At 38.2% G+C, this 61,855-nt stretch overlaps 1 protein-coding gene across 1 annotated transcript; it reads right to left on the bottom strand.

Annotated features, from left to right (window-relative positions):
* Positions 1–21,394: 21,394 nt before the first annotated feature.
* LOC107573919 (NT-3 growth factor receptor-like) lies at positions 21,395–57,107 on the bottom strand. Its single transcript, XM_016260376.1, has 10 exons — positions 57,074–57,107; positions 56,894–56,982; positions 56,685–56,774; positions 56,483–56,585; positions 52,975–53,163; positions 39,099–39,229; positions 35,069–35,241; positions 28,605–28,848; positions 23,233–23,391; positions 21,395–21,709 (listed from the first exon to the last, which is right to left on the bottom strand). The coding sequence occupies exons 1-10, from the start codon at positions 57,105–57,107 to the stop codon at positions 21,524–21,526; spliced, it is 1,398 nt and encodes a 465-aa protein (XP_016115862.1). The 3' UTR covers positions 21,395–21,523.
* Positions 57,108–61,855: the final 4,748 nt, after the last annotated feature.

The raw sequence follows: 61,855 nt of genomic DNA, 5'->3' as shown, positions 1-61,855 counted from the left end.
TCCGTACCCACTGTATATATATATATATATATATGTATATATATAGGCATACTATAAAATACAAATACTTATTTAAATTCCTTAAATCTAGTAAAACATGCTGTTTTATTATAATCATTGCAATGAGGTCACCGTATAGTAGGGCTCTGCAGTGCTGCGCTAACCCCTCGTCACTGTGGTAATGTCTCCAGGTGTGCTGCACAGCTAACAAGACACACTGGGACTTATTTAGCAGATTCAGTGTAGTGTGAAAACACAGTCTGTTTGAGTGTATGGAGTCTGTCTTTGTGTGTACACACTTTTCAGTAGTTAGTTCAGAAAAAAGAAAAAAAACCTACTGTAATTGCAATCCATATGACTCTGTGTCACATAGGGGCTAATGGATTTGTGTGAGAAGGAGAAAGGTAAGGTCAGATCATTAAAAATCTTATTAGATTTTCCATAGTTGTTATTTTTGTCCCTCTAGCCCCACGTTTGCTGTAAGTTTTGTCTTAAATCATAGGTTAATAATGGTTAAGGGTCTGGGTTTCATTATTAAGTGCAGGTTAAGGTTAATAAGTGTAGGAAATGAGATCATATTTACACTGTACGCCCTTCGGCTAGTCACTTAACCCCATGACACTGTACCTGCAATTAATACACTGTAAATTGATTTAAATTTACATTCATTTGTCAATGTGATTATGCAGTTATTAATTAGGGATGTGCTCTGGCAACTAGAATCTTGAAAGACTTGATCTTCAATCTGACCTTTAGTATATTGCATTGATCCACTGTATCTGTTTTCTGGCCTGATGAAGACGATGAGAAAGGTGAATCCTGCATATACTGCTAGAGTAACTCCCTGAAGACACATTATCATAATAATTGGTTAACATCAACCCTTGATAATCCTTTTCTTCAAGAGGTGTTCATCGAATTGTACAGTTTGAGAGCATGCAGAAATACCCACCCAGCTTTTTGATGAAAGATTTTTGCTGCTAACATCATGCTGTTACACAACCACACCACAGGATTTGCCCCAGTTTCTTTAAAAAAAAAAACCCAGCATATTTGAAAAACCGAAATCAAGTTCACAAAACTTTTTTTTCCACTATGTACTCTGTGGTGCGTCTGCTTTGAATGATATATTTAACCCATATGAGAGAGATGCCTGTGTATTCTGAGCTACTCAACCACTTTAGTATAACTTATTGAAGACATCAAGCTGAAGAACCATTAACGGTTACCGGTGCAAGGTGCTCTTTGTGTACCTGTATGTATTGTCACGCAGACCATCTCTGACTGAACTGAACCAACATGTATAATTATCTATATTTTTTTCTTCAATTTTATTGTCATAGATAAGGCAGATTGGTTGATTGATTGGTTGAGTGATTGACATGGATCACGAATTTCTCAGAAAAAAAATCACCTTTACTTTTTAATGCTGTAAAGTCCTTCAGAACACTTAGTTCAGTAAAGAACTTTCTCATTCAACTGTGAAGTATTTCAAGATTAAACACATTTATCAAAATGTTTGTACTTCGCGGAAATCTTTGTTTGGGTTCTTTTAATTTATTTCTCTGTCAGCATGGTGAAGTTTGAGTGATCGCAATTCTAACTCTAATCTTAAAGCTAAATGCAGTTTTGCAGGGACAAAAACAAATTCCACGTGATGAAAATGTCAGCTTTTTAGTTTATGGACATGCACATGATAAAATGCACATGTTAAAGTGAAAATGTAAAAAATGTAGGGAGAAAGAGAGTGATAAGTGTCCGGTGCAGATGGAGTTTTCACTTTATTTCAACTTTTCAGGAACATTTTGGTGAGGATGAGTGTCCACTGGGGATCGGTGAATTTGTATAAATAGATTGATTTTGATTAAAATAAATTTTATTATTATAAATTTGTGTTTATCGTCTGATAAACTATCATCTGTCTATGTTCACTATTCTGTCTGCCCTACTATGCTGCCTTGTCTGTGTCTTGACCACTGCTTGTTTGACTAAGTTTCCAATAAAACTGCAAATGGATCCCAGCCGTGTTGATGAATTGTTACACTAACTATTGTTGAGTTAAATCGAGTTAAGTCCGAACTAGGAGATATAAACTTGCATTTGCGAGAAAAAAAAATCAGAATTGTGAGATAAAATAAAAAAATGTTATGTAAAATGTTAATAGTAATAGGTTTAAGTAGTATTTTGTGCTGTAACTGTAGGGCTAATACAATACGTTCTCTATGAACTGCATATGTGAATATTATGTAGACCTATTGCTTAAATAAAATTTATGCATTCAAATTAGCAGTTTTCATCCTGCAAAGTCTGTCCGTTTAAACATCTGCGTTTAGCTACAAATGGCATCTTTGACGACAGTATTCTATAAAAATGATTTGCATTCCGATTCTGACATTCAAAGGCACAATTTTTTTTCTCTCATTCCATGGATTTTACCAGTTTCCCTCCACTTGTTACCAGCATTTTTCTGCCACCACTATGCGCGCACAGCTGCAAGTACGTAACTGTGACAACTACTCCAAATTGGTCTATAGGGCTTAACATGTGAAATAGTTAACACTGGGTTATTCTAAACCACAGCTAAGGATATCCTGGGTTCCCTATCGATACTTCACTCGTACTGTGTCTACTAAGATGCTATGGGGAAAACTCCTTTTTCTCAGATTACTGAGAAAAAGTTTTCTCAGTAATCTTTCTTCCTCCCAGGAACTTGTGAGGAAAAAGCAGCGGGGCAGAGGATCTCGGCGCTCGGTGACCCCACGTGCCTCACTCTCTCCACATATGATGCTTTTCCACTGCATGGTACGGCACGGTACGGCTCGGTACGGTTCACTTTTTGGGGGTTTTCCACTGGGTACAGTACCTGGTACTTTTTTTAGTACCACCTCGGTTGGGGTTCCAAGTGAACTGTACCGTTACCAAAACGTGACGTGTAAACTCTGCTGATCACGGATTGGCCGGAGAGAATCGTCACTACCTGCGTAACTGAACTTGCGACACAAAAGAACCACTAGATTTAAATCAGCACAGCCAGCGAAGGATCGACCTCAACTGTTTTGAACGAGCGCACCTTTTTTTAACAACCAAAAGGTTTTGTTGTCTGCTGCAGAAGAACAGATGTTCCTCTCGTTGATAGCAGAGGAGTGGATCCAGTGAGAGCTTGATGGGGCGACGCGGAATGAAAATGTTTTTTTTAGAAGTTGTGATAGTAGAGGCGGCGCAACTATAACGACATGTGAATAATCCCGCCCACTCTAAAGTGGTACTGAAATGCAGTGGAAACGCAAACCGGGCCGAGCCGAACCGTGCCGAGTCGTACCATGCAGTGGAAAAGCGCCAATAGAGAGACCCACCCCCCCTGCCATCTGCGGAGCCCAGCGCTGCCAGCATGGGCATGGACGCCGAACTTTTCTGCATCTTGTCTAAAGCTGTGCAAGAGCTGGGTTTGGATTGGATCTGACAGATGCCTACTTTCACATCCAGATAGCCCCCCCGCCACAGGCGATTCTTGGGATTTGCCTTCGTGGGAGTGGCATATCAATACACGGTCCTTCCCTTCAGGTTGTCCCTAGCTCCTCGCACTTTTACGAAGTGCATGGATGCGGCTCTTTCCCCACTGAGACAGATGGGAATCCATCTACGGTCTGCAGATGGAAGGTGGTCTCAACAGATGCTTCCAACGCGGGTTGGGGAGCTCTGTGCGATGGCAAATCTATCTAATCTTTTTGGTCGAAAGAGGAGAGTTGGCTTCACATCAACTGCCTGGAAATGCTGGCCATATGTTTGGGCCTTCACACCTTTCTGCCAGACCTAAGGGGACACCACGTGCTAGTCCACTCAGACAGCATGACAGTGATGTCTTATATAAATCGCCAGGGCGGTGTCTCCTCGAAGCGCCTCTTCATTCTGGCAGAGCGCCTCCTGGAATGGGCACAGCTCAATTTGCGTTCGCTAAGGGTAGCACAGGTTGAACCAGGGAGCAGACATGCTATCTCGGAGCAACGTCCCCTCGGAAGAGTGAATGGTCCACCCACATATGGTTCAAAGAATCTGGGAGATCTTTGGCAAGGCAGAGGTCGACCTCTTCGCCTCAGAGGACAACTCTCACTGCCCAATTTACTTTTTGAAGGACAGGGATGCATTGGCCCATGACTGGCCCAACCTCCTCCTTTACGCCTTTCCCCCGACCGCCTTGATCCCACAGGTAATCAGGCGAATCAGGGAACAGAAGCACAATGTTCTGTTGGTGGCCCTGCTCTGGAGGAACTAACACTGGTTTGCAGAGCTGTCTCGGCTGCTCTTAGCAGCCCTCTGGCCCATTCCCGAGACCTCCTCTCTCAGGCGAACAGAGCGATCTGGCACCCCCAGCCCGAGCTGTGGGCTCTGCACCTCTGGCCTCTCGATGGGAGCCTGTGGACCTCCCCAAGAGCATGCTAAACACAATATCTCAGGCTAGAGCACCCTCTACAAGGCGGCTCTATGTCCTTAAATGGTCTGTCTTCTCCGCCTGGTGTATGACCCGTGGCTCAGACCCAATTTCCTGTGACATATTTCTGATATTGTCCTTCCTGCAGGAGCTGTTGGATAAGAGTCGCTCCCCTTACACGTTCAAGGTCTATGTAGCAGCCATAGCAGCTTCACACACTCCTATAGCTGGCCAGTCGGTGGGCAGGAACAACCTAGTTGTTTGCTTTTTGAAGGGGTCTAGGAGGCTCAACCCGCCTCGCCCTGTCAACATCTCTACATGGAACCTGCCCGCGGTGTTGAAGGCCCTGAAGGGCCCTACTTTCGGGCCACTACAGTCCATTGACCTTCGTGTCCCGACGTTAAAAACTGCTCTGCTACTGGCGTTAGCATCAGTAAAGTGTATGGGAGATCTGCAGGTGCTCTCAGTGAGCCCCTCCTGCCTCGAATTCGGGCCCAACGACTCCAAGGTCATCCTGAAACCGAGGCATGGTTATGTACCTAAAGTGCTCTCGACTCCGTTCAGAACACAGGTAATTGCTCTTTTGGCGCTTCCTCCTTCGGAGCAGGACCAAGAGCTGAATTTATTCTGCCCCGTCAGTGCATTGAGAATATATATTGAGCGTTCCGCCCGGTTCAGGCAGTTGGACCAGCTTTTTGTATGCTTTGGTGACCGCACCAGAGGGTCTCCGGTCACGAAGCAGAGACTTTCCAAATGGATAATTGGCGCTATCGAGCTAGCTTACTCTTCTTTGGGCCTGCAATGCCCCATGGGAGTAAGAGCCCACTCAACAAGAGGCGTTGCCTCTTCCTGGGCTTGGTCTAGCGGAGTGTCCATTGCAGAAATTTGTGCGGCGGCCGGCTGGGCCTCGCCGTCCACATTTACCAGGTTTTATAATCTGGATGTCCCGGCCTTACAGGCTGGTGTCCTTTCTGCTTAAACGGACTTACTCTAGCCTTATGGCAAAACCAGTGCTCAGGCGTTTGCCTTCTCTGTGTGCTCTTGGCCCCCACTGGGTTCCAAGGCTGCACAATTTGTAGTAAATCAGCTCAAAAGAGAAATATTTATGACTAATTATAACTGGTTATGATTAATAATAAATATTTAGATTAGATCTTAGAATTAACTGTAGCAGAATCAATATTAAAATTATTTGATCTCTCCGTCCACCGACCAGACAATATAATAATTTATCAATTCAAGGAAAGATTATTTTCCTGGCCAAGAAAGAATAACTTTCCTTCATACAGTACTAGCATTAACTTAGCATGTAGCAAGGGATCAAACATTCAGTGACTTCGAATTGTGAGCAGCACACAGAGGCAATCAATTGTGAATATAAGGGATTTAATAAATGAAACCATATCTAACATATAACTAACTAAGCAAAACACATATATACAGAATGAAGCAAAGTAAGGAAAAGAGAGAGAAGAGCAAAAGAATGGCACTATTTCACATCAATTAACCACAACCTAATGAGAATCATCAAATAATCAAAAATCACTTTAAAAGGGGCTGAAACTTAAACACACATCTAAATAGTTGTAAACTGTTACTTGCATTGGCTTTGTTGCTGAAACAAGAGTCCTGATGCGGTAGACAACGGTTCTTGATAAGTTCTTTTAGAAGTGAGCTGGAAGTTTACTTCTGGTTCTTCTGAAGATAGGAAAGTCCACAGCGGATCGACAGAGTTACTTGAAGATGAAAAACTGCTGGAAAATCAGACTCAAGAGGAGAGTTTTAGGAGTCTTGGAAAGTGTTGTCTCAAAAGAAGAGGTTTTCTGAGCAGAGATTAGTCTAAGTTAATGAGTTTCATAGTTCCTATCCACACCCACCTTTGGGTGGAATAGCCAATACCAGGCGTGAATTTTTGAGCGGGAGAAGTTTTCTTTGTCTCCCTTTATGGCCCATTTGCATGTTTATGGCCGGTCTGGAGGATTGGTGCGGTTTTACCCAAAATATGGTACAAATAGTATGATGTATTTCACAATCACATAGTTTACATCATTGTTTGAGGAATAAAGAGCAGATAATTTTGATACCAAGAACGAAACATCTAGAAGATCTTAAAGCAGAGATTCACTCATATACCTGAATAGAAGCATTGAGAGTCTAACTAATACAAATAAAGAGTTACTAGTAACTAGGCTAATACAATAGGGAAACATACAAACAACACATGCATATACCAGATACAATTGTAACTGATTAATTATTGTCTAAACAAAGAAAAGGTCTATATCTGTGTGTGTGTTGTGTATTGTGTATATGGTGTAGTTTTGCAGGTCAGCCAGGCCCATTGGTGCCTGGCACCGGGGGGTCATTTACTTCTCTTTGGAAACTGTTTGAAGTCAGATGGGGAGATGATAGTGGTAGACTGCTTAGCATCTCCTTGATAGTGGGGGGGGAGACCATTTGACAATTTAGCACCCATATAAATGTAGAATCTGTGGCCAGGACTGTAATTTCTATGCAAATGTCAAAATTTTGGCGGGCTCTGGTGGGCTGTGTCACCATAGGCTCGTGCAGCTCTGCTGCCAAGCCATTGGTTCGTTTTTAATACACTGCACGAACCAATGGTCGTTCAGTTACACTGCTTTTATTGAAAGGCTTCAGTATTCGGAGAAAAAGGATTTGAGTTTTCCCCATAGCGTCTTAGCAGATGCAATACTCGTTCCCGTATCTCAGGGAGCCGAGATTACGTTAGTAACAGAGTACGTTATCTTGCTTCACATTTCAAACTGCTCATAATTTACTTGGGGTTAACAATTACTCCTGGCTATTCATGCTGACATTTCACACTGTACGTTCCTAAACCTTGGGTTAATGTTCTTAATTGCTGTATCACTAATTAGACGAACAAAGCATGCAAACTGTTTACATAACGGCTCTAGCATTGCACATCCTTGTATTATATCTTAATTTTACAGAATGTACTAAATCTTGAATGAAACCTTTGGTGGACTATAAAGGCCAGAATCTCTTTACTCCAATTAATGTGTTTTCCATCACCATTGTACATCTTTCTGTGTACAGTGTATCGTTTAACACTGTACATGTTTGGCACCGCAATTGCAGGTTAAGACTGCAAAATCTGTGTTAAACTTGCTCTGCAGCATGGTTTCATAAACCCGGGTAAAAATCTGTGCTAACCCAGTTTGTAAATTACAGGTGTAACATTCTTTTAACCAGAGTTAAAAGCAGGGTTTAGATCAGGGTTAAGCATATTGTGTGAAAAACCTTATTTGTGGTGGTAAAGGTATAAAGTGTGAAATGCTATATAGCCAGGATTAATTATTAACCCTGGATAATTTATGAGCAGTGTGAAATGTGAGGCAAGATAACCCAGGATTCTTTCTACCCAGGGTTTAGAATGAGACTGTGACAACTCTTTCAAGTGTGAAAAGTAGGGTTTAGAATGATGATAAACTGAGGTTAAGGGCATTGTGAAAAATAAGTCCAAGAACTTGTAGTTAGGGTCAAAGCAATTTTTCTGATATCAATAGTGATATCAGTACAATCAAATATGTGAAAGTTGGTGATGTGATGCTTAAGTTTTGGATTTCAAACTTTTGTCCTTTAAAATTCTGAATGGGGCAAGAATTATTGACTAAAGCTCAATTAATCTTATACTCATCCTCTCCAACTTTTATAGTGTCCTTGCTCTTTTTGACCAAACCTGTAAGAGTCTGTAAGAGTCATCACAAATGTGCACACATCCCATCTAGAAATGGTCTTCATTTATGCTGTTCTTTCTCTTGTAGCACATGAATATTTTACTCTCTTGCTTCTTTGACACAGGAACACGACATGACCAATCTGCAAATTGCATTAAGCCAATAAATAGACTTTCATTAATCTTGTGCTCATCTTGGTGGGAAATTAGTGGGAAAAATGTAATCACTGATGAATCCACCACAGGTCACTTGGTTGGGTACCTGTTTGGCATGAAGACATTTAGTCGATTAGTTAGTGTAAGGTGGCTGGGGTGACCGATTGGGTGGTAACTGATGACTGATATTGACTGTGCAATGGAAGCACTAGGATTCAAGCATAGGTCTAATTAAAACAGTCAGCCAGGTGTGCTCTTCTGAATACTGATGGGCAACACATGACGATAATGCATTAATGTCAGGCATAGTGCAGTATAAGGCATTTTTGAAAAAAAAATTTAGTGACTCATTAATGACTCATTCAGCTTATTCATACTTCTTTTGAATAAGTACTTAAATGACCATTAAAATGTACTTTCTGTAATCTGAATTTGTGTAGTATGTAACCTGGACGTACTACATTCGTCATGTTAACATTGTCATGTGACCTTCACTGCTCGCAAATCCTGTACCATAACCTCATGGGATAGTTGGATGTGCACTTCAGAATCTTGCCGGAAATAGTAGGTCATGTGGGGACTTGCCTATTATTGACTGAATTTGGACATACTACTGTTCACATACAGTTTTTCACCAAGGGAATTATGTGATTTCAGATGCAGCCATTCACTATCCTGAATGAATCGGTGTTTTGAACTAATCGATTCAGTGAATGATATTACTGATGAATCCTTGTCTTTCAGTGGACATTACCATATACTAACCTGAAAATCATTATCCTGGACAGTATTTCGGTGATCATGTTGTGTTCACTAATTTGTGATTCGCAAATGTCTCTTTTGAACTAATCAGTCAAACGGGTTGAGAAAAAGGTCTGAATTTTTTTGCAGTTCTGTTTGCTTCATTTGGACAGTTCAGTCACACGCTGAATCATTTGAAGCGATTTCTCACATAAAAAAATATAAATATATCAATCAAATTAAAATACCATCTTTATTTATTTATTTTTCCACTGAGCTTTTAGCAGGCAACATATTTATTAAGAAACAGCATTGCATTTGAAATACAAAGAACATAAATTGAAAAGAATATATATATATATATATATATATATATATATATATATATATATATATATATATATATATATATATATATATATATATAAAAACTCGATGAGTAAGAAAGAAAATCTCATAGTCCTTAGAAAATGTATTTGTATTATTTTAGGAGTTTAAGATATTTTACAGTATGGAAAATGTCAGCATGAAAACATCTAATGTAGGGAAACTTATAAATAAATTGCAATGCAAAACAAATAAATTTGACAATAAGATCAACAGCATGGTTACTGTCAGAAAAATAAAGGAATGTATCTCTCATAGAAAAGTTTAAATCACATTTCATAAAAGGAGATGGATAACTTAAATTCTCCCAAAGGTAATGCATACTGATTGCAACGATAAAATAAATAAAGCAGTCTATTCCTCAATTCTACGCATAAATTGGAAACATCAGCAAGGATGCAACATAATTATGCCATAAAAGTCATGTAACTAGTCACATCATAACAAAGATTGGCAGACAGCACCCCTTCACAGCAACTATTGTGAGCCGTGATCTGAAAGACAGCAGACTGGGGAAAATATTTTACTGCTAAGAGCCCTCTAAAAAAATTGGGCCTTATCAAAACATTTATTATGATATAATACTTGCCATATATTCAGCATGCTGCTTCAAACTGAAAAATCTGCTTTTGCTCCCAGATAGCATAGTCATGGCATCTTCCAGCAGGACCAATGTACTGTAATCAGCCAAACTCTGATCCTTGGAGATTGTCTCCATAATAAACTTATGGCACTGCTTAATGATGACATCATGTGAAAGTCATGGAAATGTATTCTACCGGCCTTGCTTTTGTGGCAATAAATTCATTTTAGATTCTTTTTTTCATTCAATCTCCAGCATGAGAACATACTCTAACCACTAGGTCACGGCTCTGACAGGTTATACTGTTTGATATCAACATGATCAAAATGATGCAATGCATGAACAATGCATTATCAAGGTGATGAAATGCATGATCAAGGCACGATTAAAGTCTTTAAGTTTCTAGACTTTTTGTCTTCTCTAGACTGGATCCTTGGAGATTGTCTCCATAATAAACTTATGGCACTGCTTAATGATGACATCATGTGAAAGTCATGGAAATGTATTCTACCGGCCTTGCTTTTGTGGCAATAAATTCATTTTAGATTCTTTTTTTCATTTTTCAGTTACCTTTAGTGACCCCACACCTCTGTACTAAAAGGCCAGGTAAGCTCACCTCCACTGACAACATGCATTTGCAGCTCCCCGTATTACTATTCATGCTCAGATGAAAATAGAAAAGCGGCATTTTTATTAGCATAATTGTCTTCGTGCTGTTATTATTTATTCAGGTTTCTCTTGGAGAAAGAACATGAAAAAGTGCTTTAGCTCCAAGTCCTTATTTTAACCCCAATCAAAGGAGGCACATCTTGCCACAGTAGCTACAATGAAAGTGACTTACAAGCGGGAACTGCATGTGTATGTGAAAGAGTGCATCCAATGTTACCTAATGACAGCACTGCACATTGACCCTTCGAGTTTCAAGGTGAGAGGCCTCTGCCAGCTAAAGCGTCCCATCCACTCGTCTCACCGCCTCTGACAGCTCAGAGAGTGAGCTACAGAGAAAATCTACGGGAATCAGATGTTGCTCTGTTATCCAAACAACATTTGTGGCACGCCGCCCTGCTCTCTTTGTCAAAGATACAGTGCTTTGACAGAAATCCAAGGGAATGCTTGAAAGGACTTTGGAGCATTGAAAGATGCGCTGTCATTCTCACTAGCGCAGAAGTGGGCGTGGAAAACCGCTGACTTTGTACAGCATTCTTATTAATTTGTGCATTCGAAATATAAGACAATTCAAGTGGGGACAGAGTTAGTTTGTAATATACTGTGTATATTTAGTATCACATTTCATAGATACACCGTTATGCATGGCAGAATAATGTACAGTAATGAACTTACAATTAATCAGGGCTGCAAAGAGGTGAGATGATTATAGATCCAGTGGAATTATTGCTTTAGTGGGAATTTCTTGTGAAAGAATAAACTTCAAGTAGGCTACATATGTGTCAGTCAATTTTTACATGATTTAATGATTTAAGGTGCACTCAGTAACAGACATGAGAAAAGCAAAGGCAGGCCTTGGATTAAAGAAATATTTAATAAATTACAATTAGGACAGTTGTATACCATTTTATTTTTGGAGTGCTATCATGGTAAACCACATAACATAGGCTAGACAATGTCACGGTCGGTGGTAGTGTGAGGAGCGCGGAACGAGGAACGAGGAGACCAGGAGTACGAAACAAAGGGATTTATTTTTGTCACAGAGAATCACACGTAGCACGAGGAGAAGACATCAACATACAATTCCAGACCAGGGAGAACTGAACGGGCTAGAACTAAATAGGGTAGATAACGAGGGGCAGACAGGTGATGGGGATAACTAATAACAAGGAACAGGTGATACTAATAATGTGAAAAGGAACTGGAAGGACCAAATAAGGAAAACAGGAACTCAACGGGAACATACACGTGACAGATCGCCCCCCTCCCGGACAGCACGTCCTGCGCCGTAACAGTACCATCAGATCAGGAAGCCATGGCAGAGCAGGCAGTTCGGCTTGCCATGGCGGATCAGGGGGCTCGGGAGGCCATGGCAGAGCCGGGGAATCGGGAGCCCTCCGTGGGCTTAACGGGAAACCTGGAGCCCTCCCTGTGCTTAACGGGAAACCTGGAGCCCTTCCTGGGCTTAACGGAGAAACAGGAGCCCTCCCTGTGCTTAACGGGGAAACAGGAGCCCCCCTGGGCTTAACGGGAAATCAGGAGCCCTCCCTGTGCTTAACGGTGAAACAGGAGCTCTCCCTGGGCTTAACGGGAAATCAGGAGCCCTCCCTGGGCTTAACGGGGAATCAGGAGCCCTCCGTGGGCTACACTCGGGAACAGGAGCCCTTCCTGGGCTGTACTGGGTATCAGGAGCCCTCCGTGGGCTATACTCGGGAACAGGAGCCCTTCCTGGGCCTAACTGGGGATCAGGAGCCCTCCGTGGGCTATACTCGGGAACAGGAGCCCTTCCTGGGCCTAACTGGGGATCAGGAGCCCTCCGTGGGCTATACTCGGGAACAGGAGCCCTTCCTGGGCTGAACTGGGGATCAGGGTAGCGCTGACGTGGTGCTGGCACTGGAGGGTGCTCTGGAGGAGCAGGCACAGCAAAGCGCTTTCGAGGAGCCGGCACCGGGGGGGCGCTTTGGAGGGGCGGGCACTTGAGGGCTGGACGGGACCAGCGGAGGCGATGGAGGCTCAGAGAAGCATGTTAGAGTGGCTTCTGGGGTGAGGACGGGTGCCGAGAACCCCGGGGGCAGTGCCATGTCCATTATCACCGATTGACACGCTGCTGACACGCTGACAGCTCTGGGGCTGGAACCGACACTGGGACCACATGAACAGATGAAGGGCTTGCCATATTAATGTTTAATGGGCTTGCCATATTATTGACGATTAACATCGCTCGTTCCTCCATTTGGACTGGGAGAAATGAACGGGAAAACAAAACAAAAACACTTTTCAAAAAACGAAAAACAAACACGGGTAGAAGGGGTGCCGCTTATTGTCACTTTGTGGTCTGGAATTCTGTCACGGTCGGTGGTAGTGTGAGGAACGAGGAGACCAGGAGGACGAAACAAAGGGATTTATTCTTGTCACAGGGAATCACGCACAAGGAGAAAACATCAACATACAATTCCAGACCAGGGAGAACTGAACGGGCTAAAACTAAATAGGGTAGATAAGGAGGGGCAGACAGGTGATGGGGATAACTAATAACAAGGAACAGGTGATACTAATAATGTGAAAAGGAACTGGAAGGACCAAATAAGGAAAACAGGAACTCGGGAACATACACCTGACACATAATTTTAAAACATTTTGTATAAAAATGTAATGTATTAACAGCTGAAATATTAGCCAACACTGACAAGACTATGTCAAATATTTTTAAACATCAACATACAATTCCAGACCAGGGAGAACTGAACGGGCTAAAACTAAATAGGGTAGATAAGGAGGGGCAGACAGGTGATGGGGATAACTAATAACAAGGAACAGGTGATACTAATAATGTGAAAAGGAACTGGAAGGACCAAATAAGGAAAACAGGAACTCAGCGGGAACATACACCTGACACATAATTTTAAAATATTTTGTATAAAAATGTAATGTATTAACAGCTGAAATATTAGCCAACACTGACAAGACTATGTCAAATATTTTTTATAATTTCACTGGCTATTAAAACACACATTTTCTTTTCTTTTTTGCTTTATGTAAACATCCCGCTTAATTATGCTTATACCTTATGTAGCTCCGCCCCTTTTCAAAACTGCGGTCGTTGTCTTCTGTATTCCATTTGTATTTCCACAGCTTGAACGTTCTTACAAATTCATTAATGAACCTTATGCTATCCACCTTATTTTTAACGCGGAAGTAAGCCGTTTGTTGTGAAGCCAGACACCATAGCAAAGTCTATAGTCTTTGGCCATAGGCACGTGGATTGTCGCTGCTGGACTCAAGTCAGTTGATTAACCGTGTCTGTAAGTGAACGATTTTTCAAAACGGATAATTACGCTAAAAAACAAATAAGAAGTAACTATTGTTTACATTTTATGAAGGAAACGTAAGTTGTGTTTGCCAGTTCAAATCAAAAAAATGTTTCAGAGGTAAATACAGCAGTTGCTTACATGCTTGTCTATCTGCTTCCACCTCTGAAGGAGAACTTGACCTTCACACGGTGTCCTGCGAATGACGGGCAAACATAAAGTCAAGCCCACCTAATTAGATTAAGAAACATAGATCCCTGCAGGCAGTGGATGTGACAGTCACATTGACCAATCTTCTATGCATACCTGCGAGATACTCTGCATTCAGGGCTTCTATAAAGCACAGAATTGGCCGCTTGAAGAGCTTGGAGTTAGATGCAATTAGTCAGGTTTGAATGTATGTGTATACTGATTGTGGGAATGCATAAAAATAGCATGTAAATGATTCACTAATCTGAGTGTAAATAACAGCATTGAGGTTGCACAGAAAAAAAAAATCACTTTTTTGAAAGATGTGTAGTGCACACTGTAAAATTAGATATATATTTTTTGAGACTGCAAATAAAACTAATTTTATAGAAGTACGTTTTACAAGGGAATTCCATTTATTATTTCGAAATTTCACATTTAATTCAATGCGTTGCTTGTCAGTTCTGCAAAATGACAAGTAAATTTCACTAACAATTATTTTCTATATTTCAAATTTTTAGTGTAATTACAAAATCTACCAGCAGGGGCCAGCGGGCCAACCTAACCGGAAAAACCTTAACCCCTTCTGGTCACTGGCTATCAGTGGCAAGTAACAAATCACAATTCACGGCTGTGACGTGCTAAATGGTGCTAAATGCACTGAAATAATATTTAATTTAAGTCATTGTCATTCATTTCAGCACAAACACGGATCTTATGTAAATTAGGCTCATTATCGTGTCTCATTCACAGAACTCTACGCTATTTGTCTGGTGCAATTAGCATCATATTGCTGCCCACAGAAAGCAGTCGGTAAATGAAATGTAATGTTTAAGTTTTTTTCTATTGATCATGGCAGCAGTAGTTCAACAGAAGATCAAAATGATGGAAAAGAGGGTGATATCCAGGTATATATCCATACTTTTCACCATTTTAAAGAGCCGAGTGACTCAGAACTGACTGACAACATCAGGTGTGCAATCTTGTGTGAAAACTTCACAAATAGTGTATGAAAACACAGAAGGCCATTGGTGGCTGTTCATTAGCAAATTGAGCGTTTTGTTGTTGTTGTTTTTTTTTGTAATTTAGCAAAGGAGCAATGATAAAATTAGAGATACAGTTAGAATCAACACACCTTGGCAATAGAATCACCATTGGCTGGTTTGTTTGTTTACTTGCCACCAGTGTTGGGTGTAATCCATTACTAAGTAATTATTTACTGTAATTTAATTACTTTTGCCTTGAAAATGGGATTACTCTTTTTATTTTCTGTAATTTATTTACAGTTACTTCTGATTTAATTGTATTAAATACTTTATGGACTATAGAACAATTCTACATAAAACAATAGTGGATTTAACATCAAAATTTAACATCTATTATTAAAATGTATGTTTTTAATGAAACCTAAAGAGAGTAACCTAGAAAGAGTAATTAGAACAGTAATTACAATGGTGAAGATGCAATTATTAGATAGTAATAAATTTTTTTTAGAGTAACTTACCTAACACTGCTTGCTATATATATATATATATATATATATATATATATAATGTGTGTGTGTAATATGATCTGAAAGACTACACTTTTGACAAACAAAACTTAATCACGTTTACTCAAACTGGTTTAAAAATATATCTGTACTGAACTTATTCTTAGCCTCAAGCACTGGTAAGTGAAATCTAACACTTTATTAGACAACAGTTAACAATAGACATTATTTATTCGCATATGTGAGTGATTTACTCAGTGTCGAGGGTTGATTTAAAACCTATTTGTAGCTCAATTAAACATAAGTGTGAGTGAAACACATGAAAGGAGTTCCACCTGCAGGAGAAACCGGGTTGAAAGGTAATGGAGCACGGTTGTGTGTGCAGTAATGCGATGTTGCCGCAGTCCACACATCCTCTTTTTAGATGGTACACACTCACACAGTAGACATGTAGTCGAGCTGTCAGACACACACGGCGGGCAAAAGCCCCTGAGGGTTGCAGCCCTGGAGTGGAGCTCTCATCCCCAGTGCATTCTAATAAGCTCTCTGCAAACCAAGGTTAATCTAGGTGTCAACACCTGTCGCCAGAATTGGATATTGCTCTGGGGTGACACGAGCAAGCACCACGAGTACGTACAGCTCCCCAACGTGACTTTCCCTTTGTTCCCGTTTTCCATGTTTGGATCAGTCACTGGATTTTCTTGGCTTGATTCGAAGAAAATTCCTCGATTCTATCCCCTCTTTTTTATTCACCAGTTCAAAAATTGGAGTCAGAGTTACACTGAATAAATGTAACACTTGATTATGGTGCAACTGCATGCAATAATTCATAATATTCTGTCATCACTAATCTAGATATAGTGTTTCTAAATAGGGTCGCTCTCTTGGGAGCAATTTTTTACCTGCCAAACTAAGCGTTTAATATGACCGTAATGTGTGTCGGGTGGTTACTTCTGCCAGTGTTGTGCTTTAAAACTTTTAACACTTGTCACTATGCAATGGTGTAATGATTGCGGGGTTGAAGTGCAGACTTTTAGTTTTCATTACCTTTGATGTATTGCTCAGCCTTTAGCAAACTCTTTAGGAAAAAAAATTGCTGAAAATGTACTCTCCTTCAGGCCATCCATGATGTAGGTTTTGGGCTTTGTTTCTTCATCGGAACAGATTTTGTGAAATTTAGCATTTCATCACTTGCTCACCGATGAATCATTTGCAGTGAAAGGGTGCTGTCAGTATAAAGGCCCAAACAGCTAATAAAAACATCACAATAATCCACACCACTCCAGTCCATCAATTAACATCTTGTGAATTAAAGCTGCATGCAAGAAACAAATCAATCATTCAGATGTATTAAACTTCAGATCATTGTTTTCAAATATCTTCTTCCATAATAGTCTTATATCCATAATGCTGCTTTCTTTAGTGAAAAAGTCACCATTTCTGAATCAGGAGAAAAATATGCACAGATGAAGCACCATTTACCAGCGACAACAGTCCAAAACAGCTCTAAACAAATATGGATTTTAGTGTGAGAGGACAACAGGAGATGGACTTTTTGACTAGAGGATGCATTAGTATGTATTATGGACTCTTGTTTTAGCCAGAAATGGTTTAACATTAAAATGCCTTGATTAATTTCTTTCTTACAAACATGCAGCTTTTAACTTCACAAGATGTTAATTGATGGACTGGAGTCATTACTTGTGGATTATTGTGATATTTTTATCAGCTGTTTGAACTCTCATTCTGACGGCACCCATTCACTGCAGAGGATCTATTGGTGAGCAAGTGATGAAATGCTACATTTCTCCAAATCTCTTCTGATGCAGAAAAACCTTGTTTATATCTTGCATGGCCTAAGTGCATTTTCAGACAATTTTAATTTATTTGGGTGCACTATTTTTTTTTTTTTTTTAACTATTGTATGGAGAAGCATTTTGTTAGGTTTGTCAGATATCTTTTTTGATATTGTCTTTTCCTTCATGTTTGATTCAGAATGTTTCTGACTATCATGACAAGCATATAATTCAGATTAACTAGATCTTTTAATTTATGAAGAAAACATGACCTTGACTGTGTAGATGGTCTTCTTAAACGTGGTTTTGATTTGGTTTCTGTGCAGTTCAGAGTGGTTGCTAGGAGGTTATATACTGGCACAAGTCAAAAGAGCCATAATCTGGTCTGCATATATGGCTTGTGATTTTCAAAATAGGACACTTTGACAGCATTCATTTACCAGGTTAAAATCGTAAGGGCCTCATTTATAAAGTGTGTGTATGCTCAGATTTTATCTTAGAGTGTGCGTATGCTTAAATCCACGCCAACACTCATATTTGTAAAAACTGCCTTTGACGTGGAATAGTGCTGAGCGTCACATCAGGTTCTGAGCAGACATACACACTTTTTCTTGTCGGAGTACTGCAGGTTTTTGGAAATGTAAGCTGTTCTTGCAGCTCGCTGCTCTAAATTAAAGGATTTGGATGACGACTGGTGATCTTTTATATGTTAATGACATTAATTAGGAGTTGTTTGAAACAATTCAGTTGCCCGCAAGTTCAAGATCATTTGCGATTCATAGATTTCACATCTGAAAGAGAGGCGTACGTGTGTTTTCTGTGCGTAAATTCATTCTATGAATCACACATAAGCATATTTGAGAGATGATCGTAAGATCAAATTTAAGATGCTTGCTGCGCAACATTTTATAAATGAGGCCCATTTTTTTATTTATTTTTTTACGAAAATAGCTAATCTATTATATGTGCTCTTTCTTCCCATTGTAATGTCCTCATACTCACCTTTTAACATGTGAAAGAGGATTTTCATAAAGACACAGCAAATAACATCCAAATAGGACCATTTAATTTTAAGAGGCAGACTAAGATCATGAAAAGCTAAAATTTATTTTGGCACTTTACTATCATTAGCTACACAGTAGAAGAGATAAATAAAACACAAAGTGGCATATTTTACCCCACTGTCTGCTTGCCCAATATGAGAAACTCACTCTGATGAGTCTAGAAAAGCTCTTAAACTCCCTCAAGGATTACATGATTTTAATCGCATTATAGTAATATTTTAGTTAAAGAGAACAATCAGTTAAAATGGAGAATGATTGCAGGCTTTCTAGATTTTTGAAGTGAGCTGGAAAAGTGGTTAAATAGCTTTTAAGGCAATGGTCTTGGTAATTTGGCAGTGGTGTGATTTTTTTTTATTTGTTAATTTTATTTGAAGTTCGTTTCAGTTTAATCTTAATATATTGTAGGCATCTATGCTATAATACTGGCTTCATACCTGTCATGATTCCATGAATAATAATCTAGAGTGTTCTAATAAAGCAGAATAATAAGAACTCAGATGTATTGCAGTGCACATTTGTGTTGTGTTTATGAAGGCAATAGGGAGTGTGGGTTTAGTTTTCAGTCTGTACACCCTTAAGGGACTTAATACTGATACTGAAACAGCTGGGTTTCACAGTGTTCCCTGAAAATCCCCCTTCATTATGATAACACCATTGCTTCAGGCAGATGAAGATGTTCTCTGTCAATCACATCGAGACGTGAGTGGCTCATATATACAGAGTTCCAGTCAGGGGTAGAGTATCAAATGCTATAACTTTTTAAAAGCCATACGTTCATCATGTGTGATAGAGAAATTATACAGTGGACAGAGTAATCTCTAGTTGTCCAGTCGAAACGGTAATGCTCAAATTATTACAGAACCAGGAAGTCCTTTTTACAGACTAAGCCCTTTGGGCAACTACAAGACTTTTCTTCATGTCCTCATTTGTACTTGTCATGCTAATTACACTACATTACTATATATTATATACTATTAATCAGATTTAGGGGTTAATTGTGTTTAAATGCAATGCAAAATATATTCGACCTAAAAACAGGCTTACTTTTTTAGAAAAACAAAAAAGCTAAATAATTTTTGCGTGAAATATGACCTGGGTATGTTTCTTAAAGTAGATGCATTGCACATGTTAAATTGCCTAGATTGCTAATAGGTATCAAAAGTGTTGACGCATATAAAGCATAATGAAATATGGTAATTGCGTAATCTGCAACATTACATTTACAGCATACAATTTTTCCATCACAGGCGTATGAGCATATTTTACATTTAATGGTTTAATGATGTTATTATGGTTAATTGTTAAGCCTGACAGCCATGCAGCCATTGCATATGGCTTCAGTTTCCACATGAATAAACTAAATGCACTGCTGCTGAATACATGACATGATTTGCCCATTCTACATATTTTAAAATGACTGTTTTATAACAAGGAATTATATTGCTAAATAACTTTCAAAGAAATGGCCACATTAAAATATGTTAGGACCCAAATGCTTTTTCCTCAGTTAATTGCTAGCCAGCAAGTCACTACAGTGTATGGCACTGATGTTAAAATGCTTATGGTGGCCACAAACTATTAGATTTCACTCTGCTTTGCCTTAAGAGCAAAAGACAGGGTATATCCAGCCATCACAATGAATTTCATGACAGCTAGAGTCAAAACTAGCTAGGTTAAGCTACCCATTACCAACAATGGACACCCTAAACACAACGAACAGGAAATACTTGATTTGACAAGGTTCTGATATTTATTTAACACTTAATCTAAACATACATTTTAATATGTCGTTTGCAAATATCTGTGGTACTGCAAAGAGGAAAGAGAATCCATTGACATTGAAATCCTGACATCAAAAAGATTTGGTGTCGTATCAACAAACATCTCAGAGAAACGGCCCCTGGAATAACATAGAACTGTTTAGCTACAGACAACAACATGAAATCGTTAACTTTAGATGCGATGGCATTGATATTTATCAAATGCTATGAAGATTGCGAAACATCGATTCAAACAGGTGTCATTTTAGGATCTCGGTGACTTTGAACCTGCAGTTTAGTTCTAGTTTTCAGAAAAGTACAGCAGCATGGTTACAGACTGGACTCAGCCATGATGCATTTCCCTCCGACAATATTAGAGACCCTGTATTATTAATGAGCCGCCACGTGCTCATTTTAAGATACTGTGTGATATTTATGTTCTCTCCTGGCTGACCCTTTCTAAAGAGTATGTCACAAAATAACGCTCGTGTCGAAAAAGAAATCAAAACACATAAAAAATAAAATAAGTTAACAGGTTGACAAGAATATAAATTTACAGTATATACAATCACGTATGATGAAAATATATCAACGCTTCAGTATTCTAAAGGTTCCAAGTTGCCCGCTTGAGAGCTATAGATCATCAAATCAAAGTTGCAGGAAGAAAAAAATAAGAGAAAAGGATGCTGACCGCAGCAGCGACAAAATAATCGAAACCTAATAAGGCTTTCCTCACAAAATCCCAGCTGTTAAAGCAGAGCAGAACCAAAGAGCAGCCGTCTTGAAAAGATAATATATCAACAGCACTAAACATGACAGGCACCCATACTTTACCTTCAAAATGAAAGAAAGAAAATAAATAAAAAATATATTCATATATGTGTGTATATATGCTTATAAAATGAAACACTGAAAATCATAATTTCTCAAACACAGTGCCGCCACACCGAAGGCAACATTCTGCTTTCGCCATTACTTATTAGGAAATTTTTTTGTAGTCTTTGTAGAATAATTCTGTACACTATATACTGTAAACAAAATGTAAAAGTTTGTTTTTAAATATTAGTTTTTTTAACTTTTTTTCTGTATACCCAGTGTATCGAAAAAAAGTGTTGCAGGCACTTAAAGTCCATCTCCGTCGTGTTGGTGGTTTTACAGTGGAGCGCCGACGCGGGGAAAAGGGCTTGTTTGGTTATTCCTGGATTGTGTTGGGTTCTGCTGAGACGTCGCACCAGTCTCAGCCGAGGATGTCCAAGTAGACAGGCGTGGCTTTTCCCAGAGCATAAAGGACTTTCTGAATGTCTTTGATGTTCAGTCTTTGTTGCGGCTCTCTTTGCCAGCAGCCTAACATGAGGTCGTACACTTCCTTAGGACACAGGCGAGGCCTGTCTAGAACCCGACCTTGGGTAATGCATTCAATGACCTGCAAAAAAGAGAGAGACTGAAATGAGCAAATGTGTGCAATTGATTTAGAGGTGGAGTGTTTACTTTTTCATGCTATTTCAGTCAAATAGAACTCATGTTGCACACTGTGACTCTATTGGTTTGAGCATCAATCTGATACAGCAATGTTGGTTGAAATGTCAAATGTTGGGTGGGATTTTGACTCTCTATTTGTCCCATTCCCATAATTTGCTCACACTAAACTCCCAATTGATTTGTATTAGCATTCTAATCTAAAATATTAGGCATAAAGATACTTAGCACACATATACACTACCATTCAAAGGTTTGGAGTCCGTAAAAAAAAAAAAAAGTAAAAAAATGTTTTTGAAAGAAGCTAAGGCTGCATTTTTTTCTGATCAAACATTACAGTAAAATTTTGAAATATTATTACAATTTCAGATAAATGTTTTCTAATTTAATTTATTTCAAAATGTAATTTATTCCTGTGATGAAATGCTGAATTTTCAGTATCTTTACTGCAGGCTTCAGTGTCACATCCTGATTAGGTGCTAAAGAAACATTTCTTATCAATGATGAAAACAGTTGTGCTGCTTAATATTTTTGTGGAAACCAGGATGCTTTTTCCCCAGGATTTAATGCATCCTTACTAAATATAAGTATTTAAAAAAAAAAATCTTACAGAATCTTACACACTTTTGAATGGTAATGCATTTTTTTTTTAAATTATTTTTAATTAGGCTGAACTATATTTTATAAATTCTTTAAATAAATATTATGAAATATTTAAAAATAAGAGGTATATAATAGTTAAATATATAACATATATTTATTTTTAAATATAACACATTTGAATAAATAAGCTTTCCATTGATGTATGTTTTGTTAGAATAGGACAATATTTGGCCGAGATACAACTATTTGGAAATCTGGAATCTGAGGGTGCAAAAAAATCTAAATATTGAGAAAATCACCTTTAAAGTTGTCCAAATTAAGTCCTTAGCAATGCATATTACTAATCAAAAATTTGGATATATCTATGGTAGGAAATTTACAAAATATCTTCATGGAACACGATCTTTACTTCATATCCTAATGATTTTTCACATAAAAGAAAAATTAATAATTTTGACCCATACAGTACAATGTATTGTTGGCTATTGCTACAAATATACCCGTGCTACTTATGACTGGTTTTGTGCTCCAGGGTCACATATATAGAGAGACTATGAGAGCCTTAATATGAATATGAGCTTGACATAATGTAAAACAGGATGAGAATCCACGAGAAACGGATGTATAATTCAGACTTTGGACCTATTCGACCTTTTTTAACAGCCCTCGTGTCAGTGCACATATGATGCCTTAAAATACTTTCTAGGTAGACAGCTCACAAGGTTTCCCAGCCGAACTGTGTGTGTGTGTGGTGAGATTCTAACCTGATCTCCGACAGCATTACACCCCGCCTGTAGAGATCACACTCACGTTCTAAAAATGTCATATTCACACTGATGTTCTAACAATGGTTTTGTCAACATTTACCTCATTATTGGATAACTGAAACCATGGCTGTTTCCCGTAGGTGAAGATCTCCCACATAATGACTCCGAAGCTCCATACATCGCTCTCGGTGGAGAACTTCCTGTACATGATGCTCTCCGGAGGCATCCAGCGTATGGGCAGCATGGTGTGACCTCCCACCTACAAGAAAGATTACAAATCAAGCATTGCTCACAGACATCTTCCGTGGTATGGATGACATTTCGCTCTTCTTGTAAACAAGTTAACAGCTTATTCTATTAGTTTAGATCTGACTGGTTATCAAAAGCTCTTTTGGCTAACTAAAATGATGCATGCAATGCAACAGTTTTGATCTTGCTTGGCATTCTAGAAATTCTGAACATATTATACTGAAATATAAATTCTATAGTTTAAAGATTCACATCAATGTATTACTTTCAGCTTTTGCAGACCCTGATAAACTAATACACTTGTTGCATAAGTTGTGAATTGCGTAATCAGTGTGCTCTGGGAGATCATGTGCTCTAACTGTTTTCAGAGGCTGACTTTGAACAAAAAAACAGCATCACATATTTTCTATGAAAAAGAAAAGTTTAAAAGCTTTTGGAGCTGCAATTCGTCACAAACATAAAACCACTGATTCTGATGAACTGTAATGCAAGATTATATACTCTGTCAATTCTAGAACACTTTAGTCTGTTAAAGGAGAGATCATACAGTATGTGCTTTCTGAAGTCACTTTTATTACCGGTTGCTGTGTGTAGTTTCAAGCAGAGCGCGCACTGTTGAGGAGGAAAGAGACACTGTTGTGTGTGTGTTTGTGTGTGAGGCAGTGCATTAGTGGAATTAACTGTGCTGCAGCAGCGTGCACAGACCCTACAGAGGGCATGAAAGAGCACGTACACCAACGAGAATGAATACTGTAAATATATACAACCTTTCAAATATTTGGGATCAGTAATAAAAAAACAACAAAAAACATAATACTTCTATTCATCAAGGCTGCTCTGGAAAAAGTGTTCTGGAAAAAAAATATCATATCATATATTATCTATATTTTTAACATTTGATAATAAGAAGAAATATTTCTTGAGGAGCAAATCAGTATATTAGAATGATTTCTGAAGGATCAACACTGAAAACTGGAGTAATGATGCAGAAAATTTAGCTTTGTATCACAGAAATAAATTACATTTTGAAATATATTAAAATAGAAAACAGTTATTTAAAATTGTAATAATATTTCACAATATTACTGTTTGTACTCTATTTTTGATCAAATAAATGCAGCCTTGGTGAGCATAAGAGACTTATTTGAAAGATTATATGAAAAAGATTTTCAAAATCCTTACTAGGTACAGTATATGTAAACACATATCTTTTAACACTTTGCAAAACTCATCATGATTAAATAAAATAACTAATTTTGATTTACTTTCTTCGTACATTTCAAAATTGAGTGCAACATTTAGTTGTACCTTTTGGCACATTATATATTTTTACTTTGCCAAATGGCACTTGGAGAGAAGAAGCTGTGCTCCAAACTCCAAACCCTATGAAATAAAATAAAGAAGAATATATATATATATATATATACACATACAGACCGTCTGAGAGGACCTTAATGAAAGTAACGGATATAAAGTTGTTCTTCTCAGCGCATATTGGACTCTAAATGGAATTCTTATATATTACAATTAGACATACAAACAATACATAACACATTGATTATCCTGATCCACTCTGTTAAACACAGAGTTTGCGAATGTAACAAATAAATAAAACAAGGACATGAGATGATTATTAAACATAAAAATATAAATTGTATTCGCTTTAATAATACCAATGATTTGTTCCTCCACTATTTGAGCCAAATTGACTAAACAATAATGCATTAATTGTGCATGCACTCAGCTCGATTAAAATGGCTTATTTGCACATCTATTTCTTATTCATGTCAATTCCACTTCATTCATCATGTTGTGCCAGCAGGAAATGTCCACGGGACTGCCGGGTTTTGCTGGAGTCCTTCCAGCTCAGCGTGAAATTCTCTTTGTAATTACTATTCCCTCTGTTGTGAGCCGTTACATTGATCCTACTTCCGGCTGGCGGAGAGCAGACTAATGGATGTCTACCTCCACATTAGAAATTAGCCAAGTTCCTGTGACTACTGTCTGCTGTATACAGTCAATAACTTTTTCAGCCTGTGTTCTGTTAACGTGTCTGTGTTTATTTGTATTTTAGCTGTTCTTATTGCAAGTGATAGTCGGGAGAGGATGCAAAATGAAGGTGCAAACAGGAAGTCTGCAGCGAGATATGATAGCATCACATTATGAATTGTATACTGACATGTTTCATAAAACAATGATGTGTGAAATCACTCTTGTGTACTGTGGTTGGACATGGACTTGTTTAGCGCACACTGTACTCATTCTGACACAATGCTGATATGTCTGTAACATTTTAGAAATTTACAATATACTGTATGAACACTGCAAAAAAGGCGTATCTTAGTATTTTTGTCTTGTTTAGTCAAAATATCGAAATTCTTAAATCAAGATGCATTTACTAGATAAGCAAAATCACATAAGATATTTAATATTGTTTCTTGCTGGGTGGGGAATCCAAATTAAGTGAATTTTACTTAAAACAAGTACAATTATCTGCCAGTGGGGTAAGTAAAATGCACTTAAAACAATAATTTTTTTCTTACCCCACTGGCAGATAATGTTACTTATTTTAAGCCAAATGCACTTAACCCCAAACAATACTAAATATCTTGTGCCATTTTGCTTATCTAGTAAATGCATCTTGATTATTTAAGAATTTATTTTAGAAATTTTGACTAGAAACAAGATAACAAACACTGTTTTTTTTTGTGGTGAAAAAATGTCCAGTTGCACAGTAATCATTGCCCTGTTTCTCATATAAACTCTATAATATGTTCTCTTTTAAGAAAAAAGGCTGCAAACTCTTTAATTCAGAATCCTAGGGAGGGATGTAGTGAAATAAAAGGCTGCATTATACATTGCAGATGCCTCACATATCAGTTCACTGCAGTACCCCTGCTGTGAAACCATCTCATTTGTGATATTAGATTTTTTTTTTTTGCATGGAACAAAATCTAAATGTGTTTTACTAAAAAATACATCTGAAAGTGTAGCTAATTAAAAACATCAATATGTTCTGGCATCTCTAGTAATCAGCAAGTTTCATCTATAAAAACCTGCAAAAAAAAGTGTCTTGCATTGTTGATTGACTGTTAAATTCTAATTTGAATTGATGCAGTATAAGTAGGATTAAGAAAGATAAAAAAGAAAATTCATATAACTGATTTCTATCTATCTATCTATCTATCTATCTATCTATCTATCTATCTATCTATCTATCTATCTATCTATCTATCTATCTATCTATCTATCTATCTATCGTTCATTGTGCTCTATGTTATAGTACCTGGTGGCCTACATGTGTCTCACCTTAATTTGTATTTCAAATCGTATTAGAGTTACTGGATACATTCATGTGAATTGCTAATTGATCATTTAAACGAGCTGAGTAACAGTGATCTTAATAATAGACTTACAGGAGACTCACACATGTCCCGGCCCTTAAATAATGTAAATTACTTTCAAATATCTCATTAAGACGAGCAATTAAAATTGGTTAAGCAATCATTCAAACCACTATCCACTGTATCACCTTGGGCTTTGTGGTTGAGACTGGAGCAATTATCTTGGCAGTTTGGAAATTGACAAGCCCATTAGACAATAAAAGGTTGAAAGCGGAAAATGAAGAATCGCTCTGCTGATTGACCATATTTCCATTCCGTCAGCATGGTGTGGGTTTCAGGAAGAAGGCAACATGTTTTTTTGCTTTATTTTGGTAGTTTGTAAACTGGATTACCGGCTAGTCTGTGGCTCAATGGTAGAGGGCTAGATTGGATTATGGGTATGAAGAGCAAAGCAGCATGGTGGAGAATGGATTACAGCCCCACTAGAGCTACTCTCTGGGCATTTACGCTTTTATACTTCGTAACCAGGGAAGCAGATTCATGCATCCATGGGCGATAACGGATTTCTCCAACCATTTAAAACCGAATTTGGCTGAATTTCAAGTAAAAACTGACCTTTAAAGACTTCAAAAGAAAACCTTGCCTATGTGATGACATTTAATGTCATGAGTGGTTTATTTACAAGGTGTTAAAAACCAAAATGACAGGGCGACCTGTACATTTCACTTGTTTATAGCATGTAATCAGCTATTTGTGGTGAAGAAAACCCAAGACGACAGCTAAATTAATCCGCAGCGTGTTTGAGGGATCGAGCCTGTGCTTTTCCCTGAATCCGTTTCTGTACTACAATTGGAGGCTCTAAACAGAGTTATCAAAAACATCTCATGCAAAAAGATACTTGGCAGGCCATTAGGTGACAGGACGTCGATGTGCCACTTATAACGTCTTGACAAAGGTGGTTGAATTGGTCACTGATGACAGTACCTCAATCTCTCTTCCAGTCATGCTCCATTCCTGTGGCCAGACGCTCGAGCCCCAGAGGACAACAAACGTCAATATGACTCGCCATGTGTGGATTACGTGCTTGGCAGGATCCCCTATTTATAATCACTTGACACAGTGAACGTGTCCAATGCGGTAATAATTTTGTAATCTCTCTGCTTTGTCAATATTGTAGACTGTGAGTAAGCGTGTGTATGTGCAGCTGATAAAGATGTTTCTGGCCTTCAGCTTACGACTGGCTTGAATACGAAGACTCACTCCACAATCCAATTTCTCAGTGGAATATTTTGCTGTCCTTGGCATTTAACTCGATCTAATGGGTTGCTATTGTTAGCACAAATAAAGGAAAACAGGGGAACGGAATTCACCGGAACACCGGCATTGTTGGCTACTCTCCCAGGAAACAGTCCTCGTCCTCCGTAAAAAATGCATTGCACACACACAAATATTTGGTTTGAACTGTTCTGGAACAGTAAATACAACTTAACCACTGATTTCTAGTTGTGTCCTCTTTTGAAAGACCAAACAAAGTAGTTTCGCTTTCACAACAAAACACACAGCGTCTCCACGACATGGTGGTGGTAGTTGCGGCAACAATACTACAGCGAGAATCAAAGTTACACCGCCTTTCTTTGCGTGAACATTTGGGCGGCGTTATGCAAATCTTCCCACACAGTGATGTAGACATGTGTGGGCGTGATTAAACGAGGTGTTTTAGGAGTCTTAACTTTTATAAAGAATATCTCTTTGCGTTTGAGACTTTAGTCTTTGCAACTTTAGGGATCTTATCTATTCACGAACAGCTTGTAACACTCCAAAGAGAAAGGAAAACTTGAAATTGCATCATATGACCACTTTAAGCTATTGTGATACTTACTCGATAGTAATCTGAGCTGTAGATGTCTCTGGACATCCCGAAGTCTCCAATTTTCACGAGCAGGCCGTTACCCACGAGGCAGTTGCGGGTGGCCAGGTCACGGTGCACAAAATGCTGGGTGGACAGGTAGACCATGCCTGCCGCTATCTGTGTAGCGATATGAAGCATCTGCGAGAGACCAAGTTCCCCATTAGACTGCATCGGTTGGCCATCCACGAGGATCATGGCGTCTGGACCATGGGCTCTGAAATGTGGGGAGATGTGGCATATTGGTTACACTTGTTAGTCTGGACAGTAATTGTCCTTCACTGCTGAGCTTCGTCCAGGTTTGCAATTACTTGCGTTTAGGATCCAAGTAGGGAAAATTGATTATGGATCAATGTAAAAGGGCACAGGGTCGAAGTGTTCAAACGCACTGCCTTACTGCCCCATAAAATAATTCCCCCTCTAATCCTTTAATCCTGTAAAGCTGTCTAATTTGAGTAAGTCAAGGCAAAGAAAGATGTGCTTTGACTTCAGCTGCCTGGCGAAATAAAATCACCTATTCAGTTAACTTTTCTGATTTTCTCTAATTTCTTGATTTTCACATTTTTTTCTGATTGCGGCAGCATTTGCATAAGGTGGCTGTTCAAAAGGGCTCAACTGTAATTTGTGCATCTCTCCTGGTCAGTGCCTCTTCAGCAGCGTGTTTTTATGTGTCAAATGTGTTTTTATATCACTTTTGCATTTGTTAACACTATCGGGTAGGTTTAGGGTTGGGTTTGGTGTAAGGGATATTTCCAACATGATAGAGCATTAACCTTAAGTGATACTCCCTGGATATTTCAATTCTGAATATCCGCAATACATACCTCAAGCAGCGTAATAAAAACTCAGCAATACGTGCCTGTACCAACATCATAAAAACGTGCCACGGTCACGAATTGAATGTGTTTTAGCACCACTCTCTGGACATTGTACTTTGAAACTGCCGCAAAACGTGCAGTAAGGTATGCAATTACGCTGTTGCTAAAATTTATGTAGAGGCACGTATTTTGTGAAAGCAGTGAGACATTTTTTTCAGGATTCTATGTTGAATAAAATGTTAAAAAGAACAGCATTTATTTTTAAATATAATTTTTTTTACTGCCATTTTTGATTAGATAGATAGATCATTTTATATCTATTATAATTTTAGAAGGTGCGTATAAATCACAAGGACAGCTATACATAATATACACACTTGTCACAATACATTCACGAACAGTTACGTCCCCCACAAAAAAAAAATAAAAAAATGCAAGAGTGTAAAATGATGGCTGATTTCCTATGTGTTTAAAGTTAGTATAGCTGTAGGAACAAAACTCTTACTAAAGTTAGTCCTTCTACACATAGGTACGGCCAGATGGGAGAGGGATGAAATACAGATGGAGTGGGTGATCTGGGTCTTTTAGGATTATGTGTGCTTTCCAGATTGTAGCTGAAGCAACACAGTCTGATAATTTAGGAGTAGGAATACCAATAATCCTACTAGCCAAATTATATATCTTTAAAAGTTTGTTCCTATTAGCAGCTTTAAGCATATGAAAAAAACAAATTGCACCATACATAAGAACTGGCTCAATAATACAGGAGAAGGAGACGCATCCTTGCTGAATAAAATTATTAATTTCTTCAAAAAAAATAATCCCACAAATTTTTTGATGTTAGTGTATAATCAACAACTTAGTCATTAGTTTTAAATAATTATTTATGATTTGATTACATACATAGTCTTTACCTTGTACATAAGGGTTACCATTTCAAATACTTTTATGCTTTTTACTTCTTTTATGTTTTTACTTTTACTTCAAATCAAAGCTTGTGAGTCATGAACCAAACCAAACCACAAGTTGGGATTCAGCTGTTGGTTAGTTTATAACTGAACTTAAAACTACTGAAGAATATTTTTGAAATGTCTATGGAGTAAATGAACGGAGAAAAAAAATCCTAACCAAGGCTGCTGAATAAAACAAGGCAGTACACTATTGTGCACTATTCTTCAAATTATGTACTATGACTTGTCTAATATGCTTTACCTAAGTTCTCGCTAAATCTCTTTAATTCAACACACAAATCATCAGCATAAACTTAACTGGAGTCTGCTGCCAAAATTCTTTTGCTGTCCATGAAAATCAACTAGACTTGTATCATTGCAGCTTTTCTAAAAAGAATTTCATCATTTTTTTTCTTGAAATGCAAGTCCGACCATCTGCATAAGTGTAAGAAAAAATTCTCTCCCTATACAAAAGAATAATTTATTATCATCACCCATCACTTTGCTCCCACAAGACAATCATCTCACTCCAGTTCTCTATCTGTCTTTATATTTTCACAGTTCTCCCCTGCAAATTACAATTCACATGGCCTCAATCCACCTTGCGACATGCATACAAAAAAGTTCAAACATGAGCTGCCATTTTGAAATAGAATCTTGTGTCTCAAATCCTAGTGAGCTGTTTCAGTATCTAATGCTTACATGGGCAGCTGTCTACATAAACAGCATTGAAAAGAAACTTCATAATTGATTGATTTGAGCAGTAACCTTATGTGTCTCATATTTGAAATGGCGAAATTAAACATTTTAAATTATATATCACTACTTCCCATCAGTAAATCTTTCAAATCTCTTTAATATCTGAATTACAGTGATAACATGAACCGGAGAACAAAAAGTCTTACATTTTCAGAAGAGATCTCAGTAATGCTTTAAATTGCTCAAGGATCAAATTATCTTGGCTATGCTATTAAGCATAATTCTCTGTCCATTTTTATTTATCCTAAAGGCAACGTTTTATTAGTTTGGTTGTTGTACATGTGATGACAATGTCCAGTGAGTGGAACTGAAAGGTTAATATTCTATCACTTTTGGAAAAAAATGACCATCTACTCTAAATCTTACCCTAAACCTAGTGTTATCAAAAGTAAACATGAGATAAAAACGCATTTGCTAAATCAACCGTTGAGCTGTTTTATCTCGACTTGTGTTTTCACAGGGCTGACCTGCAAGTGCAATACTGTACCAGGTGGTCTACCAAGCAAGTTCCCTATTTGTCGGTCACTACGAGTTATGTCGAACGACATATGGGGTCTCACTTGGGAGACCAATCATCTCTGAGTTTAAGAGAAATCGCCAATGAAAATTGGCTAGTGGATTTTGCATACCTGAGCCACTCCCCGTGCATACAGGTATAAATAGGTGACAGGTGCATCCACTCTTCAGATTTTTGCTTCGGAGCCGAGTGGTTGTATAAAAAGCTGTTATACTCCACAAAGCCATTCATCTGCTGTGTGTCGGGAAGCTGTTCTGGTTGGCGGTACGGCGCGAACAGCGGTGTCCCTTTCAGCAATTCCCCTGGGCGCTTCAACTAAAAGAGCAGATTTCCTAAAAGAGCAAATCACGGACGATTCGTGTCTTTTTAAAGACGCCGTTTCGTCCGTGTCCTTCTGGATGCATTGTCTTCCGTGTCTGGGCATTCAGCCCACTGAAGACATGTTCATGGATGGTTCATGCCCGCACTGTGAGTGCATGACCATGGCAACACTGCAATCGCGTCTCTCCATTCTTAAAAGGAAAGGAGCAGACCCCTCTGTCACTACTCGTCCCGGTTGCTCTGCCACGAGCAGAGGACTGCCGGCTAGTGCTCTGGGAGATTTGAGGTTGACAGTGAGAGCTTCTCCGCCGGTCCATGCCCCACTGAACTCTCACCCCTTCCGCAGCGCTTGTCCTGTGCGGCTGCTGGGTGATTCTGCTGGGCTGTCTTATGGCAGTCCCAGCATGTCATTCGGTGTGCCGCCGGGGGATCAGATGTTGATTGCAGCATCGGGGGATGGGCTGTTGACCTCTGAGGATGAAGATTCGGTGGGGCTGCCCCCCTCGGGTAGAATCACCCTGATGCTCACAGCTGCCAGCAGAATCACCCAGCATCCGCACAGGACAAGCGCTGCGGAAGGGGTGAGAAGTCAGTGAGGCTGTCTCTGTCCTGCATGCCATGGCAATCCTGCAAGCTCTCCAAACCAAGGCCTTAACAAATGCACGAGGGGAGTACCGGCCCGAGGTTGATGCAGGAGCTGCGTACAGCAACTGACTTCGCCCTCTGGCCGACGGAAGTCACAACGCGGTCTCTCGGGAAGGCGATGTCCACTCTGGTGGTCCAGGAGTGCCATCTCTGGCTCAGCCTGGTCGAGATGAGAGACGTTGACAAAGTGCGCTTTCTTGACGCTCCCATCTCCCAGGCTGGCCTGAGTGGCGACGCTGTCGAGGGCTGTGCCCAGCAGTTCTCAGCAGTACAACAAGCAGACTGAGGCCATACATCACATCTTGCCCCGACGTGATCCTCCAGCTGTCACCGTTCCGTCGCGGGCCGTGTCTCAGCCTGCTCGTCGCTGTGGGTGCCCTCCTGCGTCCTCCACACCGGCCTCCCGTGTCGCATCCGGCCACTAGATTCTCTAGGAAGATGACGAAGCGGCCCTGACATGGGTAACCCAGAGATGTGGGATACTGCTCTTCTGGAGGTGCTGAGGACAGCACCGCTTCTTCCCCCGGAGGAGGGCCGGGCAGGGAATCTTTTTCTTTCTGTTCTGCCGTTGGCTCGATGTGCAGCACATCACGATGCAGTGGACGGCTGGTCCCTGTGAAAGCATGAGCTGATCGTTAGGTTCCTGAGGGGTGCCAGAAGGTTGAATCCTTCTAGGACACCCCTGATACCCTTCTGGGATCTCTCTATTGTCCTGGCTGGACTTCAGAGGGGTCCCTTTGAGCCGCTTGATTCAGTTGAGCGAAAGTTCCTGTCTCTTAAGACAGCGCTCATGATCGCGCTCACTTTCATCAAGAGGGTCGGGGACCTCCAAGCACTTTTGGTAAGTGAAGAGTGCCTTGTGTTCGGGCTGGCCTACTCTCACGTTATCCTGAAACCCCGGCCTGGATATGTGCCCAAGGTTCCCACCACTCCCTTTCGAGATCAGGTGGTGAACCTGCAAGCCATCCAGCCTTGGCGTTGCTTGTCCCGTAAGAGCATTACACATATATGTGGACCGCACTCAGAGTTTCAGAAGCTCTGAGCAGCTCCTTGTCTGCTTTGGATGCCAGCAGAATGGGAAGGCTGTCTCCAAGCAGAGGTTGGCCCACTGGAAGGTGGATACCATTGCCTTGGTGTACCAAGCCCAAGGCGAGCCGTGCCCCCTGGGGGTGAGAGCCCGCTGCACTCGGAGTGTTACCTCCTCTTGGGTCTGGCGCACGGCGCCTCTTGGGCAGACATCTGTCAAGCTGCGGGCTGGGCAACACCTAACACCTTCGCAAGGTTTTACAACCTTCATGTAGAGTCGGATTCTTCCCGTGTGTTGGGTAACAGGTAATTGGTGGGAAGTTCTGGCTCGGTGTCACGCTTGCTGCGCCATTCCCCCTCACATGGGGATGTGAGAGCCTTTCTTCTCCCAGTAGAGTTCCCTGGTTGGCGAACCCTGGTCGAGCATCCTCCAGCACCCCTGGCAGTCAGACTTGGCCAGGCCAGGCCCAGAACTGGTGTTATCATGCCCGGAGTCCCGGCCAGCCCCTGTACTTGGCTAGGTGTCCATATGGCTTGATTCCCTACGGGTAATCCCATATGTGTATTCTTCCACGGTAAGGTTTCCCTCTCGGTAAACCCATGTCTTCCCTTGACAGACCCGCTCTGTCAGTCTCTTCTGGAAGTTGTTTCATCCCTACTCTAAGGTAGGACCTGCCTCAGAGACCCATTTCATATGTAGTACTGCCCCCTGGGTCAGTCCATATCAGTATTTCCACATGTCACCTCCCTATGGGTAGGATGTGGTCTCCGTTGCAATCTTTTCCCTTAAGGCTCGCTTCCCCATCGTTCTGCCAGTCTGAAAGAACAAATAGGAAATATTTGAAGCAATCTTTCACTGAAGGTTGAAATCCCTTCCAAAAACTTTTTTGTGGACGGAACAGCAGCATGGCCTTCTCCAGCAACGATGTACTCGCAGTTGGTCCCCTTCGGTACCAAGGTCAGTGAATTTGCGCTGGGGCTTTGGGAAGGTTACGACCTTAGCGTAGCTTTTGTGGCACGCCACGGCTTGTCAACAATTGCAGCACCACAGGGTTGTGATGGTGTTCAGGTTGTGGGTTACGTACGTAACCGAGACATTTACTACATTAAAAAAGCCATACATATGGAGCTTATGTGATGCAAACATCAAAATGTATTAGTTTACAAAGCATGTGCTATAGTACAAGCATTTTGAGGTCATAACATATTTTATTAATCAATAACCTGCCCTCATAATCATAATTTGTTAGAAAAAGAATAATAGTTGTTGGCGTTTTACTATCTCTAGTGTTAATTTCATCTGAAAAATGGAGTGAATTAATTTAAAGGTACATTTTTGGAGGCATATTTTTTCAAGGAGCCTGTGCTTTATATTTCCCACTGAAATCCCAATAAAAATACCTCAGAAACTTATTGAGGTCTCCATGCTTCATGTACTCAAACACCATGATGAGAGGGTCGCCGTCCACACACACGCCATAGAACTTCACAATGTGCTCGTGCTGGAGGTTGGTGAGGAGCTCGGCCTCCCGTTGGAAGTCTTTTCTGGCAGTCAGGGTGGGATCTTTGAGAGTCTGAGAAACAGAAAGTATGTTTACTCTAGGAGATGTACAGACAAGAACAAATGCATGGCGGAGAGCAGGATGCCACGCTTTTACTGAAGTCGTCCTCTAAGCAAGGAGAAATGAGATGGAGGTTAAACTAATATGCCTAATTGCATTTCAGGATGTCTGCCATAAACTGAAATGAGACAAAAACATACAACAAAAGTCCATAGCATGAATTCTCAAAACAAAAGTGGTGCAGTGCATAAACTGTTTCATGTTAAAGGCTAAGTTAAATGGAGAGTTTTCAAATAGAAGAATGAATATAAACAGGTAATAAATCAGAATGCAATGTCTTATTTTGCAGCATATTATTTGGATTTAAATTTTCAACATTTTGAAGTAGTATTTATAATTGCATTTGCTGAAAGCAGTTATCATTATGGTAAATATTTTTATTTTATTTTATAAAATGTTTTATTTAATTTATTTTTTTTGTTTATTCTTTCATTCATTCATACATACATACCGAATTGACTCACACATTTTTAGACCAAGATAAATTTGCTTTTACAGAAAATTTTCAGCATGCACAAGAAATTTGATGATACATTTTCAGTATGTCATACATTTTTAATTCTAAAAGTTTTAGTATTTTTATGTGCTTTTGTAATTTTTTTATTCCTTTTTTGTAAATATTGATATGTAGCTTTATTTTTATTTCTGTTTTAGTTTTAGTAGTTTTAGTGCTTCAGATTAAACTTATTTTATTTCAGTTAGTTACCATGGCAACATTTCTATTTTCTTGTTTTTTTTTTTTGTTTTGTTTTTTTTTTTACTTTTTAGTTTATCTAATATAAATATTTTATTTTATTTCTGCTGTATTTTAATTAACAAATAATTTTTAATAGTTTGTTAAAAATGGTTCTCTCAAAACTGAAAGTTACAACATTTATTCATACATCCTGATGTCAAATTTGCATGCTGTTATCAGGAAAGACAAAGCAATTGCATGGCTTTATCGGATGGCAGAAGAACATATTATAACAATTTTCAACATTCTGCAAGAATATATGTAATTTTCTTTCCTGACACAGCTTAACCTAACATTACATGCATTACATTTCCCATCTGACAAATTACATCTCACTTTCTGGGAAATGCAAATTTTTAGACCTAGATCAATTTGCTTTAATACATTTTTACCATATAGGAAATGTGATAACATTTTACTGTATATATCTACTGTATAATCCCAGGCAACTGTGTAGGATAGATATCCTTATTAAAGCATTTATAGCATAACAAAAACACAACCATTTAATCTTCCCAGGCACTCCAAAGCGCTTACTAGCCTTCTTACTGTGAGTCCTGCTCCTACCAATTAAATGATAACTTAGCCTGAATGGCACATGATGAAATTTGATTTTAATTACAGAATTCCCCTGATCTCCCTGACACAAGCAGAGGGAGGCATCATCAGAGAATGGCGTATATGACACAAATGGTGAAGCACTCATTTCCGTCAGGGTAAGTGCTAGCTCCATGCCACTCAACACAGTTCTGACGCACTGTCTTTCTGTCGCAGCGTCCTGCCAGGGAGCTGCCCTGACAGCCCCAGGTTCATAAAATATCCTCAAGACACTGGATTATTTTCACAGCATCTTCGGTTATCTTTATGATGTAATGGTTTCAATCGCTCTGGTGAGGTGGTACATTGGATTACAGGAGGAAGTTCAGATGTGGAGAATGCTTTCCAATGGTTAAATGACAATATTGGCATTAAGAAGTCGTTCTAGAAGACCTGTTCTCAAGGGCCCATATTTTACATTGGACATCAGTGGAAAACCAATATGTGGAGAGTGCTTTCCAATGGTTAAATGATGTTATTGGCCTTAGAAAGTTCTAGACCAGTTCTTAACTGGTTTTTCAAAAGCACCCATATTTTACATTGGACACAAAAATAGTTTGTGATAAAGTATAGACGATTTTGTCACTATACACAAACACACACACCCTTCTGCCATTCTATTAGGAATCAGTAAGAACACAAAACTGCATTCAGTTATTTTGGATTCAACAAGAGCAAGATGTACAGTAGGGTGATGCTCGGTTTTTAGTAGGGATGCACTGATGTATTTATCGATACAAAATAAGATATTTATCGGCCGATTTTTGATTCTTTTAAATCCATCGGCATATCGGAAATAGCATGAGAAGGGCCGATACCTGTTTATTAATTAACTGCATGGAGACAACAAGTTGCATGTCTGTTGCATAATCCAACATTTTTCTAAATAATTAAATACTTGCCAAAACAAAATAAATAGTAAAAATAGTTTGTCAGACGGCATAGTACGGCCTATTCAAACGTGACATCATCCAACGAGTGAAATGCCCACGCTCAGCTGTAAATTCATCATAGGTAAGTCACAATGGCAATGCAACAGCATTAGAGTTTATCCGAGGATGTCACAAACCGCCAAGCATTAGGCCTACATTTAAGTGAAAATGAATGGCAGGTAATATGCAGCTTTTTGTTTGAAACCAGTGTAGAACACGGATACACACAAGGTCACATCACACACCTGCAGCGTTTCTGTGAACGGAGAAAACAGAATACAACTATATAGGCTACATAAAAAGGAATATATTGTACTATACACAAAATATATTTCACTTAAATCATTAACAGGTTAACAAAACGAAAGAAAAAATTTGGGATGAGTTTCAGATAATTATAACGTGCTCCGAAGTTCACGGGGGGAAAAAATGAGATGGCAGAAAGACGTTTTCTTTATTTTGCAAAAGGTTTACAGTTTTGAATGATGTTTTGCTTCTATCTGTATGACCAACCAGCATTATGGAGTAACAGTTGGGAAAACAATGCAGTTATCGCGTCGGTGCCTCACACGCACATACAACAAATTTTTGCTAATTTGACATCGCAGTCTTTTCATTCATTCATCAAAATAAAATACAGTTAAAGAAACATAAAAAGTTACACCGCTCAATTTAATTAGTCCGTAGTACAGTCTGTGCCATTCAGTGTGACCAGTGCGTGCCTCACTGATGATATACTGTAGCCTAGGCTATGTGAAGGATGATGTTTTACGTAATGCGGGTGAAGAACAAAGCCTATAGTTTACATAATAAATAATAGGTTAACATCCAGATACTTTGCGAATATGGAAACATTTGGATTCGTGCAGAATGAGAGAGGTAGGCTTCAGTTTTGCTTTTAAAGGGTTAGTTCACCCAAAAATGAAAATTAGTCACCGGAAGTGAGAGAAAAGTGTTTATTACATTTTAAATGTGGATATTTTTCTTACAAAAATGCATGCATTCATTACAGAAGGCCTTTATTCACCCCCCGGAGCCGTGTGCGGCATGTTTTATTATGGATGCGCGCACTTTATTTGATGACTTGTGGACTGTTCAACTGCAACACCCGCTGACTGCAATGATAGAGCTTGGAATAGCCAGGACAATTTTTTATATAACTCCTATTGGAGTCGGTTTTTAATTTGTTTTTGGTTGATGCTTATATAGCCTAAATACACCTTTAGAGGATTTGTTGTGGAGAGAAGGGAACTAAAATAGCCTAATTGTGTTTGTAATTTTGCTTTTATTTACCATTATTTTAACCTACATTATTTCTGAATGTAATAATATAATGTAACATACAATATAATTAAAGCCTATAAAGTAAAAAAAGACATTTTGACCCAAACATTTTTAGATTGTGTGAAATGAGAGCAGGAATGTACTTTACTTTCATAATGCACATTCCTGGTAATGGAATGGAGTGCACAGGAGAAGTGCATCTATTCTGAGAAAAGGCAAAGCCAGAAGAAGGTGCTTTTAACTGCAAAAACATGCCTCACCTTCACAGCCACCAGCATCTTATCTTTGGTGGGGCTGAGGTTGTAACATTCGGCAAGAAACACCTTCCCGAAAGCTCCCTCGCCCAGCTCTCTCTTCAGAACAATGTCCCTTTGTTTAATATGCTGCACATCTGAAAGAGAAATGCAGAAAGAGAAAACCATAACGGCTTTTAAATTTGTGTTTTGTATTTCAAGGTCATCAGTTCACAGTGATGCAGCAAAATGAGACTGGATTGTAAAATGGTACTGTTTTAAAGGAATAGTCAGTGTTATTTCAGTATTTATATTATTGTTCTATCAAAATATGTATTTATATTTTGAATTAGCATTTATATTTTCAGTTTCATTTTAATTTTAGTAGAATTTTTAGTTGAAATTGTATCTGCTTTTGTCATTTTTATTTGTTTTAGTTTATTTAGCATTATTTTTTAAAGTTTTTGTAAAGTTTTGTAATTTCAGCACTTACATTTCAGTTAGTTGCCCACAAGATTAATTTAATAAACTAAAATGAAATAAACTGAAATAAAAATGAATAAAAACTATATAGATATTAAAAATGAAAAACAACAACAAAATGACTAAAACTAACTAAAATGAAAACTGAAAATGTAAGATTAAAAACTACTTTAAACTGTATCTGAGTGATATTAAAATAGCCAAGGTAACATTTCTAATTTCGTTTTTCATCTCATATTTATATTTTATTTGAGCTTTATTTAATTTAATTAATTCAAAATGATTTTTTAAAGGTTTTAGTTAACACTAACACATCGTATGGCAGTAGAATTGGAATATATCTGGAACAGTAACTTTTTTTTTTGTAAATGTGGTCACTATGAGTTGTTGTACAGCATGTCTTGTTTTACACAGAACATAGCATATAAGTTTGGAATTATTTATTTATTTATGTATTCATTTTGATGAATAAAAAAACGGAAGCACTGTCAGTGAATCTCATCAATGCCCATAATATTTGATCATACAATAATGAGAAAGGTCCAGGTATGCAATTATCCACATAATATCATCATAAGAGACAATGTCCCTCAGGAACAGGTGGCAAAAATGACTGTGGAAAAACGAGCCAAATGAATTATGAGTGACAGGTTACCTGTATGCGCCCGTTGTGCATGTTGTTTACGCATATGTGTACAAGTGTAAATAAATGCTTCAATCGTGAGTTGTTCGCATTGTGTAAAAGGTCAGTTCACATGCAGATGGTGTTCTAGAATTGCTGCTCGCAGTCACAGCTGGATATTTTCTGCGTGTTTTTTGTCTCCTCTGAGTTCTCTTTTTAAAAAAAAAAACAAGTGTGATGCAAATGAGAGTCAATTGTATAAAGGTCTCTTTTTGCCATCTGTTGGGAACTCACCTGGGACTTGTAATGCTTTGCCATCAATGTTCATTGTCATTTCCAATTATTTGTGTGAATTTAAAGTAGCTTAAAAGCAAAAATGCTTTACCACAAAAAAAAGGCTACAAATATGACTCTACACGAACATAACAGCCTCTCTTTTCCTGTATCTAATCTTGAACTTCAAATAAACACATCTACTCATTGGCCTCTACCAAACATTGCATTAATAAAGGCAAACGATTATGTATACATATAAGTTTCTAAATAAATCAACAGACACCACACAGGCTATTATTCACACACACACACACACACACACACACACACGATGTAAACATTTATCATATATCCTGTTATACTGCTGTCAGATCAAGATTATGTATACATATAAGTTTCTAAATAAATCAACAGACACCACACAGGCTATTATTCACACACACACACACACACACACACACACACACACACGATGTAAACATTTATCATATATCCTGTTATACTGCTGTCAGATCAGATATAACCCTTTGCGCATGTCCAAACCGAAATGATTTGTTGTACTGCTTCAACTTCTTGTGGTTGCTATGAAGTCACAGAGATATTGTGAATTATTATGCTTGGGTCACTGGGTCAGAGCTGCCATTCTGAGACAAAACAGTGTTTTGTAAAGAAAAAAAAAGATCATAAATAGTCCTGTACTTATCTGTTTTTATAAATCAGCATGTTCTGGGTAAACAAACGTACACTTTCAGAAAAAAGGTACAAAAGCTCTAACTGCACCTTTTCTAAAGGTACTGATATGTACCATTTGGGTACTAATATGTGCTCTTTAGATATTAATATGTACCTTTTAAGATACTAATATGCATCTTTTAGAGATAAATAAAATACAAAAAATTACCATTTGAAAAGGTAGCAACCCGGTGACAGCTTTTATACTTTTTTTCTGAGTGTAGAATAATGGGGAAAAAATAGCAATGCAAATTGAAGTGTGTTTGTGTATATATAATGCATTATATAAGTATTCATATAATGCCTTCTAACGCACCTTGTAATAAGTTGAATGTGCTTTTATAGCCTTTAGCTGTAACCAGAGTTTATATCATCTAATCATTTATAATACACAATTTCACAATAAGTATAATACTTATAAATGCACATTTATTGTTATAGCTTTAAAGAATATGATGCATCAAAGCAATATGATCAACAAGTACATCAGTCACATTCTAACATTTAAAAAATTTTATTGTTGCATTACTAGATGAGTATTGTAATGTTTTTGAATATAATAAATGTGATTTTATAAGTACAATTACTATGAAAAACAATATATGAAGCATTAAAATGTGGATTATGAATACTTTTATAAAACATATTCTGGTTTTAAGTTGTGTTTATTAAAATATTTAATTTGTTGACAAACTGTCAATAAAACAGCTTACGGCAAGGTTATATTTAGTACACCTTGCCATAAGGACAACAATAAATGTTTCTAATTACAATTATTAAGAAAAAATTGTTTTGTTTTTTAGAAAACTCATATATACTGGATAATGAATTTATGTTAAGTTAATTGCAGTGGTGGACAGTAACGGAGTAGTTTTACTTCGTTACTGTACTTAAGTAAATTTTTCAAGTATCTGTACTTTACTGGGGTAGCTTTATTTTGAGTAACTTTTACTTTTACTTCACTACATTCCAAAGCATAAGATCGTACTTTTTACTTTACTACATTTCATACAACATATCGTTACTCCTTATAATATATCATGTGCTCCGAGATGCAGAAGTGGTGTCTGATTCAAGAACGAACTGATTCTTTTCAATGAACCCGTTAAATCGGTTCGCAAATCGCACCAAACAATTCATTCACGAATTAGAATGAACCGATTGCAGCTGTTCTCGAGTCGACAACTCACTGATTCAAATTAACCGTTTAGTGCGAGTCTCCAGTGAACTGAATTCACAAGTAAGAACCTGGAGATCTTGTGAGCACGCGCGCGACTGATGCTGCTAAAAGTAAGTTATTAATGTCGAATTTTAGGATTAATTATTGTAACTGAAAATGATATATAGGGCAAAACTGTCAGTTGTTTGTGAACTAAATCTGCTGTAAAGGGTGATCTATTTAAGCCCACTAAAATGCTTCAATGCAGACACATCAACATCAGTGTCTCTATGTTTTAGGTAAAAAAAACGAAACATTAAAATAACACAGACTAAATAAAATAACTCATTCACGTTCATATTCCCACTCTGCCGTAACGTTAACAGTTTTATAAAAAAGTGCAACGCATTTAGTCCTATGTGACACATGTTTTTATATTGTTTATCAACAGTATACATTTTTATATTGTTTGGATTAACTAGCCGAGTAGACAGATATGAATATTTATTCATAACCATACCGAAAATAAGTAAATATTGTTAGCTGATGCTAACTGTCTAGCTAACAAGCTTGCTGGTGCTAAGTTGAGGTGATTTTTAGATATAAAGTCCAAATATTTTTATTCAACCATCTAGATAGATTACATCTGGGGGAAAATAAAGGATGTGATGTTCAGAACATGGTAACTACAGTAATTATCAGCGGGGTTAAGTTAGTTTTGTTTTCGATATTCGTGACACATTCAGCGATAAACGGCAATAACTCCAAAACGACTTGCCCTAAAAAAATCGAATCAATGTAATCGCCAAAAGGGCAAAGCTGATCATGTTTCACAGCCTCCCTTTTCATAATTTTCGCTCGATGTAATAAGCACTGCCCCGCACAAGCCGTCGCAATGTGCATTAAGCCGGGAGAGCTCGCTCTTCGCGCAGCTTTCGGTAAGGGACCGTGGGGAAAGTGCAAATTTTCTTCGTTTTTTGCTATGCCTCAGTGGGCGGTGTTTTTGTAAGTGGGACAGGGGACATCTTTCACAACCTTCAATTTGACAAAAAAAATCATTATGAAAATATAATTATATTTTCCTTAAGATGTTCTTCCTAACTTCAGGCCTTATTCTCATGTCATATATAACTGTGATGTTTTGCAAAACAACAAGCTTTAAAACATTTTTTTCTGACTGGTGAAAATCAGATGGTCAAATCTGTTTTCTCTCAGGTACATTGCAGTGTAAGCTTAATAGTGAACATTACTGCATCACTCTCATCAATGTAGTCCATATCAACAACAAAAATATATCTTGACTCCATATAGTGGTTATTTTGGGAAAATCCCAAGTATTTTGAGCAGTAATTTTCATAAAATTAAATTAAGTAGCCTATATAAAATTGCAAAATAAATCTATCACTACTTTTTTACTTAAGTACATAAAAAATGGAGTACTTTTGTACTTTCACTCAAGTAAAATTGAAAAAGGAGTACTTTTACTTTTACTGGAGTAATATTTTATTATACGTATCTGTACTTTTACTCAAGTACTTGATTTGTGTACTTCGTCCACCACTGGTTAATTGTTTATTAAAATATTGATAATCCACATTATGCCCCCTATTTTAACGATCTAAGTGCACGGCTCAGGGCACTCAGAGCGTGTCCAAATCCACTTTTGCTAGTTTAACGACTGGAAACGGTCGGCACGCCCGGGTGCATGGTCTAAACGGGTTGTACCTATTCTCTTAATGAGCTCGCGCCATGGCGGGTTCGCTATTTACATGGCGGAATGTAATTTTTCTTTTTCATTTTTAAAAATGTTTGTGTGCTGCTGCGTGTCCCTGTGTGTGTAATAAGCAAAGTGTACACGCGTTATGCACTGTTAATAAAACAGCTTAAGACAAGTATGGCACCTTGCCATAAAGACAACAGATGTTACTGATCAGAGACACTTGAGCCAGTGAGAGACATCCAGTAGCAAGTGCTACAATCACTGACGCTCAGAGACTCGAGCAGCAGGGCTCTAGCAGATTGAAGCAGGATCAGGTCAAGTCTGGAGCACCTTCCTGTCCCCCAAAACCTAATTTATATTAATTTGTTACATTAAGTGGTCCGCTGGATTTGTCCCATCCTCTGAGTGAACAATTACATGTGTACCTGCCGTAAGAGTCTGGGATGGGTTAAAGTAACCTTCAGCTTCCCACACAACCGGTAAAGCCCAGCTCCCCCCACTGCTTATTTACCACAACCCGTTTGTGGAAAGACTTTGAATTAGAAAGGTACTATCCCGAGACTCACCGTCATTTATTTATTCCTCATCCTGGCCGAACCTGTATGAGCCCCTGAAGGCTGAATTTAGGGGAGCACACAGGCAGGTGCATTTATCGCAGCAAAAATGTATAGAAATGTTAGAAATAGTGCCATTAATTCTTACTGAAGCAATCAAGATTTCTCAATTAAAAAGGAATTCCTCCAGTAATGCAGACCATTAATTTAAAATGCAAAACAAGCTTATTCTGAAAGTATCACTGTGGCGTTATAGCCATGAATATATATGAACCTAAACCAAGGTTCGTACAATATTCTGAATTGAATGTCTTTTGAGTTATAATTCAGTTTCTGAATTTGAATTGAGGAAAAAATAACAAATTTACATTTTCTGCATCTTAAGTAGACTTAAAATGAATCAAAATTCAGAGAAATTCACAAAATGAAATATCATTTTCAATTTGAAAAGAAATAAATTAAATGCAAATTTGAGGAACTAGAATTAAAATGAAATGAATTCAAAGAATTTCATAAATAGTGTGATTTTCAGCTAGGAATGTATAAATAAAAAAGAAAACAAATTTGGATTTAAGTATAAATAAATTCAAGGAAATTTACAAATATAATGTGCAGTTTTTAACTAGAAAAAAAAAAATACAAATTAGAATTTAAGAAAGTATAATTAAACTGTTGCGGGGCTGACAAGAATTTCTGAATTTGAATTGAGGAAAAAATAACAAATTTACATTTTCTGCATCTTAAGTAGACTTAAAATGAATCAAAATTCAGAGAAATTCACAAAATGAAATATCATTTTCAATTTGAAAAGAAATAAATTAAATGCAAATTTGAGGAACTAGAATTAAAATGAAATGAATTCAAAGAATTTCATAAATAGTGTGATTTTCAGCTAGGAATGTATAAATAAAAAAGAAAACAAATTTGGATTTAAGTATAAATAAATTCAAGGAAATTTACAAATATAATGTGCAGTTTTTAACTAGAAAAAAAAAATACAAATTAGAATTTAAGAAAGTATAATTAAACTGTTGCGGGGCTGACAAGACGCGAGATGTGCGGATCCATGTGCAAGCTTTATTAAAAGCAGAGGAGGTCAGAAACACAGGCAGGGTCGAACAGAGGCAAACAGGTATATGGCGGGCAAGACACAAGAATAGTTCTAGGGCTAGCGTAGGTCAACGATCGGCGAACAGAATCACAAGGGTGAGACTAGAGGGATAAATCAAACAAATGTAATGTGTATCCTTTTTAACTAGAAATAAAAAATGCAAAAGAAAATGAATGTATAAATAATAAAATGCTAATTTATTTAATTATTTTTCATTAATTTAGGGCAGTATATTTAAAATGAACTGAAATTCAAAGAAATTAAAAAATGTAACAAGTGTAAATTAATGCATAAATAATGCAAATTTGAATTTAAAACAGTATATTAAAATGAACTGAAATTCACAAATGCAATATGTTAATTTTTTCAACTAGAAAATAAATGTATAAATTAAATTAAAATTGACTTAAATTCAAAGAAATGCACAAATGCAATTTTAATTTTCAACTAGAAGAGGAGCATATAAATAAAACATGGTTTGATGAGATGGTAGTCCAATTATGAGCAGCAACAACAGATGGACTGAATCAGAATCTTTGTGAAGGTGTGCACATTCAGAGTTCCATTAAACCTGGCCTGCATTCATTTACAATGCCCTTTTTCTGAGCGCATGCCTTTGTCTTCTCACTCTCAAGCCTGATCAATTCAGCTTGTCATCAAATGTTACCTTGAAACAATGCAATCGAAGTAATTGTGTCCAGAACAATGAAGGTGCACACAGGAGACATCAGCATGGACATATCTTATCTAAACGTCCCGAGCAGTTCAATGTGAACAGGATGCAAAAACACAGTCACTGCTGGATACAAATATCAGCAGTCATTGTCACTAACCTGATGAAGTGGAGAAATTAATGGATATTGCAGGAGTACGATAAAATAATTGCTTTTCTCAACTGTATCTTTAAGACTGGTTATTTAAAATGGAAGTCATTGTTTTAATTTCTTACTTATATAATTGCAGCTTGGCTCTTGCTACACATTCATATGTGACTTTTTTGGAATGCATTAAGCTGTGGTAGGCTAGTATGTTTTTAAATATTATTATTATTCTAGTGACAAAGGCATCTGATAACAGTGATATTTTACTAATATTTTAGAATTTAAAATATCTATTGTCTATCTGGATATATTTTAAAATTTAATTTATTCCTGCGATGCAAAGCTGAATTTTCAGCATCATTACTCCAGTCTTCAGTGTCACATGATCCTTCAGAAATCATTCTAATATGCTGATTTGGTGCTAAGTTATTAGTAATGGTTCTTATAATTATCAGTGTTAAAACATGTGTTAGCAAAATTAAACATAAAAAGACTTATTTAAAAAAATAAAATAAAATTGTATTTATTTATTGCTGGATGGATGGATGGATCATTTATGACTTTTTGTTTTATTGGATAGACATAATCTGACAATCTAATAAATGTGCCAGACACAGCACTGCTCAAAATCATCCATATTTGCAATGCACAGTCAGGATCGTATATTTATAGCCTTTGTACTCACTGGAGCTCATTGTACATGCTAGTGCAATCCTCTAGAATACTGCTACCTGAATAATGATCTTCAGTCTATTGCATGTGATCCAGACGCTGTATTTCCCATGACTTATGCCAGAAATCCTAGTGGCAAATATTTCATGATTAATAATTTAATAAATTAAAGAGCCATCTCACAGAGAGAGAGAGAGAGAAAAAAAACAATTTCCCTTGCTCTTCTGAAATAAATGTGCTATGTTAACGTAGTCTTATGTTTCGTGATCTATGTGGCAAAAAGCAAAGTATATATATTCTTTTATATCTATATATCTATATTCTTGGATATAGGTGAAGCTAAACTCTAGGTGGTGTTAGTTGGTGCTAACCACCAACGGAGATGCTGTGTAGTTCAGGCATGAACTCTTCTTGGGTTGAAAAGGAAAGTAAATGCAGCACAACTCAATTGTAATTGCAGAATAGCTTGTGCGAGTCAGTCATCTTATGGATTCCTGAAAAGTCAGCATGTCATGGCTCAAGGGACACGCTTACTTGAATCCATGCAACAGCTTCCTTTCAACAGGGTTCGTACGGTCATGAAAAACCTGGAAAAGTCATGGAATTTTAAAACACCAATTTCCAGGCCTGGAAAAGTTTTGGAAAAATAAATAAACCCAGAAAGTTTTGGAAAAGTCATTGACATCTATTTCACAAAACTCTGTATAATAGAATTGTGTTTTATCAGGTCCTGAATTTCGGTGCAGGATTGCGCATAGGCTATATCGCATAGTTTTACTCATTCCTGCAACTTTTGACTTTAAAATGATGGATATTCACACATTTATTCAATAGCCTATAGCATGTAGGTTTGATGAGTAAATAATCAAACCTACAGACTGAGTCCAGTCCCCACAGACTGATCAAATTCAGCTGTATGCGTCTTCTCTCTTTTACTTTCTCTTCAAACGGCTTCACATCGACGCATCTTGTCTGCGCTACAAGAGCAGCTGCACGCTGCAATACAAGACTTTCACTCGCTTTTTGGGACAGTTGACAGAATAGTCACTTGCCTAATCGGGTCATTGCATCGTCAGAAAATGTTATTATTTATTTGCATGTCTTTTTAAGCCATTCGGTACTCGCGCGCTCCAGAGGCGGTGCGCAGTCACATCCAAAGTGCGCTCGTGCGTATATGAGTATTGAGTTTGCTACCAAATAAGCTCAGCAGAACCCTGCACGGGCCTCAAACATATGCCCTAGTCCGGCCCTTATCCGACATATTATCAGAATTACTGGCCAAGTCCGACTGGAGCCCGTGTCTTTTTTCTCTTTCTCTCTTCCCCAATTACACAGCTGCTGTTGTAGCCATTAAGATAGTTCAGTTTCGTTTTTAATGGCAAAAGTGGTTATATTTTCGTTTCTTTATGACGTTAATTTAGACATATGTTTGGAAAATGTTTTTGTTTGTTAAATTCAAGTTTTAGTTTTTTTAAAGTAACGACCAAGCGGCCAGTGGCAAACAGTGAGTTAATCATAGCCTATGTTTGATCAATTTAGCCTTTTCAAATCATCACCACTTGACTAAAATAAAATCTATAGGCCTATATAAAATGCTTTTAAAAAACAATGTTAGTTTAAATGGTTAACCTAGATAAATGTGTGCTATTAGGAGCGTATCCAATCGTTTGTGCAGAGAAGCTAAAGCACACTTTGGAGTCGCCAGCACGATCACTTGCATTTTTTTCTTATAACAGTGGAAACAACCAGTCGTTTTTGCTCATAAAAGTAAGAGTAATACATCATTTGGGACTGTTAAGGGTCTACTTTTATTTGTGTGCACTCACAATATCAGCATACGTTGTGCTTTTTAGAAAACAAACAGGATTTCATCCCCATAATAATTGATGGATATCTAAAATATAAACATAAGGAGGAAGCAAGCCTGATGCCTGGCCCGTGTCTGAGCTATGACGTGAAAATTGTACATACATAAGTTGGGCCGTTGGGCTCGGGCTGAAATGCAGGGCTCTAAAGAACCTGTGTGCTTGTTGCATTTAAGCAGCAAAAATACACACAAAATGACACCAAAATGGCCATCCATAATAAATTATAATATTCAGTGATGTGAAATGTGGAGTAAGGTCTGGCGGAGTTGCAGCTTGTACTTATTACTAAAACAAGAAAGCAAACGAGTAGCATTAATAGTCATTCATTTTAGTTAACATATGCTATGATAATTTGAACAGATTTTTATTCTTATTGTAAAATAATGGAACATTTAGGTCATGAATATTGTCTCAAAAGTCATGGAAAAGTCATGGAAATGTATTGGTAAAAATGTGTACGAACCCTGTTTCAAATACACCTACTGCAGCAGTCTACAGATAAAAAAGATCAAAGTTATATTTTTTATTTGTCAAAATTGCTGTATAAATTAAACTCTGTTTAAATGGGACATTTCACATTTGGCATATTTCATATAAAGAATTAAGCCTATTTTAGGATCAAATTTATAATTTTTTTCTTGAATTGTGACATTGATGAAAATTAAAGCCATTTTTCCATAAATTACCAGAATGCGTTCAGATTTTACTTTTGAGTTCCCATTAGATTTTGATTAATGTATTACAGTAAAAGAATACAATAATGCATTTTTTTTTTTATGAATTGTAGTTTAAATTTTGCAGTATAAAGTAATACTTTGTGTAAATAAAATCAAAATATGTTTAAATATATATAAAAAACATTATTTTAGATATTACAAATACAATAATGACAATGTTTTACAGGGTTTCTGCAGGTTTTATGGAGGTAAATTTAAGATTTTTTCAAAGACCTTTTAAGGTCAAGTAAAGAAAGTTTAAGGAATAAATTGAAGGGAACACAATGTCAATATGTTTTCTAAAGGTAAATGTCTATGGAACACACAATGTGTTGTATTAGCAATACTTAGCACTTTAAAACACAATCTCCATTATTCATTAATTTCACTCAAATCATTTTACAAAAACAAAAGCTTAAATAGCTCTGCTCCCAAATATGGAATACAGAAATAACTTTTACTTTTACTTTTGATCACACTGCAATGAAGTGATGTTCTTTATGAATATTTTTGTCTTGTTTTCCAATGTAAATTTCTAAATATTCTTAAATCAAGATACATTTTCTGTAGATGCAAAATTACATGCAAAATGCAAAATGACATATGAAGTCTTGCTGCAAATATCTGTCATATGGAGTCAGAAAAAAAATCTGCTTAATTTGACTGACAGATCTGCTCTTGTTTTAAGAATAAACTTAATTTGGTTCCATTTCTCAGAAAACAAATTCATATCATCTTTTTCCTTCAAAAGTAAATGCAATGTAAATCAGAAAATTGATTTAAGATTATTTAGATATTTGAACTGAGAAAACAAAACAAAAAAATACTGAGGAAGATATTCTCTTTTTTTGTTGCAGTTTATGCAACATTTAATGCTATGATTACACGAATTTAAGGCTTTCTGCTCTGATTTAAGGACTTTTTAAGACCAGCAGAAACCCTGTTATAATGATAATATGATAAATATCACAATGAAAAATTCACAATCACAGTCCTATAAATAGGCTTGATCTTATTTATGCTATACATATTATTTCTTCATTTTGATTTGGGGTTAAAATATGTCTTGTTTCACTTTTGTAAGATCTGCCCTGCAATGCAAATGCTCTAAGCTGAAGTCTGCATGTTGTATTCTTTATGGATTTGGACTGTGATTAGATTTCTAAAAATGTCAACTGTTAACTGGGTGAAACTGGTCTGATACCCAACCCATACTCCTCTCTCTACTACTGTAGTTTATGTTCTATCTATAAAAGAAATCATGAGCTGAACCTTGGACCATCTTTATATAAATGATTCAGCTTACTACAGCTTGCGCATAAAGTGCTTTCTAGTTGCCCAGAGCCCGAGAAGTAAAAATATACCCTCTCTTAAGCAGCTAACTGTCATTTAAATGTCACACACTCATCAGATGTGGGCACGCCATGATGGTTATGTATCTACAGCCATAAAGATTTTATGCCATCCATTATGCATAAAGAGTTTATTTAATTATGAGGGCAAAATGTGATTGTCCTCTGCCTTTGGATTCCTTTTTATAGTCGTCAGTTCACCCTGTGAATAAACCAGTTTTGTGCCTGGAATATAAATAGACCATGTGTGTTGATGTGTGCAAGTCTGTGTCTCCATATATACCATACTATGTCCTATAAATCAATCGGTGCCCCTTTTAGCTTTTTAAACTGGCAAACAAAAACACTTAGGCAAAGTCACAAGTATATTTGTTCCAATTAATTACATTAAAGGTCTAAACTAAGACACCATTTGCTCCAGAAAATTCATTTGAAAGGCTTCAGTCACAACGGACCCCCAAAATAGCAAATTAATATATTAATGATCTTATAAATCTTAGCAGGAGCGCTGCATTTCCATCCGGGCCATTTATACAAACAACAGAGTTGGCATTTGTTCCCATGCACTCTGCAATTAGTGCAAGCTACGGCTATCCAAAAGTCATCTATTTTTAACACTATTGTGCTAATTCACACATCTTCATAGTGACCCATAAACTGTGCTATATGATGAGGATATACTGTAGGCTAGTTAAAAGGTCTACAGTAGTGACCTTTCATAAACACAGAGATTATTTCCATCACCATTTAAAAATATTCTTTCTGAAATATGTGATATGTGGCCATGAATACATATTAAAAAAAATGTAATGTGTAAAATTCATGCGGCTTCCCTTAGAAGCACCACCTAGAGTCGCTAACGTGTCACTAGAGTTAAATTACAGTGGTATTTATAAACATTTTACTTCCGTTTACCTAAGTATGAGCAAAAAAGTTGGTGTATTATTTTATCCTTCAGGAATTAGATTTATTACCATTTAAAATGTTTCTACTATTTTAAAATGTAAATTTAAATTAATTTTCAGTAGCATTCCTCCAGTCTTCAGTGTCATGTGATCCTTCAGAAATCATTCTAATATGCCGATTTAGTGCTGTAGAAACATTTCATATCAATGTTGAAAACAGCTGTGCAGCGTAATAGTGGAAACTGAAACATTTGAATAGAAAATTCAAAATAACAGTATTTATTTGAAATATAAATCGTGTCAGGAGTGAATTCCAGGTTTGTGTGTGTAAAGAAACAAAAATCACTTTTGAAGTTGCGATGATTGACACCGTGGTAACCATAGCAACATTTTGGCATCTTAGTTTTGGTAATATTACAGTGACCAAAGACTCATTATGCTCAGAGATTTTAATTAAACCATCGTCAACAGAGCTGTCATGTTTTGTTTATGTTTGGAAGGTTGCTTGGCAGAGCGCGCTCTTGAAGGGTTGCCATGTCCACTTATTATAAGCAACACTTTTTTAAGCCTCTTCGGGTTTGTTGTTTGGGCACAGCTCATAAAACAATCCAGTTTATGGAGTTAATAAAGTAGGCAAGCCCAGGTCGCAATATTTTGGTATGTGGCTTATTTCCAAGATAACACATTTGGATTTAAGTTTATTATGGCCTTGTTCTTATTTGCTATTTTTTATAGCAAGATCCACTTACACTAATGAGTCAAATCGTACCTGGTTCACTGTGATTTCTTGCACTGCACATGCAGAAAAGAGACACAAATCTGATACGCATTTAAATACATCATTAACAACTAGTTGTTCAGTTCAGTCCATTACAAACTGTGTAGAATTTCTGCAAATGCGGTTGTACTCACAAGTGGTCGGCTTGTTGCAGTTGTGTCCATGTCGAAAGTACTGCGGGTTCTCGATGACAGGAATGCGACTCATGCCGATTACGACGGCATCAGGTCCCGCATCGAGAGAGCAGGGTGTGACAATACCATGGTTGACATGATGAAGAGGGCTTGCAGAGTCTTCCTCACCGCTGATGACTGCCACTGGGCCTGTAGAGCAAGCACAAAGTAATGATAAACCTACAACAGATTGAATGTTTTTTTGAAGTATTGAAAAATACAAAGATGGCTTTGATCCAAATCAAGCTCTGATTACTGTCTTTGTAAAGAGCCAAAGGAGACATTAGACTTTAAACACTAGCTAAATGGGATGACTTAACAACCATCGGCTCATTTCACAACATTAAACCTTCACAAGACTACAAAGACGTCAAAATCGCTTTCATCAAGTTTACGTGTTTATTCATTGTGAAATTGACTGGTTGAAAATCATCTAAATTTGCCGCCTGAGGGAAAGCCATTGAGCCGAACTGGGGAATTGGGAAGGAAGGAGGGTGTTACTGCTGGTAAACATATCATTTTCAACAAGCCCACCTCAAAACAGGACTCTTCAAAACAGCCGATTGTTCACAAGCATACTCAGGGGACCGGTTTAAATATGGCCAACCAAACAAATGATCAACACAGAGGGACTGAAGTACTGAATGTCGTCTCCTCAAATGTCTAAAATCTGTCTGTAATGCTTCAGACTTGGACAGATATCTATAAACCCACCTAATGAGCATTATTTCACTGAATTCATTCCAAGCTGAGCTCTTGGCGGTTAATGTTTGATGTGAAATTCTGTTATCCTAATGTGAAAATGAATCCCATTTATCTGAAAACCCAGATTTTCTAATGAAAATCTCTATAGCTCTGTTCCAAAACCTAGTGAGCTGCCTTTCTGAGGGCTGCAGCAATGAGTCCTAAAATCCACAAATAGAATTTCTGGTTCCATCGTCCTGATGTCAGTGGGTTTTTGGTTAAATGTCTGAAATGACCTCATGGTATGTTTGCGTTTCATTCTACAACATGAATATATCAGTAATATCCCACTCGTGATTTAAGCTTTTACGTTTCTTAAAAAGGTGGCAAGTGATCAAATTGAACTAGAGAGCTGGTTGAGAACATTAAATGTCATCACGACAAACAGGCAAATTCACTTTTACAGCCTAGTTATGTTTATAATGGAGCTCTTGCAAACTCTAATTTCTCAAATTTCAACTCTCACTTTGTAACTTGTAGATTTTAAATAAAGATTGAACGAGTTTAGAGCTTGGTGGTAGCGTCACTGAGGTCATTTATCTGCTGTAGTTTATAGCTTTAGCTGTTTACTTCTGACCATTGTATTTAGACTTGAGAATTCATGAAAGTTTTCAGCCAGTCTCAATTTTCAGTCTCACATTTCAGCCAGTCTCAATGTAGCACAGCAGCCCAGCCAAATGCAGTCTAAGTCAGTTGTGCAACATTCAAGTGAATGTGTTGATGCTTTTAACTTTAAAGTCATTGTCCAACATGATGTTACACCTCCACCTTTCTTTAGGGGTGATAAAAGTGATTAATTTACTGTGCATGAATGGGAAGACATGATATACAGTTATTTGAACAGTAAGAAATGCACTGATGACACTGAACACAGCAGCCCAGCCAAATGCAGTCTAAGTCAGTTGTGCAACATTCAAGTGAATGTGTTGATGCTTCTAACTTTAAAGTCATTGTCCAACAATGTTACACCTCCACCTTTCTTTAGGGGTGATAAAAGTGATTAATTTACTGTGCATGAATGGGAAGACATGATATACAGTTATTTGAACAGTAAGAAATGCACTGATGACACTGAAGCCTCTGATATCATCTTGAGCAGATTAGCAGGGAAAGCGAGGGATGTTGTCAAAGTGTCTTTGCGCAGTTTCCCAGGGCCGACCGCTACAGTGCTCCCTTGTACAGTGTTTGACATTCTGAAACGAAATTTCAGTGAGTTGACATATTCGAACATGCCTATGGCTGACTTTTACAACATGTTCCCTAAGACAGATGAGAGCTCAATGGACTATTGGATATGATTGAATAAGGCAATTGATGTGGCTGATGTTTGCGTAGGCGCAATAAGTGCGTTGAAGACCCTGCAGCTGAAGCTGTAATGATGTTTGTCTCTCACTGTCCAGATCCTGGCCTTGCTTTGTCTTTTCAGTTCAAGTCTGCTGAACAGTGGAGTGCTGCTGAGGTTCAAGAGAACTTCACGCTACTTACCTGTGTCCGCTTACCATCAGAACACTGTGACAGTCAGTGATGATCCTGTACCCAATTATCCCAAACAGCCCAAACTCTCATCAGGTCAGTCACAATGCTCAAATGATCAGCTCAACCCCAAAACATCTCCTTTTACTCCGAATGCTAGTATGCAGCAGTTGGTTGGCATGATGGATAAAGTTTTATCGCTATGCACTGCCTCACTGTCCCCGTCTCATCCTGGTAGAACTGTCAAAACTTCAGATCCCAAGTCCAGTGTGAGTTCAACATGTAGAGTGTGTCAGTCTACAGAGCACACCACGTATGCTCACTGCATGCGCCATAGGCTTTGTCGTAACTGCCTCAAACCTGGACACTTTAAGAGTAATTGCTCTGAGACGGCAGGCCTTGAACCGCTTTCTCCTACCACCCAGTTAAACTAAAAAGCCCATGAGTGGAGGGGGTAAGCATGGGCAGTGGTGAACTTCCCCTAAATGATGAGTCAGACCCACAAGAATTTTTTGTAAATAGTTGCAAGTTGTTGCCACCTGACAAAATCATGCTGTATGGGGGATCTCAAAAAATGTATGGCGCTAGTGATCTGTTCTATGCTCCTGTGACTGTTGGTGGCCAGTCCGTACTGAATGGTTTGCTTGATTCAGGCAGTATGGCTTGCACCCTGAGTACGGAAGGTGAATCCAAGTTGCGTGTCAATGGAGTTCTCCCTCAACCCTCAGTGATTCCTGGTAACATGGTCCTCGTTGGCTGTGGTGGTCTTACTATTCAGCCTAAGTGCACATATGACCTGGAAGTCGAAGTCTACGGATTTAAGTTCATCGTACCTACTTTACTAGTACCTGAACAGAAGGACGAGTTCATTATCGGCAGTAACGTCAACAAATGTGTGCTTCAGAAGATGAAAACCAAAAAGAAGTACTGGGAGCTCATGTCCTGTCAAAACAGCAACCCAGAATGTGAACAGTTTCTCGAGCTTTTGAGCTGTGTTTCCCGTTGTTCTGATTCCCCTCAAACTGAAAAACTTGGCTCAATGAAGCTTTGTCAACTTCAACAGTCACTTTACTTCCCAGGAGTGAGCACCTTGTGTGGGCAAAATTACCTGCCAACACTCATATTTCCCCAGGTAGCACGTCATTGTTGAACCCACTACTTCACATTCAAGACCACGTCATGTTCTTTTTGGACGTGTTGTGTCTCCTATGTGGGGTGATCGATGGGTACCGATGAAGATTCTGAATCCTACCCAGTCTCCGATAACTCTTGGACATAACACCAAGCTGGCAGATGTGTCCCCTTGTCTGGCAGTGGAAGATGTTTCTCTGGGTGTATCGATGGGTGTGAAGTCTCTAAGTCATGGAAGGAGGAGTTGGCGAGTCTTACAGTGTCCTATCACGGTGTTTTCTCCAGAGACAGACTTGACTGTGGAGAGGCGAAAGACTTCATACACAGAATTCATCTGTGCGATGAGCGCCCGTTCCGCCTGCCTTATCGCCGAATCCCTCCCGCCCACTACCAAAAGTTGAGAGAGGTTCTTTCTGAAATGGAAGAGAAATGCATTATTAGTAAATCCGTCAGCGAATATGCATCTCCTTTGGTAATGGTTTGGAAGAAGGATGGATCTATGAGAGTCTGTACTGATTTTCGCTGGCTTAACGCGAAGACTATCAAGGATGCTCATCCTTTGCCACACCAGGCAGATTGCCTGGCTGCTCTTGGTGGCAATCTTCTTTTCAGCTCTATGGACTTAACATCAGAATTTTACAACATCCCATTCCATGTGTCTGAACGGCATTACACAGCGTTCACAACACCCATGGAATTGTATGAATATAACCGCCTTCCCCAGGGCCTGTGTAACAGTCCGGCATCCTTTATGTGCATGATGCTCAGCATTTTTGGAAATCTCAACTTTTGATTTGCTGATTTTTGCCCATTCTGAACAGGAGGCCTTGAAACGCTTGGAAGTGGTGTTTTCTAGGTTGAGAGCTAGTAATCTGAAGTTGGCTCCATCAAGTTTCTGGCCATGTGATCAGCAGTTCTGGAGTTTCTGTGGATGAAGACAAAGTAGCAGTAATTTCTGCCTTTCAGAAGAAAGATCTCATGAAAGAGGATGAGGCTTCACACCTTCGCCAAAGAAAATAAGATCATTTCTGGGCATGGTTCTGTACTACCAAAGCTACATCCCTGGATGTTCACGAATCGCAAAGCCACTGTTCAATTTGACGGCTGGACAAAAACATTTGGCGAGAGGCACAAGCAGTCGTAATAGAGCTGGCACTTTCCGCGAGTTGTCTCCCTAAGTCTGGAATCCTGTCTGTGATGTCGCCTTTGAGGAGTTGAAAAGAGCCCTTGTCCAGAGTGTCGTGCTCGCTCACCCTGACTTTGAGCGCCCCTTTATTCTCTGCACTGACGTGTCGTTGGATGGCCTAGGTGCAGTGCTTTCTCAAGTTCCCATTGGCGAGGATAAAGCACGTCCTATAGCCTTCGCCAGCAAGTCTCTGAGCCGCAGCCAAGCCAATTACCCTGCAGAAAGACTGGAGTTCTTGGCTCTCAAGTGGTCCATATGTGACAAGTTCAGCCATTGGCTTAAAGGCCATGAGTTCACTGTATGGACTGATAACAACCCGCTCACGTATATAATGACCAAACCTAAGTTAGATGCATGTGAGCAGCGCTGGGTTTCAAAGCTTGCCCCATACAATTTTAAAATCAAGTATGTCCCTGGAAGGTTGAATGTGGTGGCGGATGCGCTCAGTCGTGACCCATTTGTCAAGCCAGTGAGTCAACGTGTTCTGTCCGAACCTTACTCTGAACTGCTGAAGCATGTACACAGTATGGAAGATGATTCTGTGCAGAAAACATTCCGTCTTACATGCCAGCCACAGACACTTGACACTGAACTCAACCAAAGCTCTGAGAGGGATATTTCCATGACTGCTGAAGATGTGTCGTCTATCTTGTCATCTTGTGATTCAGGAACTGTATCCAGAGCAACATCCCTGGCTGATCACTTGAGTTCATTGATTCCCGACTGTCAAGATGTAACCCATGCCTTTTCATTGTCTGAATTGCAGAGTCAGCAGCACAATGATTCAGTTATTTCAACGGTGGCCTTTTATGTCAGCAGAAAGCACAGAACTTCCAGGCGTGAGCGTACAAATTAGGATTTGCATGTTTTAAGATTGTTGAAGCAGTGGGACAAACTGTTTTTGCTTAATGACATTCTCCACCGAGCCGTTAAAGATCCACTCACGAAGCATAAGAAGTTTCAGTTTGTTCTGCCTGATTCCCTGAAACAGCAAGCTCTTTCTGGTGTTCATGATTTGGCCGGTCACCAAGGGCAGCCCCGTACCCAGTCCTTAGCTCGCCAGAGGTTCTATTGGCCTGGGATGGAACGTGATGTGCGTGATTATGTCAAGACTTGTACCCTTTGTGTCCTAAGTAAAACTCCAGAGCCAGCGGCAAGAGCAACCTTGGAGAGCATCAAGACCACTGCCCCATTGGAGCTTGTTTGCATTGATTTCTGGGCTGCTGAGGATAGGCACAATAAATCTGTGGATGTCTTGGTAATCACGGATCATTTCACCAAGCTAGCGCACGCATTTCCTTGTCGAAACCAGTCTGCTACTTTGGGATGGCTTCTTCTGCATTTATGGCTTTCCTCAGCGTCTCCATTCGGACCAGGGTGCCAGTTTTGAGAGCAAGATGATAGCAGAACTTCTTGATCTTGCCGGTGTAGAGAAGTCACGAACATCCCCATACCATCCAATGGGAAATGGCGGAACTGAATGGTTCAACAGAACACTGGGCAACATGCTACGATCCCTTCCTCCTAGATCAAAACAAAAGTGGCCACAGTTAGTGCAAACAATGACATTCGTGTGTAACTGCACCGCCCATGAAACAACTGGGTTTACCCCTTTTTACCTGATGTTCGGGAGGGTGCCAAGATTACCTGTTGACCTTATGTTTCAAAGTATCCTTCGTGATGAGTCCATCTGTGATTACAACGAATAAGTTCAATCCCTTGTCAGAGATCTGCAGACTGCTATGCTGCTGACTCAAAAGAACTCTACTGCAGAACAAAAACATCAGTCTGATCAGTACAATAAGAGAGTCAAGGGTTTACCTTTGTCAGTTGGTGATCACGTTCCTGTTGCTAACAAAAGCTATAGAGGTAAACGGATGCTTGCCGATAATGGGAGCCCACCATGTACTCCATTGTTTCTTCCAACCCATCTTTGCACATTTATAAGTTCCGTGACATATCTGGTCGAGAGAAAGTAGTACATCGGAATCTCTTGTTGCCAGTTAACTTTCTCCCTTTGCCCACGACTGAGTTTGATTTTGCTGTCAGTGGAAATATTGGTAATGGTACATCTTCCACACCTCAGTCTGTATGTGATCTGGCTGAATCCACAATGCCAGTCACTGATGAATTGTCTCTGAGTCTCTGTCTGTCATTTCTCATGTAGCTGTTTGTGATGATCCTGTTGCTGCTTGGATCTCATCCCATTCTACTCAAACTGTTTCTGAGGCACGTGATGATTTATCGGTTGTTGACTTTGACACTGTAGCCAGTGCCTCTTCACCTACTGTTCCTGTTTCTAACAATTCACATGATCTTGTGGTTCACTGTGACTCCAGCAATCGCTATACTACCAGGTTTGGTAGGGTAATTAGACCTGTACGTAGATTAATTGAGTCAATGGTTCAACTTGAGACCTTACTTGGTATGGAGTCTGGATCTCCTGTTATTCATGTTTAGGTCTGTGTATTGTATTGCACTGTCTTTAATGATACTAAGTGTTATTTCATGTATTCTCTCATGTTCTGTTTAAGCGAATGGTCTGAGTTATTCAAAGTGTAATGGGCACTTTGTGTATGCCTACAACATGTGTAGAGGTTTGGCCAACTTCTTTCATATTTGTATCCCGTGGTTGGCTTTCAATGCTGATTGTCCTCACTGATTGTTTGGTGTGTGGACCACGTAATTCTTGTGGGGGTCTTTTCCCATGTTCTCATAATTTTGTGTAATTCTAGGGGGTTGAATGTAACAGGTATAGAAAGTATTACGTTCATATATGTAGAATTACACAAAAATGTTCAAATGTGTACCTGATATGCCTGTCTGTATGTGTGTGCACCTTCCCCTTTAAATTTCTAAATGCAATGTTGATCCTAATTTCCTGTCTTTGCGCCTCCTTTTCCCTTTCTGCGCTGTCTCTGCATGGGAGAGGCGGGTTTCTAATGAGCTCTGATTAATCCAAGTACATCTTTTTATTTTAAATTACTTTTGTACTTAAATCTGCCATCTAAATCATATACAAGACATTGTTTTTCATGTATATTTTATTATTTTTGTATTTTTATCAAGTTGGGTCACTTTTTTGTCCGATGTGAACTGGAAGCACATGCTAATTACATTACAATTTACATTCGTCTTACAGAAACTAAAAAGGGCGAATTCACACCGTATATACATACTCTTATGTCTTATCAGGTATGCTGCTTTGTTACTAATGTTGTTAAATTAATTTCATTGCTGAAATGTCTCTGCATGGGAGAGAAACGAAAAAGGGTGAATTCACATCGTACATACATACTCTTATGTTTTATCAGATTAAAGAAGAGTCGAACCGTCATCTGATGTCCGTCTGATTAATGCATAAAAAAACCCAATGCAGACTACACCGGTTACACACACACACACACACACAAGAAATACAAGGTAAAATAGTCGCTTTTTAATAAGATTAAAATATATTTATATTCCACATCTCCATAAGCCATCCTGGAATAATGTTCACGTAGTCAAGATCCATTCTGGTTTTGTCCTCTCTGTGAAGGATACACATCATGCAAATTGACCAAATGTAGAAATCTTCAAAGCCCGCTTAAGTCTTTGTGCCCAAGATGCTTTCAAATGCTGTCTAGCAGCTCACTAGGTGAGTTTGTCACATTCTGTGAATTTCGAAGGCTAACATCAGAAATAATAGTTTTTCATCAAATCAATAAATCTCACCATCTCTTGTGTCAGTAGCAGTTGAAGAGACCTGAATTTTTTTTTTTCTCACCTTGAATATCTCAGGGTTATGGAGCATTGCCCAGACTTGTAGGTGTAACCCCCGCAAATACAACCCTAGGTGCAAGGTGTGTGAAGTCTTGCCATAACGGCAGAGCCAAAGGCAAGACACAAACACCAGACTGAAAGTGACATGGCTTGCTTATTCGTGTTGAATTTATTAGGCTTTGAATAAAAAACTCTGGGAGAAAAGCTGGAGCATATTTTTATTCTACAAGAATGCTCAACCTACTAAGCGCATCATACACATTTATTTTGTCTTTAGCCACTGATGTTAATGGGATGAATCTCACAAAATGCCAAGGTAATTTTGCCCTAAAAATTTTTTATTGAATTAAGAAAATTAAGTATATTTTAAGACTTTGTGACATAATTTTCATTACAATTAAATACATTTACCCTAAACATATTCTCACTAGAGGTAATATATATGTAAATATATATATATATATATATTTCATTTTTTTTAAATGAATTAATGAATTAATTAAAACATTCTCATTAGATCTGGATGTTATGTTTTTGATGTTT

The sequence above is a fragment of the Sinocyclocheilus grahami genome, unplaced genomic scaffold (genome assembly GCF_001515645.1).
Source record: "Sinocyclocheilus grahami isolate Dianchi unplaced genomic scaffold, SAMN03320097.WGS_v1.1 scaffold2069.1, whole genome shotgun sequence".
Lineage (NCBI taxonomy): Eukaryota > Metazoa > Chordata > Actinopteri > Cypriniformes > Cyprinidae > Sinocyclocheilus > Sinocyclocheilus grahami.
This window is presented reverse-complemented; position numbering and strand designations above follow the sequence as displayed.

Bases quoted from the DNA above. Each gene is read 5' to 3' on its own strand.
- LOC107573919 (XM_016260376.1), bottom strand. From the start codon at position 57,107: ATGCCGGACTGTTACACAGGCCCTGGGGAAGGCG. The intron at 35,242-39,098 runs GTGAGGCATGTT...TCTGTTTCTCAG, and splicing joins AGATGCTGGTGGCTGTGAAG to ACTCTCAAAGATCCCACCCT. The intron at 28,849-35,068 runs GTATTTTTATTG...CCCACATTTCAG, and splicing joins GACCTCAATAAGTTTCTGAG to AGCCCATGGTCCAGACGCCA.